The sequence below is a fragment of the Mesitornis unicolor genome, unplaced genomic scaffold, assembly GCF_000695765.1.
Source record: "Mesitornis unicolor isolate BGI_N332 unplaced genomic scaffold, ASM69576v1 scaffold4408, whole genome shotgun sequence".
In the NCBI taxonomy this organism is placed as follows: Eukaryota; Metazoa; Chordata; class Aves; order Mesitornithiformes; family Mesitornithidae; genus Mesitornis; species Mesitornis unicolor.
Genome location: NW_010202413.1, coordinates 63,714 through 128,975, shown reverse-complemented (window position 1 = coordinate 128,975; position 65,262 = coordinate 63,714). Strand labels below are relative to the sequence as shown.

The following is a 65,262-nucleotide window of genomic DNA, read 5'->3' as shown; positions in this document are numbered from 1 at the left end:
TGCTGAACAGTTTGCAGGTTTACTTCATGGATCATCGCCTGCGTGTGACCCACCTGATAATCCACTCCAGCTCTACAGCAAAGTAAGCCAGTGCAGTGGTCCGCTAGAGAAAAGCATTTTGAGCAAGAGCACGGTGCAGCAGATACAGCTACGGAAAGAAAGCAACACTGATCCTCCTGTTAAGAAAAAAAAGCCACCAGTTGTAAACAGAACCATATTTCATACTAAAGCTAAACCAGTAGAAAATCATACATTGGTTGGCGCATCGGCAAGGATAAGTGAACAATGGGTTATCACTACTGGGGGATTTGTGGAGCGAGCGTGCACACTTGGGAGAATACGATCTTTACCAAAGACTTTGCTTGAAATGCATTTGTGCAAAAACGTTTCGAAATCTGATTCTAATCTTATCACCCATCCACCAAATGATAAAAAAGCAAGAAGCAACTGGAGTGAACCTACACCAAGCCAACAGTGCTCCAAAAGGAATTCAGAGAGAACACCTTCCTTCACATCAGAATGGGAAGAAGTAAGTTTTGTTCATTTTGAAGTACAAGCAAATATACGGTATTGTGACAATGTGGTTATTGTTTTCAGTTTCAGAGATGAAATAAAAAGTGAATCTTCCACACTGCAAATCCTCAGAGAGTATGCCATAGTGTAATGCATGGTAGTTTAACAGCTGGCACAAAATGCAATGCAATTTTGTTCAAAATACAGCACATTTAATGAAGTCTATTGCTTCCACAGTGAATGAAGTGAACCAGAGGTAATTCTACAATTTGTTGTGACACTGAAATTATTTCCTACTAAATCCCTCACCATTGACACTTATAAAATTGGTAAAATGTTTTGTAGCCATGCCCATTATTTACATATTTGCTAATTATTTCCTGCCACGGCAGTGCCCACCAGCAAGAGATGAGAGAAAATAACAAGAAGAGAGAGTCTAAGGTTGGGTTGATTATACATTCTACAAACTCTCCCTATATAACATATCCTCTAACTGGAATGTAGCCTATGTATAGAATGCTTGGTATATATCTGACTCTTATGTGAAGTGGGAATACACTTATAGCTACAATTAATTTGGGACTATTAAAAGAAATGTCCACACTGAGTTTGTAATGCACATTCTTGCTTATACAGGAGACTTTATTTTAGTTTTAGAACTAGATTTAAAACAATTTTTAGGCACTTTATTTTATTTTTTTCCTCCTGCGCTAAATTTCAAGCATGTAAATGATTCTTCACAGACACAGAAGTTCCCATCTTACTGAGGTAAATTAAGAGTGGGAACTATATAGATCTTTACTGCTGTTACAAAGAAGGAAGCATTTCTCTTTAAAATGACTGCTGTGGGGAAATGTATATATCTCCAGAGTGCCATTTGATTTTGGAATTAACCCAGAGCTTGTTTATGCGATTGGTTATTCCTCTAGACAAAAGTTTCCAGCTCTGAAATATCTGATTTGATAGGGCATCTGAAGGTAGTTTTTGTTGTAATGGAGATACTTTCTCAGTGGAAAGGTACTTAGGATCAGGTTTTGCTCTTAACGGCTTGAATACAATTTATGAAATCCTGAAATGAGTCAGGTCCATGTTTACCTTTTTAGGGGGACATCAAAGTTTGTTGTTAAGAGTAAGGAAAATGTAATTTATAAAAACATTAAAATGTATGAATTCTAAATCTGCAGATTCTGACTTAATTCCCAGATTTTGTCCTGTTGCCAATGACTAATACATTGTTTTCAAAAAGGAGGCAGTTTTCCTAATAGTCCTAATATGAAGCTCAGTAAAACCTAGATCACTGTCTGTCTTCTTAGACACCACCAGCCTTTTGATTCACTTTTTGTTTTATCCTGTTCTTACAGAAAATAAAATGGGTATAATAGTTTTGACAATGTAATTTATAAATATGCAAATGAGTTTTGGGATCAATGTAGTATTTTTTCACAAATAGTATCATTCTGTGGTATGTGGGGACACAGCTGTTCATACCTGTTCAGTGGCCTTGGGGCAGATGTAAAAAAGGGAGCTAGGAGATTCTCTGGAAATCTTGTTTTAGTACTTTATAACACACAAAACAATATTCTTATGCATTACCATTACTGCTTAAATAGATCTCTAGTGGTTCAGTTATTATCAAATGAGTCTATAAAATTAAAATCCACTCCATCATATACTTTAATATATGCATTTTTCTCCTTTGAATTTATACACTGAAATATGACAAAGTAGTTTCAAAGAATGAGATATACCTAGATGACCAGAGTCATCAGTGTGAAAGGAATCATACTGTAGAAAAAGAAATACTCGTCTCAGGCTTTAGCTTTTGCTACAGTACAAATGTTGCAAAATAAAAATCAAAGTGGAGAAGTTAGTTGTCTATCTTTGATTTCTGCATTTTGCAATCTTGATTGTTGCTTTCCTAATGAGAGGAGTAATGCCATAACAAAGATGGGTCCATCAATTATTTTCACTGTTCTCTCTTTTGTAGATTGATAAAATCATGAGTTCAATAGATGCTGGAATTAATACCAGACTGGGGGAGATGAATGATCACAATACAAGTAAGGAAAAACAACTACCTATTGTTTAATTTTGATTTAACTCTATATGGAGAAACTGTGGATAAGATATTGCTAAGTAACCCACTATGTTGAAATCATTTGTAGGTATTTGAATAACCATGAAGAGAATCAATGTTGTTTACTGTTAGAAATGCATTAGGCCCAGTATCCTGGAGCTGTTACTTTAAATAGTGTATTGGAGTCATTAATGTTGTTTTGAAATCTTACCAGAAAAAATATTCCATTAATGTCTTTATACTGAAGTCTTTCTACTAGGACTATAATTTCCAATCTTTTTCAGTTGAATTTTTGTTTGGAATGATGGGACCCTGAGTATATATATAATCCAATAGCTGCTGTCACTTTTTAAAGCATTATATTATCTAATGCTGCTTTGAGCAAATATTTGGCACAGGGCTGAAAATGTTGCTGACAGCCAGTGACTGGTGTTAGCAATGATGGGAAAATTTGCAAACCTTCCCTACCACGGTGAATTCTAAGAACTCTTAAGTCATAACTAGCCTGTTGGTGTGTCAGCATAAACCTATGCAACACTGCTGATAAGAATCTTGAAAGTATTTTACTATGTCTTCTTCCTAACTCATGGAAAGACAACTGACTTGTATGTCTGAATAATTTGGTCTTGAGGCAAAGCTATGTTAACTTCCCTGTACTGGTACATCCCTGCTAGCAATTTAATACAATTACTTGGGTTTATGTATTGGGCAGGAGACTACGTACCTTTTAATTTGAAATTTTTTTAAAAAAAGTATTTTAACAACCATCCATTTCATGGAGCATTATATCTGTACAGGACAAAACTGTGTCTTATCAATTAAATAGAGTTGACACAGATATTTTAAGAGCAGCTGGACACAGAGGAATCAGAGAAAACAACTGATTTGAATACAAATATAATTGCAGGCAAACCAAACAGGTTCAGTTTATTCTTTTCTAAAAAAGGAGGCAATATGAAAAGTGCTAAGCATGTTGTCCTCATAGGCTATTTTTTTCTTTTTGAAACTTGCAATGTTGGAAGGGAGAATTATTTGTAGAGAAACTCTAGATTAGAAGATAGTTAATAATTCCTGAAGATTTTCTGCTTATTATTTCTTATCATGGTAGTACACAGGCACCAAATGCAAAATCAGACGTTGATTAAGAAGTTGCACGGCAAGTAAGAGCTGTGAAGAGGAGGCAAAAGCAATTGTATGTGTATGCAAATTTGCATAACATTGATGTGTATGTACTACTCTGCCCCTTCCTATGACCGACCACTGCTTTTCTTTTTCTACTTTTTTCTTTTAAGATTAGAAAATATCTTACAACTCTTGTCATCAGCCATGTTATGGCTTCTACTGCATGCATTATTTTCTTGGCATGCAAATGTAGCATGTGGTTCTTCAGCTCTTTCAGTTGGCAGGAGATTTACTCTTTTCTTCCCGTCATCTTTTCCCAGAGGGGACTACGAGTCCCAACTTTTCCTTTTTTCTTTGGTGTGCAGCTTCCTGCAAGCCAACATTTTTTCTTTTCTATCAGCTCCTTAAAGCTCTTTATCTAGTTTAGAATGATAATCAGATTTTACTCTTAATGAAGAAATCAAGCTATGTACTATTATCAAAATACAACAAAATTATTTACAGATGCTGGCATTGTCTGGATCCCTGTGTGTTGTACTTAGGGTTTTATCTGCCCAAGTGTTGTAGTACTGAGGACCTAAATTTCATCTCAGAACTTTTTGTTCACCTTCTCTGTTTTTCCTGGCTCTGTGCTAGGCATTGCACAGCCAAATGTAAAGACCTGGCCTATGCTTAGGAATAAAAATGTTATCAAGTAATATAATTTTGAAATAATTCATCAGCTTATAAATAAATATCTGAGTTATGTTAGTTTTACTTGAATATGTCTGTGTCTAGCTCTGGAGCCCTCAGCACAGGAAAGACATGGACCTGTTGGATTGAGTGCAGAGAAAGCCCATGAATATGATTAGAGAGACAGAACACCTCTCTTATGGGTTGTTTAGCCTGGAGAAGAAAAGGCTCCAGGGAGCCTTATATCAGCTTATGTGCTTATAGCAGCTTTTCAGTAATTAAAGGGTCCTAGAAGAAAGATGGGGACAAACTTTTTAGCAGGACTTGGTACAACAGGACAAGAGTTAATGATTTTAAACTAAAAGTGGGTACATTTAGATGAGTTTTTTTACAATGAGGGTGGTGAAACACTGAAACAGGTTTTCAGAGAGATGGTAAATGTTCCGTCCCATCTCTGGAAACATTCAAGTTCAGGCTGGATGGGACTTTGAGCAACCTGATCTAGTTTAAGATGTCCCTGCTCACTGCATGGGCATTGGACTAGATGATGTTTAAAGGTCACTTCTTACTCAAACTATTCCATGATTCTGTACCTGTGAAAAAGTTTATACAGTAGAGATTAAAAATAATGTATTTAATGTTCAGGCTTATACAAGTCAAAGAAATTTTTCTTAGTGTTGAACTGAAAGAATAAAGATTGTTGAGTACTATGTTCAGCAAACTTCACTTTTTCTGTCTGTTAACCTTTTAGCAAACAGTAAAATTTCTGATAATACTGAAGAGTAAATGTAGCTAGATATGGAATCCTTCATTTTAGTATTTACTTAGTCCTATACTTCAGTCTTTTTATGAACTGTTAGTAAAAACAAAAATATATTAAATTTAAACATGAATATTCTTAATCTAATCTATTTTTAATCAAGCATGAAGAGCTTTTTATACTATATAGTATCTCATTCTCAATGAAAAATATTTGAGATGCAATGTGTCATACACCAATAATTCAAGAGCTATATTTAAAATTAGACAATGATGACATCTTGTGATGAAGTCTTTGAATGGATTTACAAAAACTTTGGCTTATAGTTTCCTAATGGTGAAATCTGGAAAGACTTTTAGATCTCCAGGGGAATCTCTTAAGCAATTAGAGGAGCAGTGAAAGGAGAGAATCAAAACTGGCTGCATGTGGTCACGAGGACTTAATCCACAGAATATTGGAATGGAAAATATTAAAGAAGAGCTTTGGCTTTGGTAGTAGTACTGGTACTGGAGGAATAAACTTGAAAATAAAGTGAGGGAGATGGCTGACGATGTCCTCTGAGGGCTCATAGCATTCAACATCTGAATAGACTACCACTGAAATCAAAAGCAAGTGCTCTGACCAAGGACCAAGTAAGAACTAATCTCTATGATAACAGATAAAAAAAAACACTGCCCCAAGGAATACAAAACCTCTATTACCAAAAGAAAATAAAAGATAGTGCTTGCTAGTGACCTGTCAAGGTGATGTGGAGACATCTGTACCACCTGGCACTTACATTATGACTGGTCTCTTTCTTCACAGGAGTTTAAATTTGCCAAGTTGTAAAGGTTTCTACCAATCACTAGCATATGTTAAATAACACTAATGATACAGCCAAGTGTCATTAGTAAATCAAAAGTGCTTATAAGGCTCTGTGGCAATGGGTAAAGAGGTTGAAGATTCAAGAGATATGATTGTCTCTCCTCTCATGTCTAAGTCAAGCATCAGTCAGATACATCCTAAATATAACTACATGGCTTCTATTTTGAGAGAAGAGAATTTTAAATTAAGAACCGTGTGGCAAGAACAAAAATCTTGATCTTAAATAATGCAAATTGGGCAGAGGTGTAACCCCTGAGAAAGACAGGATTATTTAAAACAGGATTAAAGAAGTGACTAGACAGAGTCATGGGTCAGTTTGCTCAGGATCTTAGCTGCTTGTATACTAATGGTAGAACAGAGAGGAATTAACAGAAGAATTAATGAGAAATAGACAAGAATTAATTGAAGATTATGGCAAAATTGACATTGTAGAGAATTTATCATATATATTACACTAGTAGTCCAGTCATGTGGAGGATATAACTTTTTCAGTAAGAAGGGAAGAAGAGAGGAAATGTTGGCCTGTTTTTCAAAAATATGATGGTTGTTTTGAGATGTCAAGAATAGAATTAGTTAGAGCTGTTAAATATCTGTTGGTATCCAGGAAAACAAAAACTAACATGGTGGTTCTTGGTACATCTCCAAAGCCATTGGACTTGATAGTAATGGGAGATTTTAGTTACCACACCACTTGTTGGTAGAGAATTTGCTTTGACAGACTGCCCAGGTAAAAAAGTCTCAAGAAGGTAGTTGCCAATAAATTCAGATAATTTATTTTTTAAAACCTCTAGGGTGCAAGTTAAAGAAAAATCTGTGGATTCTTCAACAGAATACTGCTAAATACCATAGTACAAACTTTACCAATGTGAAGAAAAGAAAGTATAAAAAATCAGTTTGTCTAAATTGCTGTCTTTTCTTTCATCTTAGATATAATGAGGAAGATTTCTCTATTTACTAAGCATGGTAGAATAATACAAGTCAGAAGTGCTAAAGCACTCAGTGCTACTAGCAAGAGAAACAAGGATTTAATATAACATAATTATATTGCTACATTGACAGGGAGAAGAAGAACAAAGAAATCTTTGGTACCTAAGAGAGGTACTGCAGGAAAGGAAAAGCTGTTCGTAGTAGGTGCAGAGGATGCAAAAACAAACAATGACTTTATGTCCCATGTTTACTGAAAAGGTCATCAGTGAGCTAATCCTGGGGCTAGAACCTCCACTGGAGATAAGGAAAGAAGAGGTTATATAGATTAGGTATCTTAAAATTGATTTAATGAACTTCATTTTGTGCTACGTGACTGTCTGAAAAAATTAGACCTGTTCGTGCGTTTCTGTGAGAATTCTTGGAAGATGGATAAGATAACAGACTAAAAGAGCATGATGTAGAACTTCTCTTTAAAAGGCGAAAGGATGGAGAATATGGGGAATTATTTTCAATTTCTAAAAAAGTCCCTGAATGGATAAACTACTTAAAGTGTCTAGAAAACAGCAAAGAAATAAGTAAGAGACAACATGGACGTGCCAAGAGCAAACCAATTAAAGCAATCTAATGTCCTGCTAGGAGCAGATACTAGATTTTATAGGTAGGAAAGGAGCAGTAGATGCCCAGTATTTGGACTTCAGTTAAGGATTTGGCATTGTCTTGTGTTTTTCTTGCAAACTAGTTAAGGAAACATGGTCTTGATGAAAACAGCGGTGGGTCAGACAGATGAATCTTACTGTCTTTCAAACTTCTGCAATGTAGACTGCATTGAGTGCATCAGATCCACTGAGTTAGATAAGGAGACACTTTTTCAGTATTGTTCATCATATCTAAGTGTCCCAAGCATGGTAAATGGCTCTGGAAGTATTTCTAAAGAGAGCTAGAGGACCTCCTCAGATGTAGCTTTCTGAAACTAGCTGAAATGAATCTCCACCTCTTCTCTCCAGGACAAAATTATCAAGGCAGTATAGTGAAGCATCCAAAGAGATTATTGGGGAGATTATAACCTCTGTTACATTCAGCAGCATCTCAAAGATTTCTGGATATTTGCCAGAGTCAAAGAAATAATGGTTGCGGTATAACTGACCTTGGTTTGAGTCAACTGAACAGATTAGGCCACAATTTAAGTTCCTTTGAGTCTATTTTGTGGTTATTCTGTGACTACTGTGATAACATTTAAATGGAACCCCTCTTCAAGGTAGAGTTTAATAAACAGAACAGCTGTCTTTCTTTTGGCATAGTAGATACTTACACTGATTAGTAACATACATTTTGCAAAGGATTTAGAAAAGATAATATGTTTAAATATCAGCCATCTGCACTTCTCTGGTAAAAAGAAGAACCACTTCAATTTCATATTTTCTTTGCCTAATTATAAACAGTTTTTTCTACAAAAAAAAAGAAGTTTTTCAAGGCACACATAGCAGTATTTCTGTGTTAGTTGGAACCCAGTAGCTGTTCAGAGGTGTGTGATTCAGAGTTTACTTACACTTGCAAGTCACTTGAAAGGGAATAATCAAGTAATAATCTACTTCATAGATTTTTTTTTTAACACGGAAAATAGGTATCATTTCATCATGATGATTAAAGTAAGAACTGTTTCAAGTCAGAGCAATTAAAATAAGGACAAGGAAAATAATTGTTGAAGATCATTCCATATCAAAATAATCTACAATCAGTTTAGGATGAGCTGGGCTTTTGAGAGAACCACTTCTATCAAATATGTTCTAGCACGTGGAGGGTGATTTACAGTTTTATAATTCTCCTAATCATTAATTCCTTTTTGGATGCTATCCATAAATGCACTATCCAGTTACTGTGTGCATACAAGTGCACTGTAGTCAGAATTTCTTTGGTCAGTTGAGCGTGTACCTATCCTCGAGTGCGCTAATTTTTCCACCTAGAGGCATACAGGGTGCAGTTTCCTGAATTATCCTCCAGTTTCTGATCTACAGTTCTGCCTTGGAACATAATATACTGACAAACCTTGTTCATACAGTTGAAATAAGCAAATTTCTTATTACATTTAGCAAGTTTGGATTTTACAAAGTTTATTTGTTGCCCTTTTGTGAGAACAGTGCCTTTCCCTGTGCTTGGAGATAATCATAGCATCACATTCAGCATCTATGTCTAAATATCAATATCAGGGCACCAGACTTTGTTCACAGAGGCTACCTGTGTGTGTGCTGTAGCAGGATACTGTGCCTCAGTGGGGGGAAAGACTTGACACTTGCCCTACTCTGTGTGCTATATTCCAATTTATATTCTTTTGCCCAATCACATTATTATAATTTATAATAAAATCCACCTTTGTTTGTACATATAGTCTTGTCTGCCATCCTTAAACCTGTGTGGGACAAGTGCCTTTCAAAGATTAATGTTGCTTGTTACTGGAAGAGGTGTAACGCAACAGAATTATACTACATAAAAAGTATCTTCCAAGGGAGCTAGGGAATCTTCCAAAATATTTACTTTAGCAATATGTATTATCATGTCTACAACTTCAGAGAGACCCATGAGTTGGCTCCTCTAGAGCTACTCTGAAACCAGGATTCGTGAACGCTGACAGCTATGCCTGGATGGACTCCACGTGAGCCATATCTCATTGGAAGGTAGCAGAGCTGCAGCAGGTTTTGCTGTATTCAGAATAAACCCCACAGCTCCAGTTTACATAATTTTCTTCCAAAAGCAACACTTTATTGCTTCTGAATGTGCTCACTACATATCCATGTTTCCATGTCACGTGGCACATATTTAACGCCAAGGATTGACAGTAGGTTTTGCAGCACTGTATTAGAATACCTTTTGTAGTGTACTTTCTCTGATCTTTCGTATCAGGATGAAAGTTGCAGGCAGTCATCATACAGAAGTTATTATCTTTGTTTATTCTGCCTTTTCTACTGACACGAACAGGACTATTGTTATCAATGACTTCTTCGTAGCATGGGGAAAATTGCAAGAAATTTTGTTCTTTAGATTTGTAAGAGACATGAGTTTGAGCACAAAGTTTGGGAAAGTAAAGCAGACAGGACTTCAGCAGGCTAGAAGAAGAAGGAATCAGGTGGGGCCACAGCTAGAAAAGCTGAATGAAAGGAGTAAGAGTTCACGTTATGCCCTGTACAGCTGTTAACATGTAACCAAAATTGTGCAGACCTTTTGAGTGCCAGAAGCTCCATGCTCAGTTTCCTCTCTTTCTTTCACCTGTTCCACTGCCACTACTCAGACATGAAGCCTTCCTCTTCTCTAGTGTGGTTCTGCCTATAAAAGCTAAAATTTCACTCAAAAGTCAAACTGTCTTTTAACAAATGAAGCCTTGTTAGGCTGGCCCTTTTCTGTTTGCTGCCATATGGTTGCAGTTTTGGCAAAGTGGTCTTCCTCCAAAGCTGTTAATATCTTTCCTCCTCCAAGGGCAGAAAACAGATAAAATATAAGTACTTAATTAAGGCAGAATTTTAATTAGATATGTGTAGGCATGTTGGCATAAGGCAGTTTTCACAGTGGTAAGTTATATACTTGAAAGTATATACTTTAATTATAATTTGGTGTCTATTTTGCAGCAGTTACTTCCCCTTTTTAAATCTCCATGTGGTTAAACTAAGCATTTTGGTAAAGTGGATTTAATTCATAGATTTTAATAAAAGAGCCATGCACCCTCTCATAAAGTGGGAGACCTCTTAAGCTTACAGTTTTGAACCCAAAACTCTAATTTTGTGATAGCCAACCACAGCAACCAGACTGTAAAATAAGGATAACTTCCCTCCCAACTCCCACCTTCCCATTGAAGCTGATACACTGCAAAAAGACCAAAAAATCTGTAGCATCATAAAGGGGAGAAAAAAAGAAAAGGCAGAGGGAACCTGACTCTGTAGCTGATAGAAAAGAGACACGATGAGAGGAGACAGCTCCAGCAGCTGGTCTCTGCTCCCAATGCTGTTCGATGCCTCCTCAATAGGAAATGCATATGCAGTTTGAAATTTTTAAACTGCAAGTCTGTGAACTCTTTACCATCATTTATAGGACTGTTCTGTAGGGAACAGGGCACAGATTCTGTGCTTTCTTGTATCTTATTAACAGTTGCAAAGTGAAAGTGGTATTTTAAGTCACAGTAGCAGAACTGCTGGGGGGAATTCATGCAGCTAAAATCAATATGAAATATTACAGAAGGTGAAGGTGATTCATGTTTCAGGCAAAACTGTTTACAGTCACACATGTTCTCTTACAAATGTCACTCACTCTCACACTCAATACCCAAAAGCACCAAGGTGTGCATGCGTGTGTGTCCAAGTTGCCTCCCCATAGTCGCTTGTGTGTGACATGGAAAGCTGATTCTTGCGTTCTCACTGCATCTGTTGGGTTCCTTGTGATTAGAGATACCAAACTGGCTTTTGGATAGATTTGTAGGAGTCAACAGTTGCTACTGTATGATCCTTTTGATGGAAAATTTTGTTTACTTCAGTTGTGCTCATTGGTTTTGCTTCCTTGTCTTGGATATTTTAGGGCTAGAGTCTGTCTTCCTTTTGGAATAACAAGATGAATGTCACGTGCAATGTGCTGTAATGTTGTTGCTGTCCTCCTCTGTAGTGTAGGGTCTTCTGCTCATAACTCATCTGTGCTGTTATTTTATCAAAGCATACTCCTTTTCTTGACAGAAATACATTCCTTAGTGTTTTACATCTGTCAGCTGTGTCCTTGGTTATCAATACAGACCGTGGCCCTTAACCCTTTGTAGCACTGCTTCTTCTGTTGCTTTGACACATGCATTTCTATTCATGCATTATTCATACCATCTTCAGATATTTATTTTACAAATCACTGCATTTTGAATTATTTTAATGGTAATCTAAGTGTATGTAATTGACTAGATTATAAAATAGTGGAGAACAGAAGCCATATAGCTGTAAAATATGTAAAAGAAATATTTTAGTCATTTATTTACTGAGAACATGATAGTCATAATGCCTTGCATGCCAATGAACATACCCAAAGATCTATAAATTCTCCAGAAGAAATCACAAATAATTGGATTAATGTTTTGTTGACTTCTACATTGTAAAAGCCTAAACAAAAGATAAAGATGCATCTGTTTTAATGATTCATTGAATCTCAAAACAAACCTCACAGAAGACTGGGCAAACCTCAGGACACTTGTAGAGCTTTTAGCTATGTTTTATAATAAACACAATGGGAGTTGGATGCAAAAAGCTGCAAGTATTTCTTTTATTTTGTGTTATTCATGTATTCCAATTATACTGGCAATTTTACCCTGTAGTGTCATAAATGTAATATTCAGCTATATTGCTTTTCATACACAAATTAATCAGAGCTGGTTTTGAAACAGCCTACTACAAATGAAGACACAGGCTAAACTGAAAACACAGTGAAAATGTAAGTCAGACCATATTTACTCATGTAGTCTCAAACTCACGCATTTTCTTTTTATATTTCCACTCTCTCTTCAAGTCACTATCAACATACACCTTCTATCCCTGTTCATGCATTTCATGATCAGTGTTAGGCTTCTTTTTTCCAAAACTGTTTGCAAAGCAATTCAATCATTATATTTACAAACTTAGGTAAATGATTTCTGACATACGCCTTCTAGAAGAAATACAGAAGATTGACAGCAAACAGAGAAACTTAAGAAAATGGAACTATAATATCATAAATATTGGCATTAATCAGTGAATAGATGTATAGCTTAATTCTTGTCAATTTCGTTTTTAGTCTACTTGTGACCATCAGATCTTGTCATGCTAAATTTAGATACTCTGGAATAGGACTTCTTGACCAAAGGAATCTGCTACAAACTTTCTTCTACTTGGAGGATTAGCATGTAATTTTCACTGACTTAATATGCAGAGACTTTTCAGAGAGATTTCCTTGCATCAGGTGTAACATTTTAGTAACATAGCACTGGAGACTCGCACTCCAGTCTGATACTGATATTTTCTCCTTTGGAAAAAGTTTAAAACTTGGCTGTCTGGTCAGGTGTACTGTTATTTCTGAGTAACCAAACAATATTAGTTTTCCTCTCAGAATTAATATAAAAGATGTATTCTTCCTTGGAAAGCAAATAGTAAAATGTTTTTCAGACCTGAAGATACATTTTTTTATTTTAATGTTGTAGAAATTCTTAATCTCAGAAAGAGGAGTAATGCATACCGAATCCCTACCGTCTCTTCTTTAATTTTGTTATGAACCTAATATCTGATCCTTACATTCTACTGTTAAATATGGTTAGAATAGAAGTATATATGACCACAACCATGAAAAAAATTATGTACAGTTTGAATATGCTACTCAAATCTATGAAAATTCAAATAGTGTACTTGCCACTGTTCTTAGAGCCTTGTTTCTGTATTTTTAAAATAGTCTCACATTAAATAAGTTCCCTTTAGAAGGAGTGAGAGGTACTGAGTTACAAAGAAATACATGTTAATAAGTACTTATATTATGAGGTAGACCCATACCATATTCATATACACCCATAATATTTGTTTTGAGACAGAGTGAAAAATGTTATAAATATGCAGAATGTTACAAATACACAGAATGCAAAACTCAGAAAAGTAGATTTTCATTTGCTTCCAAGGGTATGAAGCTCAGAAATATTGACAATTAATAGTTAAATGGAGAATAAAGTAGTAGGATGTTTAAGCATGTCTGGGGACAACGCTAAGAACAACTGTAGACATTACTGTACAAAAAATCAAATTAGGTGAATAATAGTTATTCTCGCTTTAAAAGTTTGGATATACCTGCCTATGGCCTAGTCTTACAAAATTGCACTGATTCAAACAAAACCAGTCAGAACACAAATAAATTGGTTGTGAAAGTTGCTTAAAAATAATACTAGTCATATTTCCTCCTGGATTCTATTGGTAGTAAATGGGTCCCTAACTGTTAAGGGGATTTGAAAACATTTCTGAGGATAAGTTTTAATGCTGCAATCTACTCCTCCTGGTCAATTCTTTCCTCTGTTAGACCTATCCCTGAAGTCATTGAGCTGTACATGTTGTATCTTTTTGCATCATGGAGTTGAATATTACTGAGCTATGCCCATCTAGATAGGCGATGAAAGGATCAACAAAGGTAGACTGCAGAATTCAGAACTTGAAAAAAATCGGTTAAAACATTTTTCAAAGTTATTTCTAGTAAGACTGAGGTCTTGCTTGTTTCTCCACTGAACCACAGCAGTCCAGAGGGAGTACTAAAAATCTGTGTCATCTCCATAAGGACAGTTTGGCTGTATTACACAAAGTTAATGCCAGAGTGTCTGTGTGCCTAAAAAGTGACAAGCTAACAGTGACCTCATTCTATAATGCTCTTATAATCATCCTACTGTAATTCCAGAGGTTGAGAGATACTTTTTTCAAGCCATGATAAATGAAGTGAAAAGAATGATCAGATTACTTGAAGGTTTTAGAATTAACTTGTTTAGGTTCAGCTTTTTCCTTGCAGTTTAGTCTGACCCTTGCAACTGTGTCATCATTTACACCCATGTATATTAATATTTAATTAATTGGTGTCACTAAATTGTACAGCTTTTATCCCTTAAAGCAGAATCGAGTTCAATGCCAGGTTAAAAATGTATGAAGAACAGAAATTGGCACCTCAGTGCAGTTAAAAGTATCTGATGAAAAATGAGGATTTCACAACTTGTGGTCAGGAAGTACTTTAAAGAGACATGAATATTCCTAACTTCTAAAATAGACTGTATGAAAAGCATGAAGAGATTACTAAGGGCAAATCTCTAAAACTTTGTTCAATATCTTTGGTGGTCTTTTGTATGAGATTATATGGGTATTACTCTTACAAATATGTTAGTATTAGAGATGTTGTGGCAAGTGAAACTGTGATGAAGATTATCTTTCATAAATTATGTAGAGATCTAAGTCTACTAAAGCTGAATAATCATTTCTTGAAACTTCAGTTGATTCACTTACATTTCCCTCTTAATCTAGTAGTCTTTAGATTGAAATAGATACGAATCCTTGGAAGCTCACGTTTCTAGTAATCACAAGAACATCACATGCTGGTTAAACATCTTTGGCCTATTATAGAATTTACAACACGCAGAATTGTTTCTAGTTTTAGTTCCACCTACAGAAAATGAAGTAATTTAGAATATTGAACTAACTTAAGTGCATTAATTTACTTTCTAAACCAGACTGTTAGTCTGAGTTCATGATTGTAACACTAGAATCAGTATTTTCTTGTTACATTGGCCTATATTCAGGAAGATATTGTGTTTGAATGCCTTCACATCCTTAAAAATTAATTACTATTTACTACTTACCGCCCCTACTTCATAACCCATGATACAAGGAACTTCCCAAAACTGCTTTTCTACTTTTATCCACTGCTGCCTTTATCTCTTTATATTAGGTTATTTTATTATTACAAAACTGGGATGGCTGAGGTTAATTTATTGATTGCTAATACGAATTTGCATTAAATGCTAATAATAGGATTTAGTGTAAAGTTTTAAATTGTTCTGGTATCTATTTCTAAAGTATATTTATTAGTCATGACTTCATGCATGAGTTTAGATAAATATTTTTTGTGATGTCTGCAATTTGACTGTTTTTCTATTTATCGGATCTGGTGGACCATCTGTATTTATGGGATGTGATGGACTAGTACTTAGTGCTACTTCTGTTTTGAAGTTTGAAATGTATTATAGAGCATAATTCCAAAGAATAAATTATCTTGTTGGTACACAAATCTCCCTATTTGCATATGAATATGGCATTCATATAGAGACCAGCCATTCTTCTCAAATTTGTGCAAGCAAAAATCTGTGTTCGTGAAAGTCTTCAAAAAATCAATAGCAAGGAATGTAGCCGAACACCTCTCGACCAGAATTGAAGAGAATAACTGCAGGTGTTGCTTTTGTTTAGTAAGCCAGCTCTAGATTTAATCACGTTTGTAGTATAGGAAATAATCATTAACGTGTTGCAAAATGCTAGCAGAAGCAGTCTGACGAGTACATTTTCAGCTGACCTGTACCTATAGGACCACTTGAGCTCTTGCTGAGATCCATTAGCCTTGACAATGAATGATGGAAGGAATGATGCCTGGAGTACAGTTGCATTTCTATCATTCCAATTTCTAAAACAAAAATCCATGCGGGACTAAGTAAAATGCTACAAGAGGTGTTTGTGCTGTCTGCAGACATCAAGACAGGATCCTGAAGCAAGAACTTAGGCTCCGTCTGTGGGTAGGGGAGGCCAGTTCAAAGTTCAGGTGGGAGAGTGAGAGTCGAGCAGTCGGCATGAGGGAGCTCACAGACAGGATGAACAGGGTTTATATAACCTCATCCATATGCAAACAGTCCAGTGAGTTGCCAGAGCTGTGCCAGCACACCACCCACTCAAGTAACGTCTTTATTATTCATTGAAAGATGCTGCAGTTTTCTTTTGGTGTTGCAGAGCCTGTGTTAACAAGGGATAAATATTACAGAAGGTGGTTATAGAGTTTTTATGTAATAAATCCAGTTCCTATTGAGAACCTGACTTTTTGTCAGGGAGCAGGGACGGCCAGTTGTTCCCTGATGACAGTGAGCTGTGCCCTCACCCATGGGGTGCAGCCGCATGAGGTCTGCACGCAGTGGGCAGAGCCTGGTACTGGTAACATGCTCCATTGACCATCCCAGACAGACCCTCGAGAGATTAATCAGGTCCAAGATCCATTGAGGAAGCCCAGCCAGGAGCAAAATGAATTTGGGTAAGAGATAGGAATGGAGATAAGGCTGTAACATGGGTTCATAGTCTACGCAGGAGGCAGGGCTGAAGACAGAACTGGAAAAACGCCACTATATGTGTCTGAGGGGTCCATCCAGGAGACGAGCTACCTACAGTGTAGGTCCAGCATCCATTCAATAGTTAGGGCCAGAAGCTTCCACTGCTGTGGCATTGCTGGGACAGGGACTGATAGCCCCAGTCTGAGCTGAAATGGGGTCCTGGGCTGTGAGCAGCATCGGGGAGACCTGGGGAGATGCTGGGCATGGACATTGGTGCCCTCAGAGCCCTGACACCTCTATGTTTTATAAGTTACTAAAATTTTGTCATAGATCAGTGAAATTTAGTAAGTTGTATCTGATTTATATATTATTATTTTCTGAGACTTTTAATGTTTTAAGAAAGAAATGGGTGACAGGTAGTTCAATGTTATTTTTTAGTGAAGAGCTTCAAGTTACCTTACGTTCTAGGTGCAGATTTAGAGTATCATCTTTATGATTGGCTACTGGTTAATGCTAAAGAGCTAATGCATGTAGCAGATATTGTCCTGTATCTAATCTATAAAAATGTTGAAGTTAAATTAGGATTACCTTAAACACCTAAATCCAACCTAGTGTCAACTCTAGGGGTAATCTGAAAGGGTAACAAATCTCAAGGGGTAAGTTAATCTCAGATAAATAAATTAAAATCAACATTTTTTACTAGTTTTAAAAAGCTTGAAGGGGGAAGTGGGAGAATAGAATAAGTAAAAGGAAAAAGGCAGATGTGAAACAAAACAACAGATTGTTGTAACAGCAGATGAAGGATGACAAAAGAACAAATGATCATGACTTACAAGGAGAATAAGTAGAAGTGAGATACATAGGAGTGTAGAAAAGGAATTATAAAATGAAGCTAGAAAGAACAGGAAGGAGAGAAGGGAATTCACCTGATCAGCTGTTCAAAGGAGGAGATCACTCTAAAATCTGGTGCATTGGAGGCAAGGGAGTCTCTGAGCCCAACTAGGCAAAAGAAAACGGAAGACAAAGTGCCACACTGTCTCAGGTTGAATCTGATTTGTAAAATAACCCGAGGAGAAATCCTTAGCCTTCCATCATGTATACTTTCAAGATTCAGAATTTGAAAGATATGATAATTTACTGCAGCGTCAGTACAGGCATCTCCTTTCCACAGCTCTCCACAGGACTTTGCTGCAGTTACCAAATTATGAAATGACAGTTACTGTTTATTTAGTAGGTATATTTAACTTCTTGAGATATCTCTGTGCAGTGAGTGTCCTGTCAAACCTTTTTTGAACAGTTTCTTCAAATATTTCTGTTACCCAGTTCTGCTTGTTTGCTAGTCCAGTGTTGCTTAGCACAGGACTGTACAAAGATTTGTTCAAATTTGAAATGACATAAATTTGTTTTTGTGGTGCCAGGAATTATAGTATAAAGGGTTGGGCTTGCATAGTATTTTTAGCAAGACTATGTAGTATACATTTTTTATATATATGTACACTTAGTTTTTAACAGTAGTCTAAAATCTTTACTGAATTAAATAAAATATTTTGATTGGTCATGGTGTCATGTAAATTTTCAAGTTTTTTTTCTTGCTAGATGAAAACAGTGAAAATGATTACTCATAGGTGGTGAGTGTAGTGTTACTATTATCTTCTAGGAGTTCCTGAAGCAAGCAGACAAATTGCTTTAAAAAACTAACTCCTTTTTTCAGAAAATGTTATTAACTTTAGTGACTAAAACCAGAATAAAGATGTACACTGTTACCCTTTGGATGTAAATATAATTCCTGAAAAAATGACAGGCAAGTGAAAGCTCTTTGTCCTACCAAAGGAATTTGTATTAGAATAATGTCATGGTATAGTGGGAACCCACTGAGATTGCTAACCACCATCTCCAACATTCAGTGCTCATGAAGAGGGGATAAATAGCAGCTGTATTCTAGTTGCATCTTTACTGTATCTTTCCTAAGTGCAATACAAGGATACAGGAACCTATTACTCTTGTGGTGGCATCTAAAAGACAGAGAGTCACATTCCCTCAATTTTCTCCATTTCCCATGAAACAAAGTTACAGAGAAAGGGTGGAAAATGAATCCAGCTCTCTCTGCAACCCACTTTCTAACCAGCATATTTCATCCCACCAAACTGTCTAGTTTTTCTCTAAAATTAGATGAAATTATGGCAGAAAAATCCACGAAGGATATAAAGACACTATTTCTCTTTCAGGAAACCACTGAGCTGCAAATTGTTGGAAACTGGGAAAATGCTAGGAAAGGATCATTGCATGTTCATCTTATACTTATGCTCTTCTGTAGGTATTTAAGAGTAGCCACTGTGAATGAAGCTGATCAATGACTGAAGCTAGATGAAGCTGTGATGTGATATAAATGCAGTTGATCCTGTGGTCTCACAGTGAAATATCCATCTTTTCTTAACTAATTCTTGCAGTTCAGTAGGTTACATCTTGTATTTCTGTTCTGTAGGCCAAGGATATAAACCTGACTGAAATTGTGGCTATTACTATGCTATGTAATATAGTTTGATTTTCCTGTTGTCTTTGGAAAGAAATTATCCCCCCAAATGTATTCATTTAAAATACCAAGTCAGGATCTAGAAAGGCTAATTGTATCTCAAGCAATCTTGCTTTATGGTGACATGTTACCATACACCATGTATGTATTGATATTGTAATGACAGTCTTAAATTAAGGAAGGTGCCCTGGGTCCTAGTCCAGTGGCTGTGCTCTAGAAAACAGATTTTTTAATTTTCCAGTAAGATCTTTCCCTCATTCACTGAAGAGGTTCTGAAGGAGTCTAAATTGAAGTTGCCAAAGCAATCAACTGAACATGAAAAATATCCTAACTTTGAAGTGTCTGTAATAAATATATTTTTTGTGATGGAGTGGAGTACTTCGACTGAACTGTTCCTGGGTAAATAATACATCAACAGTCAGAAACACAAACTTGTAGAAAGGCCAGTGGGGTTCACAAAGTGCAGTTCACTGTTGACAAATCATCTGTCAAGTAAAATGGATTGTCTTTGCTGACTATGGTTATAGTTATTATAGATGCAGTTATTGTACTTACATAGTAGTAATGTACAGTTATAAATATTAGTATTAAAATCAGACAAGGACTGTGAGGATGATTTTCCTAGTCAATGAGGGTTTTTCCATTAGCTTGCATTAGCTGTGGTCTGAGAAATAATTTTGTGCATTCTGAGCCACACATAAGCAACAGAATGTAACCTTTAGATTATAGATACTAGATAGCGTTATTTAAATTCAAGCTGTTTATGTTGATTTTGTTTTGTTTCTGTATATGCCATGAAAAATATCTCTAAAAGTACTTTCAGGAAAATAGCGTCATGAAACATGATCGTCCAAAGTGGCATCTTCACCCAAAGACCTAGGCTGCTGACAGAAGTTACAGGTTTTATGTAAGGCATCCAGGTTTTTCAGAGATTTTTGAAAAAAATAATTTAAGATCTAAGAAATTTGAGTAGCCTAATAATATATCTGAAATGCATAAGATAAAGCAGAACCTTGCATATACTTCTTGGAACCTACTATACTTCTCCCATAAGAAACTTTCTTTAATTATACTGGTCTGCTGGATGTTAGGCATAGTTTTTCTCATACAACATCCTGTTCCTAGCTATTCTTAGCTCCTCTCCAGGAATACATGTCATTAGATTCGTTTATTCACTAGAACACCCAGTCATGCTAACTCTGCTGTAACACAAGTTCTGTTGCAATGTCAAGAGATAACTTTTTTTATCTAGCTGAAATCATAAGTACAAAGAGGAAAATGATACACCATTTAGAGTTGGACAAGGCTGAAAGCGCTGATTAAAAGAAAGAGTTTACAGTACTTACTCTAGCATCAATTTCTTCTCCAGCTCTGCTAAACTGGCTGCCAACTTGCTTAGAAGATTCATCATTTCATATTGCATAGTCTCCACTCAGAAATTTCGTGGTCAATAGATACTAACACCCTCCAGTTTTTGATTCCTTAAACACCTGAAGTGTTTAGTGATGTTCGACAGGTATTGACCTACCTAAGAAAATGGTTTATAATAATCTATTCATGATGACTAGGGAAACACCTTCTCTATAAATAATCACTGCATTTCTTGCATTTCCTCACTCAAAAAATAAAGAAAAATCAAGAAAGATAAATCCACATTATTAACAGTAGAGACAATAAAAAGATTGGAGCAAATCTGCCTTACAACATGTTTGAAATCATGTGCTCTCTGATATCTCAGATTCAGTCAATTCCAAACCCCACAATAAAGATATTCTGAGTCCCACTGGAAATGAGACGTCTTGTAGAAATTATTATATAGCATGCCAGATGGCATCTTTCTTGCAGACATCACTTCAATGTGCTTCTTCTATTGCCTTGGAGAAGAACTAAGTATTGCTATCCCTGTAAGAGATTTATGCGTCACTTTTCCAATGCATGAATAGGTACATCCTTTTCGATTGTGGTATCATAGAAGGATTATAATGGGATTTATCTTCTTTGAAATCATAGGAAAGCACAGTAGTAGGTAAATGAGTTGCAGGTGAGACCATCTCATACAGTCTGTGTGACATTTTTCAGTATCAGGTCCAGGTTTAGACATAAGCCAAGTAGTCACTGCCTGCAGCAGCACAGTGGTGGGGCTGGTGCTGAATAAGAGACTACCAAAATGGAGAGATAGCCTTCTACTCTCCAAGCAATAGCACCTGTTCCATATTCCACTTGAACTGGTTTGGAAAATCTGTCCAAACAGCTCCCCCTAAGATAAGTCTCCTGGTCTGGAGAACAATGAGATGTAAAAAGCTGCAAGTTCCCATAACGAAAGACCCTAATCCCCACATCCTTCGCTCTGCTCTGTGCCTTACTTTGCCTTTGCCTTACTACTACCTTTGGCAGAAGAAGGAGGGAAAGAAAGACTTGCAGATAACAGGATACTCTAGCAATGAGGCAGTAGTCAGGGATGAAGACAAGGCAGCAAACTGACTGTGTTTCTTCTTATTTTCTTTCACCTTGCTGAGCAACCTTATGGCGTGTTGATGGGCTCAGACATGTAGTTTTACTGGCAGTGGACAGAGTTGGAGGAGGGTGTGCAGTGGGACCAGCAGAGCTATAATAATCCAGTGCTGGGGCCATGCAGATAGTTAGACACAGTACCAACAGCTACACAAGGAAATGTGTCTGGGGAGCCACTTGAAAACTGAATTTTGCCTACACTGTTGCTAGGCATTGAGCCAAACACTTCTCGTCACTGACAGCATAACTTCCATGCTGTTTATAGTAAGGTAAGGAAGAAGCAGTTTGACCGTGAAGTTGGTATATTGAGTATTGGCTGTGCCTTATTGTGGGCAGAACGTTTCTATTGGTGGGGGACACAAAATGCAGAAACATTTGTCTGTGCATGTATGGGAAATACAGGAGTCAATGATCCTTTCAAAGAGTAGGATTATGCTTCACTTGGTCTCTTTCCAATATAAATTTTTCTACTTACGGGGGATAGGGGAAGACAAAGTCAGAAATCTGTTTCAAAGGAATTAATGGTTTCTCAGTCAACAAGGAAAAAATCAGCAAGGTTTTAATTCTCATCTTGTGTAAGAGAATTTTGTTCTCAATTTGTTCTCTGAAGAGCTTACCCAGCCTTTCAAATTTGCTTACCCAAGGGAAGTCCACTATATTTCAACTCATCATAGCCTACCCTTCCTCTTACAGGCTTGCTGCTGAGTGGGCATGACCGTGAAGGGATTATGCTCCATTTATGTACAAAGATATTGATTCACAGTAGAAAAAACTCTGGAAAAAAAAGGAAGATTTACAGACAGGTGTGAAAAAAGTGCATTTGTATCTCCATAAGACCTAGATTCCTATCAATTTGGTGTATCTACTTTCTCTGAAAAATATGTATTAGCCATTAATCCATTTGAAGTACATTTAGCTACCTGTGCACACTGTACACCTACCAAAAATATATCCTCTATATTGCATATATTCACATGCTATTGTTATTAAATACTTGAAAAAACTCCTAAAAGTTTCTTCAGCAATTACATACTTACTAGCGCCTGATAAGCCCTCAGTACTTTTTTGAGAGATGTAATGAACCTTTCATATTTCATGTGGTAATGTATCAACACAGTAAGAAGACCTGGAGTAATGTAAGATCTCATAACAGACCTGTTTTAGGCAACTCTACAACTTCATGAAAGATCTTCTATGGTGCAACTGAAATTATCGTACAAAATCATTATGGACTTCAGTTTGCATGAGATGTTCCACAAATCCAAGCAGTAATATCGGAATGAAAGGTCATCCAGTTTTAGTCCAAGGACTAGTCAGGTTGGAGTTGGAACTCTTACAATATCGTTAAGTTTAAATATCTGGCTAAGCTTAGAGTCTGTTCTGTGACTGCTCAGGGAGCCTCTGCAGGTCACTTGCAGAGATCTTGTATTATAACAAGTCGGTCAGACTGTAGGGTTGGATTTCGACGAAACAGTTTTCTGGCATAATATCATCAATTACAAATCAGTCCCTTGACAGATATCTATAATTTCCTTGTGCCTGGAATGAAATTTCTCCTTAGATATGGTCATTGCTTGGTATTCACAATGGACAAGAAAAACAAAGAAAAGTAATTAATATGTTCAACAAATGAAGTTCTACTGAACAAGATTCTTCTTAGAATTGTACCCTACATATACCCATTTTCTGCCTTTTTTGCTAAGTCCTTTCATCCCCTTATAAAAAGCAAAAGTTTAGTAAACATTCCTTTCAGAACAGAAGTGTAAAATATTTCCTTCTTGAGAGAAACTGTCACCAAGATGGAACCTTAACAGAAGACACACTGTGAAGTATTTGGTTTCTTGTGCTGATAATGAGCTTCACTTTCATTTTAAATTCATCTTATTTTATTATTTTTTCCAGCTATAGTTGATAAAATATACATCTTCTCTAGAAATCATGCAAATCTTATATGTCTGCCTGCTGTCATTCACATTTTTGTAGAAAAAAGGATATAAACTTAATATTTTATTTAGTAAAAATATTCTTTTAATTATTCATTTGCAATGGTGACCTTTTCAAGTTGAATTATTATATGTTGGCATGAAGGTTTTCTTGTGTCTTACAATGTTTTACGGTTGAAGAAATCATGCAGATAATCTAATTACTTTGACTAAAATTGTTGTGCCGTTTATGTCTTTTGCTGTACTGCAGGAGAGAAACTGTGCAATGTATCCATTATCAATTCATTAAAGGTTTTTGCTATTATATAAGCAGAGATGCAGACCACTACCTATCTTTTATTAAAAGGGGAAAGGGGAAGACATAGTAAACCATGCCACGGGCTATGGTTTATGTATTGCATTTCTTAATGTCTTGTGAAACGTAAAAATCTACAACAAACAGATATGTAAAGCGTAGCTGGTATGAAGATTCTATTCAGATGGAAGTGCTCTAGGTTGCTTTTGAATCTTGCTATTTTCTGCATTTGTTTTGACTGCTCTCATCATTCAAGATTGACGCTTGGATGGGTGTGTAGGAGGAAGCAGCAGCAGCAGGCTTACAGCTTGCAGACAAAAAAAAAATCTGCCTTATCTGATGGCTATTATTGAAAATGCGAGGTGTAGCCTAGGCTGGGTAATGAAGGGGAGAGAGCGAGGGGGAGCAAGAAGCATGGAGCTGCATACTGATGAGTGTAGGAGTACTTGATAAAAAGAATTCTTGCTGCTGGCAGTGCATTGCTCATTGTGGAGTATTCCAACAATCACATATAACGGAGAACAGCTTAGCTGACAGCTTGATATGCTTTTTTTTTTTTCTTTCCTCCTGTATGACGTACTGGTCTGTAGTAAAGATTAATAACTAAGAAATGTAGAGCTAGGATCAGATCTTACGCTATATACTGCCCTGTAAACTATGTTTTACTTCTGACTTTTCTGCTTGCTGAAAACATTAATCTCTCAAGCTGGCGGGCTCCTTTGATACCAACTTTCCCAGGAACACGATGTGGCAATGCCACCTCTCAGCCCAGGACTACCGCTATTATCCAGTGGATGGTTATTCGTTGCTTAAACGCCTCCCTCTTCACCCTCCTACAGGACCCCGATGCCCTGTCCAGACAGTGGGACAATGGTTGGAAAATATTGGGCTACCTCAGTATGAAAACCACTTGCTGGCTAATGGATTTGACAATGTGCAATTTATGGTAAGAAATCTTCTGTGCATAGCTGTGTATATACACTGTAGCTGCCTTTTTTGTCTGTCTCTTATGTGCTCATAAAAACCTTAGGGCTATTCTGCATTGCACTGAGAAGATCTGTTTAGTGTTTCACTTTTCTGTGTCTAGCTAAGTTAATATATAAACTGTCCTTGTATAAACTTCCAAATTGTACATGTTACAAAATATTCTAGCCAGAAATATAGTAAAAGAAAAACTGAATATTAGGGTTCTCTCTCCCCCTCATCAGTCTTCAGATTAAAAAAGAAAAATGCACAGTTCTTTTAATCCACTGCAGGATTTTCACAGTATGTAAAAGCCGTAAACACTCCTGTCTGCAATACATCACAGTATTACTTTTATGTAAACATTAACATCATTGTAATAATGATTAAATAACATGCAATGCCATTCTTGAATTGAGAGGTATTTTAGTACCAGAAAATTATTTCATGAAGTGTGCTCTCTCTGCAAGTGATTCTAGATGCCTCGGTTAAATGTTTTTGCATCTTAGATAATCAGGCTGTGGGATTCACTTGTTGAAACTTATGCCCTGTGTGGAAAAGTAATGCATTCCTTTTAATAGCTCCATTTTCACGTTTTAACTCTAGGCATTTATCAGGAACATATGACTGAAATAAAATTAATGTACTTCAGAATTTACAGTATTACCATGTGGTGTGAAGTAGCATGGTCCTGTCATGCACAAACTTTCAATTGAAATTAATATTGACAGTAAAGAAAGCAGCTTACTTTTGAGGTTGTTATATAATCCCTTTTCTACCTGCTTCAGTATTCCCATTACCTGAACATCTTGCAAAAATCCTGACCACATTTCTTATAAAGTATCAGAGCTTAAAATATTATTAATCAGTTCTTTTAAAATATATTTTTAGTAACCATGTATATCTCAGAACAGTTCTAAGTTTTCATAAGTTACACCTGGCATATGAGAAACAGAAGGGAAGCAGCATGAATATTATAAAATCATCACGAGTGGTGTTTTTCCTGTTTAATTTCTTTTACCAACATCATTATAAGCCTATGGGTTACTGATCAGGAAATTAAGGCACAGATCTCTGCCACATTATAATAGTGTAGAGGTTTCTTTCTGTTTTTACATGGCTGCCATGTGATCTTTTGCTTATATCAGTAAAATCATTAGACTCTTTACCTTTAAATATTCTTGAAAACAAAGCTGCAAGGGTATGCTGTCAGCTAGGCAACATAAAATAAAAATCCAAAAATGCATTTCAAGCTACAGTTTCCCAAAATGTAACTACATATTCTTATATATGTTGTAGCATTAGTTACATAAGTAGATGATTGTTTATCCTTAAAGAGATTACAGAAGGAAATTGTTCACAAGGGGCTGTAGGTACCATACCAAATGCAGAGGGGTATACCTACCACAGGTACATGATGAGCACCAGAGAAGCCAAAGAAACTGCCCTGGAGGGCTTTCTAGTCATCCTGTGACTCTGGAGGGGCCTGAGTAATGTTCAGGGGGATATTAGAAGACTCTAACATTCTTTTTTTAGCATACTTAGATAAACATACAAATTATATATGAGATTCTATTATTCAATATGCAAATCAAACTTTTCAGGTGTCAGGCAGATTGTTACGGCTGCATACCTGTGTGTTAGCTAATGTTGTCCTATCATTTTAATTTAAGCCTTTTCTGAAGTGGTTTGTTTTTAATATATATCGCAGTTAAAATACATAATTGCTCTTGTTATTACTTAGGGTATGTCTTACTGACAGGTAGCATGCATATGTGAATTATATTAGACAGATTGAAGATTAGACTCTTAAATAAGCAAAAAGCTAGAAAATTGCCTAGTAATAAAAAAGCAAAATTTCAGTAATTTAATAATCCCTAATTCCACAGTGTTCATCATGCTGTTACATATTTCAGTTCTTGTTTGTACGAGAAATGGAATAGTTCCCATATTTTATCAGAAATTAAAATTATCAGAAAACATCAATTTCTTTATATCTTGTTCTTTTTAATATATCAGCATTATGTAAGGAAAGCTCTCCTGAAAATTTAAACGAGTATTCTTTAAAATATTTTCCATTCTAGACAAAATTTTAAAGAGAAAATTAAACTTTGAAAGTATATAGGAAGATGAGTGAAGAAAGACCTGCTATGCTAAGAGAAAAATTCACATTAGTCCAAACTTAAATGTGTTGTAGTCTTCCTTAATATGAGAGAACTGCTTTACCTTTATTAAAGTGGTTTACATATTAAGCTGTATTTTACAAGCTTATTAAATTAAGTGTTTCAGACAGGTTAGCTACTTTACATTGAACAACTCTAATATTTCAGTGCAATAAAAATCAGTTAGACATATTTGTTCTTTATTCTGTACCATATTCCTGCTTTTGTTTTTCTGAAAGCACATTCTGACCTGCATTTATTCATTCTGTTGCCTAAGCAACAACCATCACACTCCTATTAAGTATGATTTAGTAGTACAGGTCTCACTAGATGTTCAGAACAGGAGAGGGAATATCACAATGATATAATTAAAGTACATGGAATAACATACATCTGAGAGAAAATATATCCTATTTATACTACTCTCAACAGCAAAATCCTAGTAATTAAATTAACATTCTAATAAAAAGGTATTTTTCAAATAAAAAGAGTTCACAGTTAATCATTCAATAGATCATAGGAATTAACTTCTTGTGTTTAGTCCCCTCTGGGCATTGGGAAAGTTATTCACTAGACTACACTTAGAATTAGGAAGAGTTGTTTATGTTACCTTAATTGTGTGGACTTTATAGTAAGAAACAGCCTATTTCATATTAACTTTACATGTATGAACATTTTTTCCATAGTTCGTCAATATATATGTTTTAAAAATAGGTTGAAACAAAGTACTAAAAAATCAGTTGCGTTTTCATAAACTACTTTATTTCTACTTACAGCGTATTTGAACACACAGCAAGTGCAATTCCTACCTACTGGTAGTGTCATGCAGGAATGACACTTGCATAATATTTAATAGGCCCACGGCAGATTTAGTCCTAAGACTTGGTTAATGTGTGCTCATAGGAATAGAATTACACTTGAATGTGTGTGTGTGTGTACAATCATTATTAACTTTGATAATTTGTTGTGTAATAGGCTGCAGTGTCCTTCAGATGTAATAAACTTTTAGTGACTTTGTGCTGAGATATTCTATATCTGAAGATGCAGATGATACTGCAGTTTCGTAATGTAAAAGCTGGTTTGCAGCTAAACAAATTCTAAAGTGCAAGAGAACAGTTAGATCAGTTGTAAATTGCAGTATATAAACCATATGTAAACAATAAGGAAAGGTAATGAATCCATGAACAGCTTTTGATGCATAGGCCCCATGGATATCACTGGGACAAGTTGTAATCTTCATGCAGACTTGCAGGCCTACATAACTCACTATGCTGAGGAAGAAAAGTTAAATGGCAGAGAAACAGATGAAAATATAAAATATGCAAGATCACTAGGTCCTTGCACCCAGCTTTCTACAACTCTGGAGCTTCATACAAGACTCCATTCTGGAGATAAAAGCAGGTTCAATCAAATTACTGCCCAGTAAGGACTAGTCCTGATTAAGGACTGCATATGGCTATCTATTTATAGGTTGTTCTAATCTTTTAAGATACTCTGAAATTTTATCACTTAATATTGCAATTCGATGAAGATGATATCTCTTACTGTATGAGAGAAACAGGGACCAGACAACCAAAATAAGTTAACAGAAAAATATGAAGCATTTTATCATATTTTTTGACATTCCAAAATATTGTTCACTAGTAAGAGTTGATAACCTCAATTGGCATTAGACACTAGGCTTTCGTTGCTGCTGTGAACTTACAGACATGCATCTCTACCCCTTCAAGTACCTAAATGGCTTGCAATGCCTGAGGATCTAAGTATTGCCTACGTATTTTTGTTAAGTTCTCTCTTTTTCACTGCTGGGAAACTGAGGCGTAGAGTGACTGCAGGGTGGAATTTAAAACTGCTTATACATTTGAGATAAGATGAATTAAAATAGCTACTAACACAATATTTAACAGATCAATTCAGTTGCTTAAACATAGGTTTCTTGTACCAATTGAGATACTGTAGGGAATCCAGGAGATCCAGACATGGCTGACAGATATTACTGAGACAGCCAGGCCCTTCATGATTAGCAGCTGGAGTCCAGGTGGGACACCACCAGCATCTCAATTGGCTCTAGAGTCCTGATGCTCATGCAGCTGAAATGAATCTTAAATGTTGCAGGTCACACAGAGCTTGTGACATGTCTAGGAACTGAATATAAATATCTTGCGTTTCCACCTAGTGTCTTAGTTGCATATACATACCTTTTCCTTCTAATAATTTTCTGGATTTGTATTCACCCTGTGAATTTACCTGCACGTGTATTTACCGGCTTTCACAGTGCTAGGCACAGACTAGCTTTAGTTGCCTGTTACGGATTTAATTTTGAGTTAAGATTTGACTTTTCTTTCTCCCTTCCTCTCTCTGTTTCTTTCTTTGTTTCTTTTCTTTCATTTTTCACTAGGCCTGGAGGTTTATTAGTCAGCAGAAGTTTATCTGGAGACTATCCTCTCCCAGGTGTCATTCCTGGGATTTGCTGTCCTGGCATACACAATAATTCTTCTTGCCTTTAATCTCTCTGGAGGTTCTTAAACTCTGTAACAAGAATAAAGGACAGAAGCAATTTTATTTCTTTAGAGTGCAATGCACCTGAAACAAATTATCTATGTGCATTGGCTCCAAGTCCTGGAATTCTAGAGACCACCACAGCTTTTATCCAAAAATACTTGGTGCAGAGATTGATGATTTGGGCATTAGATGAAAGCTTGAAAGAGTGAGTCAGTCTGCCAACACCTTTCTTAAATTAGCCGTGCTGCAGATGTTGAAAAAGAGGCCAACGTTTGTCAAGGGTTCTAGTCTGTGGTGACTTCAGTGACTTTCAGAAGCCAAATCCTACCATGCTTAGGAGAGCAGATCAACCTTTGCAACATCCAGGCTCTGAGCTCTCCAGGCCCATAACGGCTACTGCAGAGACTCATCAGGGCACTGATACATCATCTGAAGCATAAGAATGTTTGCAGAGTGTTGCCTGTGTGTAGGTTATGCAGAAATGAGGAACTGTTTACGGCAACCTTAAAACTGGTAGTCAGTGATATGCAGCAAGCCACATTTTTAGGACATTAGAAGGAATGTGAGTCCCACTGATGCCAGAATAAGCTGTGGTTTAAGATTTTCTGTACATCTAGTAAGATCTTGGAATATCTCCCTGGAACCATAAGTTTCAATCCCGTCATCTGGACCTTACTTGCAAACCCCAGAACTTTTACTTCCATGGCAGATCTACACTAAAACCGTGGAGCTCCTCTCAGTGCTAGTGTGGCCCTGGCTTCTTCCTTGAGCAAAGTAGCTCTTTGTCACACTGCTCTCTTCTGAGTCTTTATGTCCTTCACCTTAGTAACCCTTTGTGACTGTGGCTTCTGAAACAGACCAGCTCTTTCCACAGTCTAGCCTGCTAGCCAAACAGAGAGCGGGGCAGAGTTAAAGTTCAAATATGGATATCTACATGTATACCAGTCAGTAAATATTTAGGACCCAGTTCAGTTGCCCACATATTAAAAACACTTCAGATGTCTGAGACATCTGTGTAGGCCTGGAATATATGATACAGGATCTATGGAAAGCCCATACTCATCTGGAGCTTCAGTTGGTTTCCAGGCAAAGTACATTTGTAGCACCTCAAATGACTCTACATTCATGTGTATGGGCAGCTAGGTGAAGCACCTAGTCAGCCATTACAGCTAATGGAGCATAGAATGCAATTTAGCTGACTGGCTGACTAACTATTAGGATACTTATTTTAGGATAAATTAGAGTAGATTCATCTGGTCAGTTGAATCACTGTCTAGGCTGTACTCATTTTTTAATTTTTTTTTACTGAGTCTCCCTAAGCTATTATAGAGCACAAAAATGTCAATGGTTCAGTTTGAGCTAGAATCCATCCAGGGTTCACCAAAAAGGAAACATCAAGTATTTAAAGCTTTTTCTCCTTCCTTAGAACCTCCAGCCCTGAGGCTTCAAGATCTTTTTCATCCTAGTAGGGATTCTTATTATAAAACCTGCAAAGTAGAACTCAGGTGAGTGCCAAAGATGAAAATTGTGCCTCTCATCCTGGAAGCACAGCAAATCTAACAAATAATCCCATTCTACATGTTCCACTTAACTCTTCTGTCATGGTATTCCTCAAGCTGGTCAAGAGACAGAAGGGCTTATTCATGTGCTTCTCAGTATCACATGTGTAAATAATAGCTTGCACTATCTTACTGTCTTGAGGTCTCAGATAATTCTTCATTATCCTGTGTGATACAGATCTGAAAAGGCAGTGCTTATTCCCCAGTGGAAAATTATTTTAGAGGAATCTGCTTCATGTTTATATAAGTAATGTGTGTGTGTGAAAAACACAGGCACTGCAGGCTGGTGACTGATCCTGCACTTGACAAAGAACTTTATAGAAATTTTGGCAGTGACGATGCTCAACAGAGGAAAGAGATACAAAACAGTTTTTGTGTGTTTCACTTGAACAAATGATTCATAAGGAACCCATCTTCAAACAGATTGTTGACTGCATTAAGGCATCCTGTGTATAGTGGGTTCGTTGAGAGTAAGTTTTCATCTAAACCTGTCTCAACAGGTCTCTTGAGGTTATAATCAGGGATGGATCCATCTGCCCGTTCACTAGTTTCTGCAAAGTTAACCTTTAGGTGAGGCTTTCTCTGACTGTTTTGGAATATTTGGCCACCTCAATTTACATTTTGCTCCGTACAATGTTTTATATACAAGGCACACAGGAAGGACTTCAAGCAAGACAATCCAGGTCCAAGTATATGCAGTGACATGCCATTCCACTCATTTGTGCCATTCAGGTTAATGACATCCAGTGTACATGTGTCTCTTGAAAGCTCACTCTACAGCAGTCTGAGACAAAAGAGCATATCCAATGTACGTATCAATGTACTGGGTTCAGCCTTACCCTCATTTAGAGCAGAGGACCAAACCCAGACATTGAAAACCACTGCATGTACAGTCACCACTAAAAGTGAAACTTTTTCATGGTACATATCTGTTAGTATGGTACATGAAGACTGGAATTAGTCCCATCAGTTCTAACAATGTGTTAAATGTTAATGTGTAACGCTGTGCTTGATCTAAAAGCCCACCTAGTGCAGAGACTGGCCTTCATCTCAGTGTACAAACATTGATGAAATGTATTTGCAGAATACATGTGAGGAATTGTCTATTGCCCCTAAATACAAGTTTATGAGAAACTAGCAGCAAATATTTAATCTGAAAATTAGGTTTATAAAGAAGGTGAAAATTCTAATAAAGACATAATAATGTATGACATTTTAATAACTGACAAAATAAGTGATGTAATGCCAATGCAGAGTTCTTGCTATGTATTTATTAAAGGCTAAAACCTTTTAGCTGATTTTGTTACCAAAAAAACCCAATACTAAATCTTCAATAATTAGAAATGTTTGTGTACAGAATGATGTATATAATGCTGTTCTTTGTAACTTATGAAAAATATGGAAAATGTGACACTATGTAAAGATCATTAAAGGTAACAGAAAGTTTAAAGGTTAAGAGAGGTGGAAAGTCTAAGAGTTTTTACTCTTTGAAGTGAAAACCTGAAGATTCAAAGGACAATCAGTTTATAATTATATTTACATTGTAGGTATATAATTGAAAGCTTTACAATGGAAGGCAATGGTAGACTTAAACTCAGTGGCTTGTATGTAATAAAAAGTTACGGCACATTCTTAGTTATTTCATAAGGGAATACTTCTTAATAAATTTTATAAAAACAAAGCAAAACAAAACAAAACCAAAACAAATGAATTTAAAAAGGAACATCATATACAGTTGCATATAGTACTGCTGTAGAACAATGTTGTCCAACAAGAAACAATTAGAATGTGGACCGATAGGTAAATTAATCTCAAGCAATGACAGACTTCCCTGACTTATAAGTTATAGATGTTGGAAGGAAACAGCAGTACAGAGGAGCCTGATTACAGATAATTACATTGTGGGATTCTGAAGGAGTTATCAGGTACAGATTAATGGGTACTAACAGATAACTGGAAATAAGCTTAAGCTTCTTGGACATGTTATGCTTTATGAAGAAAGACTGGGTGATGTAACAAAAGCTTAAGTAGTTATATGAATAGATGTTGATGCAGACGAATAAAATTGAAACAATCTATAATTAAGAGAAGAGAGAGTACATCATGAAAGAATGGGTAAATACTCAAAATACAATAAAGAAAACATTAGTAGAGAAAATTACATTTTGTTAACTATGTAAGTAGAATACATTCAGAAAAAGTTTTTTTCAATATTCTATAGCTAAAAGGAATATTAAGAAAGGTATGACCACTGCTAGAAGTCAGATAAGAGTCATTTTAGTTTTAGAATGAAGTACGAGAATTAGGGAAATACAGTGTTAATGAAGACCACTGAGAAACTAGAGAGAGAGGGAGAGAAAGAGAGAGAAATCGATCATACTGCAAGCAGATAAAAGAGTAATTGGTTAATTAAAATATCTGAATCATCTAGGTTAGGAGATGTTTGATGAAAAGTTTCAAGAAACTGAAAAGGAAATACCAGATCCTTTAGCAATCATCTTTGAGAAATGACAAGTAAAATACAAACATAGTACCAATATATGTTTCAAATCATAGGATTCATCTTCAGCATGGATTTCCAGACTTCTGACCTCTTTGTTGTCAACCTTTCACCATACAACTAGTTCAAGAAGGCAGTGGATGGTGATGTTATTAGCAACAGATATTTCTGAGTATGATGGGGAGAAAATGGGAAAGTAAACAGAATGTCGCAATGGGATGTAATGGAAGAGAATAAAGCCAAATGAAGTATCTGTGCAGTTGAGAGATGAACAAAATATTTAAGGGAAACCAGTAAAGAAATGGATGCATTGTACAACACACTGTGCCTGTCATAGTACAGTTGAGAAGCTTTCCTTAAAACAAAAATAATTAACATTTTGACATGGGAGACAAGATTAATTTTGCTAGTAAAACTACAGCTACCTTTTAAAAGGTCTTCTAGAATATGATGTACCAGAATTGCCATGCAATCAAACAATTCCTGGTATAGAGTTTACCTGACCCCTTCTAAATTTCTTGGGCACCTAAACTTTCTCTTCTTCAGTTTAGAGATCTTCTATTTTCCCACACATTGGTGAAAATATTTCCTTCTCCCATGCCCATGCATCTTTTATGGTGCCAATACCTCAGCATCAGTTTTAAACTTTTTAATGAAAAAAGTAATTAAATCCTTGAAGGCTTTATCAACATGCTGTCCATTCTGCCTGCTCTTCAGAATATGGTGTCTGTCCTGCCTATTCACACACGCACTTGCACAGACATGTGCGCGCACACATACACACATTATACAAAAAGGTAATTCACCAAGGTGAAAAATTCCACATGCTCAGGAGTAAAAAACTAGAGAGATACGGTACCTCTGCAACCTCAGTTCATCCCTCACATTCATAAGCCTTGTGATACAGCCATCAATCACAGTTTTTCTGCTAATTTTTTCCCCTCCAAATGTCTTCCTCATTCAGTGTACTGAGATTTGAGTATGCACAAACACACATTTTGAAGCACTAAAAGTTAAAAACTAAATTTGTTTTTATTTTTCTGATGTTGCATTGCTTAATGATTTCACAACCTTAGCCCAATGGTTGTTTAAAACAATTATGAGACCTCCCAAACTGCCTTTTCTTCTCATTCAGTGGTAATTAACACTTTTCTGGTATTGTTCATCTGGAACATTAGATTTGTGTTAGCACTCTAAAGTACTTACTTACACATCCAAACTTGCTTCCCATTTGCATTTGTGTTTTAGAAAGTGGGTTACAAAGAGTTAGAAAAGACAAAAGCATAACACTTCAGATGGTAACTTTAGACAGTTAATATATTCAGTTAGAAAAACTTATGTCATGATTTTTCAGAATCTGAGCACTGTGCATAAAAGTTCCCCTCCAAAAACTTTGCCTGAGTGTTTTACATGGGTGTAAGCACAGGTTCAGTTCTAAGAAAGTTTGATCTTTTTGACTTTCAATACGAAGAAGGATATATTCTTCAATTGCTGAAAGTAAGGTAAAGGCCCAGTTCATACAAAGCAATCTGCCTTGTCTTAACTATGATTTGATATCACACAAGCATAATTGATTGAATTAACAACAAACTTTTATTCACCATAAATACAAGTTAAATTCATGCCTGGCCTCTGGTCATCTTGGTCCACTCCTGATTGAAATATATTTTTGGAAAAACAAGTAATATAAATGTTACTTTGCTCCCCAAATAATTTTCTTTAGTAGACTTTAAAACACTACATTAACCATTTCATACATTTTATTCACTATGGAACGTATTATATTCTGTATATTTTGTTGTCCCTCATTAAGCTCCAGTAACTGTGCATGCAACATCTCCATGCAACAATACACTGTATTTGTTTTAGACTGGCTGGTACTGATGAAACTAATGGTATATACACTTGTTGTACATACAACCCATGACTTAGCTGGTATTTGATGTTTCAGATGTTTGTTAGTATTATCTTGTGCAGTATTTTATTGAATTATTAAAATCAAATTATTTAATAGCTTTGTTGATGGGAACAACAGTGGACTAAATTTGCAAGATCTATCATACCCGCTCTAGATTTGTGTTGAAAGTCTTTGACTGGATAATAATTCTTTGAATTTTTTTTGATACAAAGACCAGCTCTAGATGGAAGTTTTAAAGTATAAAAGCCAAAGTATTTTCCCAGGTGACAGGTGTGGAGGGATAAGGTTACTATAGATACAAGTGCTAACAGTCAGTTTAAATATTAAAAACTAGAATACCACAAATAAGAGTATGCTGGATAAACACCTATCAAAGGACCATTCTGGTATAAATCCCAAACAGTATGTTCTCTGACTGCCTAGTTAGCAGCCATGAATTGGTAAACTCTGTGCACAATCCTCCTATGCAATTAGAAATATTAGAATCTGCATCTTACTTACAGGAACCTTATAGCTCATGCTAAAAGCAAATGTATGTGCAGCTGGTTACAGCACTTAAAATCTCTGAAATTAGTGTTAGCTTCTATTCTTCAGTAGCCACACTATTTAACAGCTTTTTCACCACTTCAGGTACGCTCTCTCCAAGCTAATCACATAGAAAGCCCATTTCTTGAAGTTAAGATGGAGTTTATAAAGAAATAATAGTTTCTAGCTGCTGTGCTGCATTAGGATAAAAGATTGCACAGTACTAAGTTGGTTTTTAGCCTTGATCCATTTTTAAATATAATATGAATATTATAGTTCTGTTAGCTTCTCTGAACTCCCTAGGCATCCCTCTCATTGCCAGAAAGGAATTATAAATTGACAATGCCAGTTATTTTATTTCATTTTCCATCTCTCTTGGAATTTGGAAATGTGTCTATTCTGTCCCTGAACTTTTTATTTCCTGATGTTCTGATTTTTAAGTACTTGTTTTATTGCCCGTAGAAATAGTAGATCTTTACTTTCTGCCCAGAAAAATAACTGTATGCAGCAAGCATGGAATATTGTGCCAAAGAACCCAGATACGGACAAAGCTCTGGTTCCCTGTAATATCAGGCTTTCTGCCAGCAAATTCTGCTGCTCCTACTTGTATGGTTTGAACTCTCTCTGTCTCTTAACTCCGCTATGTATATAATGGCATCTTGCTTTATGTATGTATTTGTTTAAAGTGTGAGCTGATTTTCTTCCTTCTTGAATAATAAGAAATGGAGACTCAGTGAGAAAGATAAAGAAAACGCTAGCATATGCAGAAGAAGCCTGGTCTGTGGAGAATACACAGGACAATGTATCTAAGGGTCTTTTCAGCCTTCGGTTTGGGTTATGAATTTGAGGAAGGTGCTTTTCTAGTCCCTTAATTATCTGGCTAGGAAATTATGTAATATTGCTGGCCCACATATATGAAAACAAGAGAGGATCCTGGGATATAAATATCTGTATATTAAGAGCTGTCTTGTGGCCAATTATCTGCTTGTGTCTGTCCTTTGATAGTTCTAGTTTCTAAGTACCTGCAGTTGGAAAGCACGGTTTCTCAGGAGGGAGGCAGAGGTAACCGGATCACCTGAGGAATTTCACTGAGTACCTTCAGTTAAGTTCTGAATACACTCAGTGGCAATGGTTGAGCTCAAGCTAAATATAGTGCAGGAAAACAAAAGTATTTAATACTTAGTAATATTTTTATACCTCAAACAAAATGAATTGGGAACATTTTCTGTGTGTGAGCTAGCTATATGAAATTTATCTTTACTTTAATCTTGAAGTCATGTGATTTATTGCTTCTATAAGTCAAACTCATGGCAAAAACTGTTTCTTAGCATTTCTCTTGTCTCTCCTGGAGCTACCTGAGTTCCACTCTTCATTTCTCTTTATTTCTGAGATTCTTTGTGTCTGTCCCTCTCTCCCAAAATGCATTTGTGTTTTTGAGCTCTCTCCCTGCCACATTATTCCTGCAGGCTGGACTCTTCTTGTGCTCCTCATCCCCTCCTTTTCTTATTTTGTCTTTCCTCCCTAGAAATTACTGTGTGTGTTTTTTGCATACAAATCAAAGGAAAGAAGGAAGAAGAAAGGAGAGAAGAAGAGAAAGAAGGGAGGGAATCAAAGAAAATAAAGAGGGAGATGGAGAATATCTGCTTCACATCTAAGTCCTTTTACTGTTTTTAAACAGGGAGTTTAAAACAGGGAGTTTAAAAAACAGGAAGTTGTTTTTGTTCAGAGAGTCCTGAACAAAAACAGGGGGATATTTTCACAGAGATGTTCTTGTCACTCTTTGAGAGTGTTGTGGTTTAACCCCAGATGGCAACTAAGCACCACACAGCCACTTGTTCATCCTCTCCACCAGCAGGATGTGGGTAACAGAATTTGAAGGGTAAAAGTGAGAAAACTCATGGGTTGAAATAAGAACAGTTTAATAATTGAAATAAAATAAAATGATAATAGTGGTAGTAGTAATAATATTAATAATAAATTGTAATGAAAAGGAAAATCATAGAGAGAGAAATAAAATCCAAGAAAGACAAACAATGCAAATTAAAACAATTGCTCACCACCAACTGACTGATGCTCAGCCAGTCCCTGAGCAGCAGCCCCCCGAGCAACCTTCTCCTAGTTTTATTGCTGAGGATGATGTCATATGGCATGGAACATCCCTTTGGTCAGCTGGAGCTGGCTGTCTTGCCTGTGTCTGCTCCTAACTTCTTGTGCACCCTCAGCATACTCGTTGGTGGGGTGATGTGAGAAGCAGAAAAGACCTTTACTCTATGTGAGCACTGCTCAGCAGTAACTAAAACATCCCTGTATTATCAACACTGTTTCCAGCACAGATCTAAAAGATAGCCCCATACTAGCTGCTGTGAAGAAAATTAACTCTATCCCAACCAAAATCAGCACAGGGAAACAGCTCTGCCCCAACAGAGCTAGTACTGAGTGAGAGCTAGTTGGCTTGCCTGGACTTAAGCTGACTTCTTTCAGAAAGCTAGCCGTGCTCTCCAGCATGTAGTACCATATTATTCAGATTTTTCTGTTTTCCAAGGTGTCTTAGGATTCTGATTTACCTGGACAACTAGCTACAAATTGTGACAAGCTTTTATGATAGAACTGTTGCACTGAAAACCGCTTGATACACGAGCAAGAGAAGGAACAGGATTTGGATTTGCTAAAGCGAGAGTGCTCACAACTAAAACTGAATTTCACTACAGTTGTCCTTTGAATACATATGTAGATAGATACTAAGTACTCACTGAAATGGAAGAAAACAATCCCTGCATTTAGGCACTGAGAATGAATAGTTTTGATGGGTTTTTTTAATTCTGGTCTTAATTAGTCTTACTTCAATTCTTTATCTGTATAATGGGTATAAAAATGCCACCTTACCTTCAAGGAGTCTTAAAAAATATATTAATTCCTTTTTTGGAGCTGTCTATTATTTCAATGGATGTCTTAAAAAAGTCTGTAAAAAGTGAGTCATTCTTACTGGTGAGATCTTCAATGGAAAACTATATATAAAACTAGGACCCACACAGAGAATGTTAAAGGCTGAAAAAAAGAAATATAGCTAACTTATTTCATAAGCACCATAAGCTTTGCACTGAATTAATGGATTATTCATAAATGTAATTATACTGTGTGTATGATGCAATGTAGAATATGTATCTTGGAGTGAAGGGTGGCAAGCCAGTGTTGAGCAGTCCCCATTCTGGTATTTTGTAGCTTGTTGACTTTGCAAAATTCCTTTAATGTGAGACTCGTAAGTGTTCATCAGGACCATTAGGAGCATTTCTTTATCCCAAAGAAAAGTTAAATCAGAAAAAGCTTGCTCACAAAAAAATTTGCAAATCATCAGTAAAAGAACTGCTTGAATTTGGATAGGGAGAGGTCCTAAAGACTCCCTAAAAAATAGTTGTCAAATGCAAAATCCTTATATAGGAAATGGATTGGTGGAAATGCTCACCACAGTATTATCAGGAAGGAAGGTGCCATACAAGGTGGTCTGACTAGTATCAAGTTTTCCTATGTCTGGAGGAAATGAAGTACTAGTGTTGGGTTGCTGGACTCTGACAGTAGATATCCCAATGTGTGGACTTGGAAAATCAGCTGTGTAGCAACATTGCAGAATCCTTTCACACTGTTTTGGGACTGATCAGTCTGCATGCAGGTAATACTACCATAAGAATATATCAAACTGTCCTCACATTAGTTTTGAACATGTTATCTCAATTTTTTAAGAAAATGCAGCATATCTATGGGAAGAATAATCAGCCTCTCTGATAAATAACAGAACAAATTTACTTTACACAGCAGATTCTTGAAACCAAACACCATTTGTTAGGCAGTTCAAAGGGCTATATCAATATGATAGGTCTGTCTGTATAAGACCAATATGTGACTTGAAGATTCACAGCCAGTACTTGCGTTGGTTAGAGACAAGTTACTTAGTTTAATTTCTGAGAACAGACTTCTTCAAACGCATGGGATTTTTTCTTATATTCACTCATAATAGAATACTATGCCTGCCATAATACATGCAAATAACTTATGGACTGGTATAAAAATGTCATGTTGTGTGAGTATTTGCAACTTTCAACTATTCAGTTATGGGTAGAAAACACAGAACTATGGTAGTGACACTAATTACTGCTTTTGTGTTGTATCTGAGATAAACAATACAAGAATATCTGCAAATGGAGAAAAATGTGTAAATAATACAGAGAATGTGAACAGAAAAGAAGGTCACTTAGTATTTGAACTGTATCTGAAAACAAAATGTGGATTGGGAATAAGTTACACAGGGAAAAAAAAAACCAGATACGAAGGCAGGAAGGGAACAAAAAGTACACAGTTTACTGTCTGGCTCACACAGCTAGAAATCTGATTTTGCATTTGTTTGTTTATTTATTGAACATGTTTGTTTTTATGTTTCAGAAGTATAAATGTTATTGTTCAATGGCAAGGTGCTTAAAAATTGTGGGTAAACTATTTTGATGGCTGTGGTAATTAATATTTTATATGGCATCCAGTCAATAGCTATGCAGGGTTTTTTATAGGTTCTGGGTACCAGTTGCTGTATTATTGGTGACATAGCTAGACCATGCCACATGAAATGCTACTTTTAAATATTAAAAATATGTTGTCATGGCTTGACAAAGAACTATTAAGAAATGCAGCGATCAGTGAATCACTGCAGAATGCCTTTCTTGCGCATCAGTGGCTACCCAGTTGTTTTCCAAAATGGAACCTTTAAATTTTAGATAAAGTTAGCATAAATAGAATGTCTTTCCCTCATTCTTTGGACTCATTGACCAGTTATATCTTCTTCAAGAATTTTAGGGATCAGTAAAGGAGAGAGTGAAATATACCCTTTATGCATAGAAGGGATGCCATCCAGAAGGACTGTAACAGGCTTGAGGAGTGGGCCTATGTGAACCTCATGGAGTTCAACAAGGTCAAGTGCAAGGTCCTGCACCTGGGTTGGGGCAGTCCCTAATATCAGTACAGACTGGGGGATTAATTGATTAAGAGCAGCCCTGCAGAGAAGGACTTGGTGAAACACAGGCCTCTCTACTCAGCTCTCATGAGACCCTACCTGGAATACCGCATCCAGCTCTGGGGTCCTCAGCACAAGGAACACATGGACCTTTTAAAGCAGGTCCAGAGGAGGGTCACAGAAGTGATCAGAGGGATGGAACACTTCTATGAGGAAAGGCTGAGAAAGTTGGGACTGTTTAACCTGGAGACAAGAAAGCTGCAGGGAGAACTTATTGCAACCTTCCAATGTGTAAAGGAGGCTTATAGGAAAGATAGAGAGAGGCTATTTATAGTGACAGGACAGGGTGAAATGGTTTTAAACTGAAAGAGGGTAGCTTGGACAGCTTGGACATAAGGAAGAATTTTTTTTTATTATGAGGGTGATGAGACACTGGAACAGGTTCCCCAGAGAAGCTGTGGATGGATGCCCCATCCCTGGAAGTGTTCAAGGTCAGGTTGCATGGGGTCTTGAGAAAAGATATCCCTGCCTATGGCAGGTGAGCTGAACAAGACAACCTTTGAAGGTCCCTTCTGACCCAAAACATTCAGTAATTCTGATTCTGTGATTCTAAGTGTCCTTTCTTTCATGCACTCTACAAGTTTGAACCTGTCATCACAGCACAGTTTTGAAGGAACTGAATATATTATCCCAAAGTTAATTTTTAAGAAGGCTAGTCCAGGGCTTCTGCCATCTCTGCAACACATAATAAGAAGTAAGCTTTGCAGTGCAGGGATGATTTGCTGCAATCTAGAAAAAGGGTGGTAAATCACCTCCTTCCAAATGCTAAAGAGCAGCTGAGCCTTTTGTATCCACTGAAATCCATGGTGGAGGTGCATTCAGCAAAATCAGGTCTTCTGGCTGCTATATATCCAGCACTCAGTCTCTAGTGTATCTAAGTGCCTATATGCTCAACTTTAAATTAGCCCAAAGATAAAAGTGAAAAAATTACATAAGACAACTCTATATATGACACTAGCAGAGACTGAACCAATGAGTTAGAGAAACCTTTGATGTCACCTAGTGTGGTCATACTGATGATTCTTGAGAACTACAACCTCAATTCAATTTCTCCAGCATGTTTCTGAGGAGCAGTGTCTGCTTGGCGCTGAACATAGGCTTCATTGTGCAAACCAGTTGTTCTTTAAGTCACTACATGTGAAGCAAAATGCATCCTAATATGATGCTGTAGTCCACGCGTGACACTCAGGATGACCATCCAGTGGAATTAAGTAGAATTAATCCTCCTTTACTACAATGGGGAAATGCATCTCCCAAATTGTTACTGGAGAACAATAGCACTGTGTAGTGACATAAAGCGCATGGGATCACATCACAGCGATCTGCTGGTTGCCGTGGTGACGGGAGTGGGCCTGCAACGCCAGCCGCCCGGCTGCTGAATTGGAAGGGATAAGAAAAACACAGCCCACTTCCCATGCAAAATGAATTACAAGAACAACCAAGGAAGAAAAGAAAATTGTCAACCCTTAATCAAATGTTCTCATATTTTTAGAAAGGTTATGAAGAAAATGAAGGCCATCTCCACTTATCTCTTTGGCTTCAGGGACCTGGCTAGTAATATCTCTGTACACACCATGGAAATAAATCACAACAGTTTGTATAAGAAAAATCACATCTAACAGAAATCTCATCTGTGTGCAATGGGAGATGACAATACCTTTTTGAATCCTGCTATTCATTGTACCTGTCTTAGCAAACAAAATCCGTAGGAAGACATTAAAATGAGTCTCAACATAATGACTGTATTTAGCAGGCAAAGCTGACTGCGTCTTTTCCCTGCACTGTTTTAATTTTCACCTAGAGAAACTTAGTACATTCCAGTTCCTTATTAGCTTACAAGCTCCCTTATGTTTTACCCTCGCTTCACCACTACAGATCAAAAGTAGTATGGTGGAACATGAAATGCATTTAAACATAGCAAATCAGTGATGCATAAAAAACACTATTTATTTTCCAGTATTTCTCATATTTGGGAGCTGCTTCTTATTTTTTTATATTTGGTAATAAAATATTAAACAAGACAGAAAGTTCAGTCAACCTAACAGCCTCAAATTACCAGCAGCTGGGTCCTGAAAATGGTTTGGACACCTGAAAGTTACGCAGTGCCTTCATTTTGCAGTGCAGATTGGACTCCAAACAGGCAGGTGAGGCCTCCAAGACCATATTAAAAATGCAATAAGTGGCAGCAATGGTGAGCATTGCCATACTTGACTTTCCAGTTCCTGTCTCTGGGAGCAGGATCTCTATGACTGATTTAGGCACATGAGACTCTGCAGAACGTAATAAGAAGAGAAAGGCGCTTAAGAAAAGGGTTTGCAGTGCTAAGCAGAGGAAGCCAGTAGGGTACTCCAAAGCGAGGGTTACATCTGAAAGTTTTGCGTCCCTTTGCAGCCCTGCATTAGACACCATTTGGAGGCTGGATTTTGGAGTGCTACTCCCTGGAACTTGATGTCCAAGTGGTCCCTTTGATGGGGACAGCTGGCTCACTGTTTTCTTTCAAATTGCAGTATGCACCAGAAGCATCAATCTGTAGCTCAGAAGTTGGGATCCTTGGTTGAAAGAAAGTCCTGAATTTTTAGCTTTTTTCTCTGCTTTTTATATTTGGCAGTCACTGGATGTAAACCAGGAACACTTCTAGCAACAGCACAAGAAGACTGATTTACCACAGCCAGCTGTCACTGATCTACAGGATAATATTCCTTTCTGGCTTACTGACTAAACTTCACAGCAATTTAGTTTCAGCAGACCAATGAACGATTCCTTCTCAATCCCATAATGCCCTATCTTATTGGCTGTTGGATAGCTTCCTCTCTTTTTAGGAAATCTGAGTTTGAGAAAGATACATGAATCTGCCTTCTCACCTTCTTCTTCTGCATGAATCCTCTAATGATTGGGTTGTGCTATGAGGAAGAAAAATAAAGCAATTCTTCCTCCTTCCATCATATTTGTAAGAAGGAGCAGCTGCCAGTTCACACCGTGCTCCTGTGTTAATGCCTTGGGCATGCTCTGAGACTTCCTACCAGATCAAGCTCTGGTGTCATCCAAGAGGAGGACCTAGTTTTTAGACTCACTTGAAGGTCTGGCAGGGTTTCCAAGCTGCTCTGTCTACTCAGAATGGAAAGCTTGAACACCAGGCAGCCCAAAGGTAAAGCTGTCGATGTGAGTGGGGTTCAGTGGCAGGCAGGGAATGAACAAGTGCTTTCAAGACCTCAGTCGTAATGTTAGGGCATGAGTGAGTGAAGGCTTAAGTATTTTCTTGAGCACGTGATTTCCTTGCTGCTATTTCACAGACACTTTCTGTGAATAACCTATTTTTAAGACATGGATCCTGCCCAGAATTTTATGGTCAAAGTCTTTGACTCTGTGTTTTGTACTCTCCAGACTGATTTGGGTGGCTTACATTTTAAACAACATGATGAAGATTGATAAAAATGTGAGGAAGGAAATACTTCTGTGAGACATTCTGGGAGGTGAACAGAATTTTTACGTTTATTACAAAAACACCAGTGTTTGCTCCAAGGTTAAACAGAACTCCATGTTACATGCAGAGCAGGTATTCAGCATTTTTATGTCTGAAAATACCATGTTTATCCCTTTCTGCACTCCTCAAACTTACACACTTACTGGAGAAAGGAATATTTTTCTGAGAATTTAGAAGTCTGTTAATTAGCTCACAGTAATATTGATTTTAAAGTGGGTCCTTTGAGAAATTTAGCATCCAAGCTAACTAGCATTTATCTTAAGTAATCTGAATAATGGTACAATATAGACTCTCTGGAATTTTCATTACTCAAATGAAGTGAAATTATCTTCATAATATACATTCAAGACATTAAGATGTAATTTAGGTAAGTATTAATAATTATTTTATTGAATTGTTATGACTAAATAGGCAGACAGAGTTGGGTCAACAGTGCCAGTAATTAAGTGGGCCAAGTGCAACATCAGAGGTAATTTTTTCAATTGCCACCTTATCTGTGCAGCTAATTTGCATGTGACAATTGTGTTGGCTGTAATGAATCAGTGCTACAAGGAAGAGGGGATAAAAATAGCAGAAATTCTTCCTACAAGGATCCTTGTCCCAGCTATCAGTATTGTTTAATTATCACTATACTTTAATTAACTATTACTGTGGTGTGAAAGGTCTGTGACTATATGTTCATTTGAATATCACTGTTTGAGATGCTTTTGATTTGCACTGGTTACTTCAGGTTCACCTCTGGAAGAGCTGAATGTGAACCAGAGAGAGATCTTTAAAACATAGGTAGAGTGGGATGGAGGGGGTCTGTTGAGACTCCTTTTTAAACTGACTCTGCTTATATCACCTTCTATCCTTATGCAGAGTTTGTAAATTTGGGGTCTGAATTGCTCTCACCTCAGTCTCATCTATGAGTGAAATGGCCTTTTTTAGTTAGCATTTCAATACTATTTTATTATTACTTCCTGACAAAATTACGGTAATACGGAAAACTTTCTTCCAGTTTTCTCTTTGATTTTGTGGGATTTTTAATTACTAAAAAAGTCATAAATGTAAAGACTGAAAAAGAGCAAGGTGAGGATTGAGAATGAGTATCAGTATCAGTAGTTTAATAGCAAAATAATGTTGGAAGAATGTTATCAAATGATTATTTAGAAACGTGCGCCATCCTTTCACAGAATCACAGAACGTTAGGGATTGGAAGGGACCTCGAAAGATCACCTAGTCCAATCCCCCTGCCGGAGCAGGAACACCTAGATGAGGTTACACAGGAAGGCGTCCAGGCGGGTTTTGAATGTCTCCAGAGAAGGAGACTCCACAACCTCTCTGGGCAGCCTGTTCCAGTGCTCTGTCACCCTCACTGAGAAGAAGTTTCTTCTCAAATTTAAGTGGAACCTCCTGTGTTCCAGCTTGTGTCCGTTTCTTCCTAACATATTTTATAATCAGTCTTTTTTTCCCCAAGGCAAGATTTCATGCTTCTGCAGGGGATTTTTCTAACATAGTCTTGTCAGGTTTGTAGGTGAAACAACGATTTCTGCAGTATCTCCAGGAATCTGATAAATCTTTCTGACCTCAAAGTACAAGTTAAGCATTTAACTCAATAATCATGCCTACAGATCTTGTTTTCGTGTTAACAGTGGCAATACTAGTGAGAGGCAACCTTTTAACTTATACTGAAGCTTGCTAAATTCTGGTTGTTTGCCAGTTCTTGTTTGGAAAGGAAATGTGTGACACATTGCCTGAAATTTTTGCACTAATAAGAAGCAGTTTTCATTACTTGAAAACTACATTTCTCGAGTCATTTCTTGCAAGTCTCTAAGAAATAAACTCTTTTACCTTGTGAAAAATCTATGTTGTGATGAAAATTTATAATCCTTCTGGCATATGATTTAGTCAATGAAAAGTTCTTGTTATTCACTGTGCCCACAGCCATTTTGTGAGATATCTTTAATTTGTTTACAGTGAGAGGGCACTTTAAATGTCAACTATTTTAAGGGGATACAGTTTAGAAGTATATTATGATTAGGTGGGTGAGAAGCAAAGCATTTCAAAATGAAGAAGGGGCTGTTTTAAGTGAGCCATTGAGGATGTGCTTCATAACAGTCCTTGTTCCCATTGGTACCAGATGCCTGCTCCCTTCCTTCCCAGTTATGCATTTAGGGTGGAAGGGGTAAGGAACAATAGTTTGTTTATGCTGTTGGTCTCAGTTTTCTGTCTCTGACTTCAGTCTCCAAGCACATATAATGGAAGAACGTTCACATCTGCCCCTGCCCTGCTCCCACCTCTCTTATCTGAGTGACAGGAATGCTGGTACTCTCAGATACCCCAGCTAACTATATGACCTCCTGAATTATCTTCTTTTCTTTCTGTACCAAGTCATATTTCAGCAACCCTGAAAACCCAGCTATGAGACTCATTGTCTCAGCTTCAGATTCCACCAGCTGTGCTCTTGCAGTGTCAAGTCTCAGTCAGTCAGGGTGGGTTTCAGTGCAAATACAAAATGTTGATGGTGGAGCAAATTACTACATAGGCAGTGCTACTACATTGCTCCCCAGGCAACAAGAGTGGTGCAACCACCAGTGCTACCCCATCAATACTGCACTTACCTCATAGGTCATCCTTCCCTTAACCACACCAACCTTGCTCTTGGGCAAACCACTTTCCAATACTCCAGAAGCATAAAATGGTTACTGGAAGTTGTTGCCAGTTCCAGTAGCACTTGGCATCTCCAATTGAACTTCATCTCAATAATGGCTGCTTGGCAAATGAATTCAGCTCAGCCCGGTGTAACAGCTCTTACACAACCTTAGGCACCAGATTTACTACTTTTCCTCCTCTGGCTGACATAGCTGAGCATAGAAAAAGCTGGATTAGTCGATATTGCCAGCCTATAGTCAGAACTGTCCCAGATCTTCTCTTTCTTACATCACAACCTTTTCTTTTGTAAGAGAGAAAAAAAGCTTCAAATGCAAAATTATTTTTTTCTTTCTGCTTTTCAGCCAGTTTTACTCAGTTTACATAATGTGATGCATATGGATTTACCTGTCCATTGAGGTTTTTTCCCAGAACATTGATTGCAATGAAAATCTACAAAACCTCTCTCCAACCTTTATCAGACTTTCAATCTGTTAACCAGGATGAAGGGCAAGAATAAGACCAAAAAGCATATGCAGTTGGTTTGTTCCCCACACCTCCTCTCTTCCAACTTCAGTGACTGAGTTTTCAGATAAGTCTAGTGATACATCTTCTAGCTGTTTTAAAGCTTCTGCACCATTTTTGTTTTACTTAGATGACAGAACCAGACATTGGAATTTTTCACCACAGGTCTCATGCACAGATAATATATGAAGAAAGATTAAAAACATAGGTACAGAAGGGGGGCAGTGAGAAACATACAGTCATGCCTGCCATTCTAACATGTTCTTCTAATCACCATTTTTTATTGTCTTTAGGGAAACATATTCAAAGTGCTTTTGCTTCTGCTGGATGTAGAATGTGTATAGTCTTTTTTTAAGAATCTTGAAAGTTGTTCTCTTTTGATAGTAAATGAAGTTGTCTACAAGTTTATGAATCTTTTGCTTTGATTAGAATTTAGAGGTTCATTGAACTGTTTAACTGTTTAAAAATCAGGCTATTTTTAATAAAGTAATTTTTTTCTTAATATAAATCTGGCATATTCCAGATTAAATTGTTTTCTAAAGATTATGTATATGCATATCTGTATGTATATACATTTGGAATCCGGTGTAAAGGTCTAACCCAACATTTCTCAGAAAGGCTATATTAACTTCAAGTGGAGAATACTAGAGGTGATTTTGTGTGGAACAACCCAAATAAATGCCAGTAAAATCTTTATCTCATAATGTACCATTACATATTTTGTTCTGAACTTATTTATAGGAACTATCTCAGATTTTGGCAAAATTTCTGAGTTTTTAAAATTGTGTTGTTTTTCATATGCCTTCAGTCTCCCACATGCAGAGTAGTTTTTCCTTTCTTCATGGGTCCAACTGTTCTGTGAAACTACTGCCTCCTTACTCAGAAGGTTGGCTTTCTCTGTGTGCTTAGAGGGAAAAAGATTATATTCCTGAGAGTTGTTCAGAACCACAAATCCCAGAGGGATCAGCTACAGTCTTTCATAACTGGAACTTCAGAACCAGAGTCTTTCTAATTCATAAATAAGACTATCTCTTATGCATTAACAAGACAGGAACTTCAACAGTGTAAGCTGAAGTGAATGAGAACTGAATCTGTCCTAGTATAAGCAATTTTGTTATATTCTTATTGCTTTAATTTTGAGAATTAAGTTTTCTTCCAACTAAGTTTTCCTATAGACTTAAAAAACTACAATATCACAAAGCCTCTTATGTTTTTATTACATAATGAAAGCATAATAATCCCAGTAGAGATTGCTGTCCCATATTTCCTGTTATAAGAACCTGTTCTGTATATAAGCTTATCAAAGTTAAATCTTTGGACTCAAATTCTCTAGGTGTCTACTAGAATAATTTCTTCTTGGTGAATGTTTCAGCTAGCATAGCTCAGCTATTTTGAAGGCTGAAATAATGTGAAAAGACATTGTTGCATTAATATTAATCTTAATTACTTTTACCGTGTCACCTCTGTAAAGGTAATTGAGGTTAAATTTGGCCCAGCTTATAATAAATGTGTGCATGGCAGCTAAGAGCACAGAGGGAATTTCTCCTGGCTCTGATCTGCTGCAGAAGGAAGTGAAGTTTTCCTCACTCACAACATAGGAACCTATGGTAGAAGACTGGTGGAGAACAAGAAGAGGAATCAGGTGAAAAAAGTAATCAGGAACTGCAATTAAGCGGAGAATGGGAGCAGATGCTAGGAACCTAAGAAGAAGGGGGACTGTTTCTTTCTCTTCATGGGCATGTATGCAAAGCAGACAACAGCTTCCTACTACTATCAGTTCACTCCTCTATGTTAAGCAATAGTGGGTATATGCTAAATATCTAAAGTTTCTTGATTTGCTCTTGTGGAAAGGTGAAAAGCTGGTTTAGCTCCATGGCAGGAGACAGTTATATCTGTGTTACAAGGATGAGTGTCTGCTGCTGTTGACACTGGTGGTGGCAAAGCTCCAAAACCTGAGGACACTGAAAGAACAGGTTGTTGCCTTCTGAGGCAAGGTGACAAGGAGTCCTGGGTTTTAAATATTTTATTTTGTAACCTTAACATACTTTAAATAATATATAACATCAACTGTGATGAAACAAAATATATGAACTAATATGCAAGGAAAAAAATGGTGAATAATTAATAATATAATACTGTTTCTGGTATGCAGCAACTTTGTGCAAATAGGCAGGATTTTTCCTGTGCCTAAATGTTAGTTGAATTGGTTTGTAAACAGTGCAACATTTGAAGCTGGATGCCGAGGTTACTGACACCAGTAAACAGTGTGGAGTAGCTCTGTGATGAGTATACCATGATTGTGTGTAAACATCATGCAGTGGTGAAAGGTGAAATATGAAAAACAGTGAAATTAAGTGAAAGCAATAGCTGTAAACAAAATAACTGCATTGATTAAAGTGAATGAAAATGTATAGTCTTGGTTTTGGACTGGATCCTCTTGGCTCAGTTTGCTTAAACCCATTTATGCTATTTCCAGCAGCTGAAGAATCCAGCCCAAAATGCAGGAGGTTTTTTCCACAGTTCTTCCTCTAAGTTTACAGCCTCTGTTAGGTTATTTACAGGAGAAAGGAAGAAAGGGGAAATTATATTTTGTACGTGTTTCCCAGTGAGATGAAGGGGGCATTAACCCCACCTCACAGTATCCCTGTTTGCCCAGCCCTTGCTGCACACACTCTTACACCCTGTGATCTCCTTAAATCAGCAGGATGGCGTGGCTGCTCCCTTTAGAGCAGATCTCTGCCTGCCTCTCTTCTGAATGCTGCACACAAATTCTTTCAGGGTATGATTTGCAGACTTGTAGTCTTAAAACATACCGCTTACTGTGAAATATAATTTTCAATGTAATAGCTTTTCAAAGTTGCCCTGATTGCCTTAAAAAGACCTCCCCTAGGTTTTGCAGGATGCTCTGCAGAGTAGCACTTGGGAGTCCACAAGAGTACATCTGTAAACTAATCAGTTCATCTGAAAAGAGCAGAGATTTAGCAGCTGAACAGGGTGAAGTCTTGCATGTTCCAGTGTGTTTTTTGAAAGAAAGCTATGCTGCTGTGGGATAGGAGATTTGATATTCAGAAAGAATTCCTATCCACTATTAAGTCCTAATTCAGCAAAGTATTTAAGCATGTTCTGTTATGCACCTATTAGCTTTTAATTTTGCTGCTGCCTAAGCGCTGCACTGAGTCAGAAGCAGCAAGCCAAATGGAAAGGTGAAGATGAGGTTTTTCATGGATTTGCTCACATAAAGCTTATTTCCTGATGATGTTAAATGAGTACAAAGAATAATTCTTGCTTCTAGCAAATTAGTGTCATGAGATTCCAACAAGGGTAAGACTTCAGACAAGTCATCTGTTTTTTGCAGGTTTTGTTCACAGCTGTAATAGTTAGAAGCTTTAAAAAAAAAACCACCTTTTTTGTCTGAAATGAAGTACTCTAAAAAGCAATAAAATATTGCCAGCCTACTTGAACCATCTTGATTTGATCCCTGGCTGAAGTTCCCTTTTTGAGCTACTGCTGTGCCTCCGGTGATTCCCAATAGTCATTGCCATCTAATCAAGTAGCTTAACCTTCAAACACTGAACTTACAGCCTATGTGGTGTCAGACTCCTTGAACTTAGGAGTCATAGTATCCTGTCTGTGGAGCTATAAGTCCTTTCCCACTGGTAGCAGCTCCTAAAAATAGAGGCTTGAACTGTGCAGTCTTATTTTATGGACTTCTCTGGGCACTTTTTTGTGTACTGTTTGAACAGATTGTCTTTTTCAGCTGTTAGCATGTTAGGAGTTATTTGACCTGCCCACAAGCAGGGAGATAAGAGCAGTGATGGGTAAAGTTAGGACTGGACTGGTACAGTTAATTTCAGGGTGTTGGGAACTATCTGGGGTTCGTTGATACCACTCCCTGTTGTTGGTTTCTTCAACATTTTCCGAACAAGGAACTATCCTCATCCACTCTGCTCATCTTATTCTGTGTGACCTCTGGAGAGAAATGAACATCATATATAGCTGTGTGAGGTAGGAGGGGAATGCAAAAATGAAGTTTCTGAACATTTCTCTAGTCATGTCCTTGGTTTCAATTAAATGAAAGAAGGTTTACATCTGATACTTGGTTTGAGTGAGAGCTACAATTTCTTTTTTCACTACTAACAGTATAGTAATTGTCCATGAGTTCAAGCACCTTGCATTGTATTCTGACATCATGAAAACAAATAAAATAATCAGTAATTTATGATTTTTAGCAAAATATTCTCTTTTAAATGCAAAAAAAGGATGTGTTTCAGGCTATTGAAGGCATCTGCTGTTTTTTAATTTTTATTCTACCTTGGTTTTCAATTTTTAGGGAAGCAACGTAATGGAGGACCAGGATCTCTTGGAAATAGGAATCCTTAACTCTGGACATAGACAGAGAATACTCCAAGCAATCCAGCTTCTCCCAAAGGTATAGTTTCTGTTACTATCCAGGCAAGGGAACTAACACCTACAGCTTTCACATTACTTATAACATTTTTTTTAATGGAGATAAACATAACTCTCTACTGTTTTTGTAGACCTATTTTTTACATATGCAAATGTGGTATAAGATAATGTCATTGCATTGGACTCACTTTGTATAGATGTAATTGACAAAGCAAAGAGAGTAAAATCTGTAATTTGAAGTGATGGCTGTTTAGAATTTATTTTAACTATTTTTGGCATTTCACTCTGTTTATAGACTGTCATTGCGTATATGTAAGTAAGGCTGTCAATGAATCCCAGTTGTTTGTCTTTACATAGCAGATGGCATGGAAATACTTTGCCCCTTATATAAGTATTCTTAAAAGCCTTGGATGAAATATTGTTTTCCTACCACCTGCCTTTCATGTAAGATGTGGAGACTTCCTGCAGGCTTCATATTTCATTTTCTGCTGTGTATGTGAACTTTGCTTCTCAGTCATTTTTCCAATTGTTTTTGGTGCTAGCAGATTTAAACTGTAGATTTTAAAATCAGTGACAGAAAGGGATAGTCCTTAAATTTTGCATACCAGAGCGTATCAGTGGAAGCTTCTACTAGCATTCCAAACAAGAGAGAGAATGGGCCTAGCATGAAAACTTACTATTTGATTTTGGAAAGCTGTGTGAGAAGAATGAATGAGGAGAAGTAGACACCAGTAAGACTCAGAAGGCTACCACATGTGATGCAAATACTTGGTGCAAGTTACTAAGGCAGGAATAAAACCTAGAGTAAAGTGCGTGGAGTGCTGTGGGGGCAGCGTGTGTAGAATAATCGAGGTAAATAGAGATTAGTCTGCATGCAGTTTGATAGTAATGGAGAAAGAGAAGAGTTATTAAAAAACTTTTCCATCTACAGCATAAGGCTGACAGTGCTGGAAAAGGTTTTTTGATACATCACGGCTTACTGGAAGGATCACTTGTAAAGGAGTTTATTTTGTATGGATAAAAATAGAAGTTGTGAACAATTTCTGTATCTGGATGTGTTAGTCAATCCATATATACTACAATATCAGTCTGTGCACTGAAACACCAAGGATTATTGAAGACAATAATATTTCACATACCATATTAGACAAGCGAGATAAATGCTACAGGTAGTAAGATATATAAAAGTGGCATTTGATGAATTACAAGTTATTTAACATTTAACTATAAATTTATGAATTTTTCAGCAATGCTTTCATTCAGACAAACTACAGTAATCTTAATCTCTGCTCTTAGCTGATGAAATATTCTTGCTGGTTTTCATGCTGCTTAGATCAGTTTTCTTCTTTAAATTTTTCAAAATTAATGAATGGATTTTTAATATATCATCATTTTAGTGCTATTTGCACTCACTAACCAGTGTTTATGAAAACCTTGTTAATAATGTCTGCTTTTGGAGAGCATACTAATGCTGAGACCAAATTCTGTCATAAACTAACATCTTTTTAAAATGTGCTTAATGTGAGGAAGGAGGACAAAATCAAGATCTAGATACACTCTTGAAACCAGTTGCGAACAAGATGGTTATGCAGCTACTTGGAAGCATCAACATCTTCTGAGCCAAAGATAATTAAGTAACACTGAATGGCTCGAAGCATGGGTTGGATAACGGTGAGGCAGTCTTTAGAAGCTTCCCTGCTGAGCTAGAAGAAGAGAGTCTTTGATGCAAGAATGTTACACCAAAACAAAGGCAAACAAAAGCTGAAGCTGTGCATCACGTTTCCTCACTTAACTGACTCAGCAATGCAAGAGAATGTACATAGTAAAGGTACTTAATTTTCTATTCAAAACCAAGTTCTCTTGAAGGCACTGCAGTTGGAATAATTATGGGACCCAAAAATTGGCATCATGACAAGTTTTATCTAATGTAACCCACCCTTGCTCTATTCACAACAGCTTGCTGAAGATCTAAAAAACTTTCACACTGCAAGGAACCATGTAACATTTCTGTATATCTATTTGTTTGTTGATAAGTTCAGCTCTGTCATCATGCATTCAAAATAGCGCATACCGTCTAAATATTTTAAGATCTCAAACCATAATTGGAGTCTCACTAATCTGAATCTCATTAGATAAAAATTCTTTTAGTTTGTTTGTTTTGAACATGTACCTATTCTCTGTTCCTAATTTAATTTAAAACTTGAAGACTCCTTGTGTTTTAGTAGTTAGTAACATTGCTGATTATGTTATTTTTAGTTTTATTATTAATGTTTCCTGTCCTGTGATACATTTTAACTCAGATTTTGAGGTGGAAGTTAAATGCTTTAAAAAACATCTATGGAACAACGCTTCCTTAGAGCCATATACTCAAGTAGTATTGAATAAACTTGGAGGGTGAAAATAAAGCAAGAAATCTATTGTCAAAGTTTTAAAATACTCTTTTTAAAAAGCTTTTTTTGTTATCCTCATCAATATTCATCTCTGCAGCCTGAAAATGCAAAAGACATTTAGTGGTTGAAAAGAAAGACTGCCCTTTTTTACTCATAATTGCTAGCTTCCTAGAGTGATGATTTTCTGGTTTTCAAACACTAGTAGCCTGTTTAGGAACCACTTTCTAGAGTTTGAAGTAATTTTAAATAGGAGAATCCCCACATATCTGTCCAAATATAGATGAATTAATCATTGTAGTTTCTTAGGCAGTGTTTAACCAGTATAAAAAGATATCTTTACCTAGATTTCTCAAAATATTTTTCCCTGATGATTCTATATTTGAGGAGAACATTTCATAAGAATGTAAACTGGTATTTGTAAAAGATAGGCAGAGCTGAAGTCTTTCAGTTAGATTTCTGCTTTTCAAAATGCCCTTTATTTTTGTTGGATTAGAACTAGTAGCCCAAATTTTCATCTCTCACTAATGTAATTTAAGTTATTCAAGTTTCACATTAATATTAACTAGAGCACTTTATGGCTTATTATTATTAGATAAGGTTAAGACACTCCAGTTGAAATATCGTTTGTAAAGTTAATTCTTGAAATGGAAATATTTTATACACGACATCAGTTTTAGAGCAAATTTCATAGCAGAGTTTCATATTGCATTTAAGTTGTTTCGTGTGAAAAGAATGAAATCAATAAATGTTTGGAGAAGAATTGTATATGTTTTTAAAAGGAAATTCAGACATGTTGAGAGGTAGAAACAATTTTTAAAAATATACTGAAGTTGCAAGTACAAGGACATGAGAAAAAAGTAATACTGAGAAAAGAATTATGTGCAGGATATGCTTAATTGACTAAGAAAATAATAGCAGTCAGGATGTAGCATTTTAGCCACACTTAAGTGTCATAGGAAACCTAAGGAGCATTGTCATTTTGGCATCCAAAACCTATGTGCAAGGGACTTCTCAATGGGTTTCTCAAAAGCTAAAATGTTTTTGAAAAGAAGATTTATCCTATCTTATCTGAGAACTTAGATAAGAAAAAGGATTGGTTTTGTGTGGGATGCTCAGTGTATGGCTGCTTCTCCCAGAGGATAATGGGAACACATTCTCTCATTTGACAGTTGGAAGAAAGATGTTAGCTGAAAGCAGCTTTCTTCTGAATTCAGAGCTATTCTTCAAATATGCAGCTTGTTCCTTCCTGTGGAGAGGTCTCAGCCCAAAGCAAGTTTGGGCATCTTGTAGCACTGGTGTGCAGGCAGCCAGACTCTTTCCTGGGTGCTTTGCAGAATCAGACAAGAAGGGGGATGTGAGCAGGCTATGAGCACATGCTCTCTGTGAGTAATGTGATATGAGCGGTAAAGCTGTGCTTCCAAAAAGTGCTGGATCTATTAATCATATCTAACACTTTTGTGCAAGCACAGTATGTCTGACATTTAGGAAAACAGAACAACTGTACATGTGGACATGAACTATGCTGTGTATGCAACAGAGAAAGACCGTATCATATGTTTGCTATTGCTATATTGCTATTGGCTTAGACATCCCAGAGCTTAGCAAGCTGATTTGAATCCTGGTGTTACTTTCCCATTCAGTGCAGCTAATAGGTAGGTCATTTCAACTTCCAGTCCTAAAGACAGTGTCTAGGAGATGCTGCCAAGTGGATATCATGTTTGTGACCCTTTCTGGCTATGACTCCTTGGTTCTGGTTTGCTGGAAGTGAAGATGAAAAACTGAATTCAAAGGAAGTGCCTTCTACCCTGCTATTTTTCCTCCTTTTAATGCCTCTGGAAATTACTTTCCTTTGATTTGAAAGGAGGCCACTCACCTGCTTATTGCACTGCTTCTAAGACCTTTAACCATAAAGACAGAAAAAGGTGTTAGAATCAAACACAGCACATGAACTTTCCAACTCTGAAACACAAAGATGTAGTCTACATTATTTAAGAAATGCGGCACAATAGGAATGGATCAGTAAAACAAGGCAGTGAGATACATCCATTCAGTAGTTCAGGGTGCTTACTTCAGACTAGATTTAGACTAGTCCCACAAATCAAGTATTTCCTTCATGCATGTGCTTCAAAACTGTCTGATGAAAGCAGTCTCACAAACTTTTTTCTTCTATCTGGGCCTATCAGTGAGCCACTCTAGACATGACAAGTTGTCATTTATCTGTATTATGTAGCTAAGAGTAGCGTTTCACTGGTACTGTCATCATTGCCCATACAGTAAGTCTTATTTCTCTTCCTGCTTCTTTTATACTTATCTGTGATTGGCTCCACCATGTCTACTGCCTGCTCTGAGAATAGTCAGCAGGCAAGGAAATATGCTGTAAGAGAGGAAGTCCTATTATCTTTCTATCATAACTAGGCTGGGATGACAACCTGACTGAGCTGACTTAGACTTCCCGCACATCTTTTTGTCTGAGGAAGAAGACACAAACTATTGCTCTCTGGGAGTATTTGCTGATGTGGCTGTTCTGCCCCAGGCCTTCAAACTTCATGAGCTCCATAAGGACCATTGATGGGATCCACATTCTCATCTGCAACCTGTCTGCAGGCAGCTATAAACCACAAATACTACCACTCAGTTGTCCCACACCATTACTCACTGGGGCACGTTTATGAGCATATTTTCAAGTTATCAAAAGGTCTTCCAATACCTATACAGTCTGTAAGTCCAGTACTGAGTTCAGAAGAAACACTAGCATCTTCTCTAAGGGCAGCAGTAACATTAGCATCATCTGGATACTGCCTGCTTCATGGGAAATGCTATGCACACTCTGCATCACCAGGTCATGAGATTGTACATATCCAGAAATGAAGCAAGTACCCAGTTTAACTGTAACTCTGTCACATGCTGTGTGAAAGGACACTATGGCTTTCACCATCTGCCTGCAAGATAGCAGGCTCTTCCAACAACTTGAGTCCAACTGATCACATTTGTTAAGTACATAATGTATAACAGACAACTCACAAAGAGAGGAAAAAAAGAACTGATACTTCCCCCGTTACAATCATCCAGAATTACTCAGATTGGTAGTGGATAGTTTGATACGAGTTCCCAAAAGTGCTGCTTAAATCTCTCAGCTAGGCCAGCAGTTTAAAAGAAATCAACCTGCACTTGCTAAAAAGCTCTCTCTTTGCACAACACCACAAGCGTAAATTCACTGTAATCATAGCCATCATTTAAAAAGCTGTGAAAGTCATCTCTTTATCCTTATACAGCAGATAAAAAGCTTGATTTTAATACACACAGTGTTGAGATCCACCAGATAGTGGTATTACCTGTGGAGAAAATAGCATTAGTTCCCCATCTGTCTGAGAAGATCAGAGAAAACTGGTAATTCCATGTTACTGAAATCACCTTGATGCTTCTGGTGCATATGTGATTACTTTGAAGCTCCGTTCACATTTATTTGTCTACCTTTCAGAGACAAAAACTCGAGTACCTTCTATCCTAATGTAAAATACTATATAGTTATAGCAGTGATGCATCTGTAAAAAGATGGATGTGCAGACAGGTTCTTGTAAAGGATTTTTCAACCCATTAGGATGCTACTTGACATCACTATTTTATTATGAGAAACAGCTCTTTCTGCTTTCTGTTCATTTCAAAGGAAGTTATATTAGTGATAGATCAATAGGACCTAGGAGAGAAATCTCCTGTGCTTTGTGTCTTCTTCCATGCTTTGTTTATATCATATTTTCTTAAACATTTCTTTTTCTCTAACTCTTATAGGCTTCATTCCTAGCCTTTTCCATAGTCACATGCTAAAAAAATCTGCAATGAAACAGCTCACCAACATTGTTCTTTAAAGATAACAACTGAATGAACTGATAGCGGTGTCTACAGAAGAGCAATACTGCCCCTAGATATGAGCAGTTAATATTTTCAAAGGCTGTCATGACTTGAAGCTTAGAGATTTTATACTGCTCCGAGTCAAACAGTATGCACATGCCTGCTGTCCTGGTTTTGCTGGGATTGAGCTGTAGAATTCCCTTCTAATGTTTCAGCAGAGCTGGATTTCTGAGAAAACTGCAGTATTCACTTTAGTGAACACAAGTTGATACCATAGCTGCAGTTGGGATAGAGTTATTTTTCCTTACAGTTGCTGATAAGTTTTGTTATTTTCATTTTCATCGGAAATGTTTACATTTTTTACGTTTTTTCTTTGGTTTTGTTCTTTTTTTTCCTTCTTTCTGCACAAGAGGAAAGGGGATGAAGTGAAAGCCTGGGGCTCTCTGGGATGGGTGACCCAGGACACCTGCTTAGATGTTTGACACCACTGGTGCATGTGTTGTAGCTGGTGCAAAATGTTTCAAATATTATACATGGAAATTTAGTCAGTAGATAAGAGAGGTCTTTTATTAAAGAAAAAATCAATCAGCAAGTAGCATCAGCAAGGTAGCCTACAGGGTGTAAATTATCTGTGAGAGGAGTCCAAGACTGTGGTGCAGTATAGAAAAAAAAATACAAACAGTCCAAGAGCCATGACCTATTAATGAGGACTGGGCTAAGATGCAACTAAACTGGAGCTCTAATAAAGTAAAGGGGCAGCACCAGCATACCAGCAGATATGTCAAAGTGTTGGGTTTTTTTATTTAAAAACTCCATAACATTTTATATGAAAAGCAGATACTATTAATGATACTGTCACATCTAGATAACTAATCTGTCTGTCAAAAATATTTGAAAGGAAAACATTAAGCCAGCTATGGATGACAGTTAATAAGCTAGTTGATGTTATTAACAGACAGAACAAAACTTTCCATACAAGAGGACGGATACTGAAAGTTTATTAATTTTCATATATTAGACACATTTTAGAAAATCTGGTTTAGATAGGAGTTTGGTTCTTGGTTCATGACAAAACAAAGTACTGCTTTTGTGCTGAAACTGCTGGCAAATATTCTAGTTCTGAGATTAATTTTCTGCAGTAGGACCAGTAGGAGGGGCTGCCCCTCCAGAGTGGGTGGGCTGGGAGCTGAGGGACGACAGTGGGGCTGGCAAGGGAGCACCCACCCACACAAGGCGAGCGAGGCAGGGACAGTGGCAGTGACTGTGGACAGCCGCATCCCAAGGCAAATCCACAGGGACAAGGATGGGACAAGGTTGATTCGGGAGGTTGAATCAGTGGGTGAGAATCAGCAAGGTGCATCAGTGGGCACAGACATACTCATGACATAGCTTGGGCAAGTGCCAGGGCTTGCTCCTGAGCTCACATGCAGCTCCTGCAGGAGGTGAGGTGGCCCCAACCGGGCTTTTCACTGCCCTTTATCACATGGGTCTGATCCAAGGCTATGTAGCAGCACCATCCCACATGTGGCCTTGAACACAGATGGCCAGATCTCTGAGGGAGGGAGAGGGAAAATGCTTGCAGAGCCTGCTGATGCCCGACAACAGGCCAGTGTATTTTTATGTAGTCTATTTGAGTGAGGCAGCATCAATTTTGTCTACTCGCACCAAATCCAAAGAGTGAAATTGTCACATTCATTTCAGTTATTCTCGGTCTTTTGCTTATTGGATTTTTCACCTGCCTTTTCTTACCTGCAGCCCTTTGCAACACACCGTAGTAGAGTGATGTCTATTTTAACAACCCTTCTAACAGAGATTTCCGGTGGGAATTGAGAATTCAGAAACTTCTCATGCTGTTTGCTTTTTATAGAGGCTGATGAGTTCTCAGAATGGTGGACCAGACTGCATGAGATTTCTCAGCCAGCAGGTCAAAAAGAAATCATGTTAAAATCAGTATCTAATAAACATAAAGATCAAGTAGTAATAAACAAAAGAAATAATTTGCATAACACGCCCCATCTGGATGCATTGAAAATGGTTTCGAAGGTGCTTTGCTTTTCTTTGTTAAAGACAGAAAACAAAAATACCTTATACCTTTCAAAAGTCACATGTTCCCTGTGGGCTCTGTAGATATTTTTCATGTCTTCTCTGTATTAGATTTTTCTTCTTCAGTTTTTCAGGTTCTTTCTGTTCAAGTAGCTGTTGTTTAAGCATAATCAGCTCTTAAAATAAGCTTCCCAGGAGTCAGAGCTACCAGGGTCTTCCAAGGTTTTTGCAGTCTGCTGGACAGACTACTGTCAATCTAAGATTTGAAGTAAGTCTGAATGGCAGTGAAACAAGTATTTGCCATGCTTTTGACACCTAAGAATTTATTTCTTAATTAGGATGAATTTAAATTCCAAAATGTCAAGTTCAACAACAAAAGTGAACTCACTTTCTAATATGACTCCTTTGTTACAGAAGTGACCTGAAAGGCTATGATTCCCATTGTTAATGATGTGATTTTTCTTGTGTCTCTTTTATGATTTAAGACAATGAATTAACTACATCATTTAAATATTTTCATTAATATTTTATATCCAACATCTGCAGCAAAAGACCAAAGAATAAACTGTCATATCCATGCTGCAGTGTGCCTGCATCACTCTTCTCTGATACTGCAGGAAACCAGGATCAAGATCATGACATGCTGGCTTTCTGCATTTGAACAGACAGATCGACCAACATTACTGCAGCTTTCAAATACAGACTTTCATTTTTTTCTTTGCTTTGAATTCAGATTGTATTTCAAATAAACTGTGAGAAATAAATTGGTTCAGGCAAGATATTAAGATCAGGATACTCTCCTTTTTAAATTACTTTGTCACTCACATCAAACTTAGGCTCAAAGCATTATGTTTCTGTCACATTTCCCTTGTTTCTCAGAAAGTAGGGCTGTACATAAGCAGGCAGAAATGGGAGGCTGGCTTTTACCATGTGCAGTGTCACCCCTGCACAGTCAGGAGATCCTATGCAAAACACAGGTTTTCTAAACCTCTAAATCTTAACAGTTTACCAGTTCAGTGTATTATCAAGTTAGCAATAGTTACACTTCTATACAAAGATGATATGTGTATAATGCTGTTAAAAATTGAGGTTATTGCATAGATTTTTCTACTTTTTTCTACTTCTGCCACTGTTACAAATTACTTTAAAATTCATAAAAACAGCATGGCATAACAAGCTGCACAAGCAGAGGCTTTATACATTTTTATCTTTAATGGCTAACTTTAAAATCTTCACTTGTGTCACTGAGAGGCAATTTTGAAAGAGAAATTGTAGCCCTTTACTTAGTAATAGTAGCTTAACAAAATTCAGAAAAATAAGATGCCAGTGGTATTTCTTAGTTTGTTATGGAAACAAGATTTCTGTGATTATGCTTTCTGTGCCTCTGTTACTATATAAATGCAAGTGGTGCACTTCTGTGTACGTCATTCTGTCAATTCCATTCCAGTAATGTTTGGTTTGATTGTCCAGTCTCAAGCAACTTTACAGACAGAGAGCAACCTAAAATATGTTAAATTCCCAGGAGTTCCATGAAAAATGTGACCAGGTAGAGGAAAGAGACTTTTTTAAACCTTGCCTGGGGGCAGAAAAATAGTGTGGCTTCAGCCATTATAAATTATCGGATAACCCAGTAGGAGAGATAAATTAGGAGTAATATAACCAAGGCAATTTGTTTCATTTGCAGTGTAATACCAAAAGATCCATTCCTCAGTCTAATTTCTTCCCCTTCTGCAAAATCTTAGGTGCAAATCAGATATTTTTCTGCAGTCAGGATATTAATAATGTCTCACCCTTTTGCCTTCACTCACTCATGGATTCTCTGATGTCTTGTAAGAATTGAACTCCAGCTACAGTCTTAGTATACTCTGTTTTAAAAGGCAAGCAGCCATAAGAAAAAGATCTATTGGAAACTAAGTTTTATTAGTGGTTTTGCTCACAAAATTGTTTCATGTTGTACTAATCATTACAAGAATGTCAATCAGAGAATAAAGTAACTCTGACCCCAAAAAAATAATACACATAACTGCTGTTCTGAAAGATGTTTAATGAATATTGTCAGCAATTCTTACTCATTCTTGTTTTTCAGATGAAGCAGGTCGGTCACGATGGTTACAACCCCAACTCTGTAGCTGAATGGCTGGATTCCATTGAACTGGGTGACTATACCAAATCCTTTCTAATTAATGGCTATACATCGATGGACCTTGTGAAAAAAATCTGGGAGATTGAGTTAATTAATGTAAGTTGATCAATTTATGGCAGTAGTTCCTCCTAAATACATTATAGTACTTGCCCTTACATGTCAAAGAGAAAGCACAAAAGTAAATTGCACTACAAATACTGTCATCAAGTACTGTTTGATGATTACAGCTTTCATGCCTATACCTGGGTTGACGGTACCCTTTGCTTCCATTTGCTTTGCCCTTGTCTTTAGCATGGTACTCAATCAGCATGATTGTGTCTGCCTTCAGGATGCTGGATGACATTTAAAAATATGTTTTGGTAGTTCATAGCTATAAAGCAGAAGTCTTTGCTTTTAAAGTGCCTTCTTGTGAAGGTACTTTCAGTTTACTTTTCCACATGCTCTGGCTAAATTAAACACAAAATAAGGAAAACTTAGATATAGATAATAAGTTATGCTAAAAGAACATTTTTTTTAATTTAATTATCACTTATGCTTGATGCTTTATTTACATGAGTTAGTTAGATTAGATGCCAACATATGGGCAACCATAAATTTTGATGTGGACTGCACTGCAGAGTAATTTGGAATGAGATTAATTTTGTATTATTACAGCGAAGACATTGACAGTACAGCTTTGCCAGTGGAATTTTCATGCAAGTTATGTGTCTGAAAACAAGCTGTTTTCTTTTATAAAAGGTAGATTATTATAGCTTTGGATCTGCTGCGGCTTTTGAAATCAACTGAATTGTCAGTTGTTGGGGGGGATTGGACTAGATGATCTTTTGAGGTCCCTTCCAATCCCTAACGTTCTGTGATTCTGTGATTCTGTTGGTTTATCTGAACTTCGGGCCAATCCCTACATGGAGAAAAACCCAATGTAACATTTTATTGGCTCTCCACAGATGAAAGGCTGTGCTCTTCCTTCCCATATAGAAGATACTGCATCTTCACCTCTAATTAGTGCCTAATTTCCAGAACAATCAAAGGGCTACCAGTAACCATAGGCAATCAAGCATAACTTAGAGCAGCTGATATAGCTTTATTCTGGGAAACAGCTCCCAGTGTATCCCAGTCCAGAGAAATGGAGAACATGATGGTGACGCAAAGCTGTTTTAACACAGTAACTGGTGCATGAGGCACAAGCAGGTATAGCTCAAGACCAGCATTTAAAGAAAAGAAAAAAAAAAGAAAGGAACACAAAAGAGGTTTTTCATATTAACTGAAAGACAAAACCATTTCATGTTAGAATTTATTTTCTTACTGTTACATTACAGTTAATGTTAACTAGCTCAAAAATGTAGAGTAAGAGTAAGGACCAAACTCTGCCTTACATGTTATGTCTGTTGCATTCAATGTATATTGTAGGTGTATAATTGAAGTCAGGATATGATTGATGCTATTATGGGTGTCTGCTGCTAAGCTCTTTATAACTGTGATTCTTTTTTCTATAAGTGGCTGGAATTTTAATAAGAACTGGAAGTCCTTTGCTCCAGAAGATAATATAGATTAACAACCAGCACAGAGTTGAAAAAAAGTGGAAATCTCTGCTCACATTGTCGTCTCTAACTTAATTTTGCATCCCAAACATTTTGCCATAATCAATTTGGAAACAAATTACCCTTTAGCTCCCCCATGTGGATCATCAAAACCTCATTAAAGGCTTGTGGTTTGATTTCAAACTTGCTTAAACTGATGAAAGGGGTTAATACATTTCTGTAAAGTTAGTATAAACCAGACCAGTATATATTCCTCTAACCTTACAGCTTAACATCATGTTCTCATTTAAGGCCTGTGCTTCTTGGGAAAATATTCCCTTTTGCCATGAGTTGCAAGAAGAAGCTGTTCTAATAGTTCTTTAAATATTTGTGTAGATGTAGACACCTATATAGAGAAATAATTCATCCACCTGAAATATTATTGGATTATGTTGTTCAAGAGTATAGTATATAAAACAGTCCTACATTCTCAGAATTTCTATTTTAGTCCAGTCAGTATATATTAAATTCCCACCAATCAGTAGTAGCTAACTGTAATGAAATAACGTTCCCTAGGAAATTTTGTAGCTTAGAAAAGTATTTGCTGTTATTTTTCTGTTTCAATTGAGGGGAGTCTTTCAGAAATGGACAAGAAATTGGTTTGAAGCATTGTGCAGTCTGGCAGAACAAGATACTTATCTCTAACCAGCAGGTCTGCTGTGTGAAATTGATTTCAAAGGTCTAACTTCCCATTCAGGCAATGGCAAACAAGAGCTTATTACAGACAGTTTTTCATAAAGGAATGCATAAAGGTCAAAGCCACTAACTCAGAAGTAGGACTCCTGACGAGTGGGTCAGGGTCCAGGCACTTGAAATACAAGAGAAAAAGCCAGACTCGGCATCCTGAAAAAAAATCTGTGTACCCTTGGTTTGGTGGTTCTTGGTGCTTAAGTTATAGATGAAGCAAGAGGTTTCATTTGCACTTATGCCAAATACACAATAAAAATATATCAAGGGCTACAGCTGTGATAGCTTTTACATTTTAGCCATCAGTTTAAACAGTTGCAGATGCTGAATTTGT

The 65,262-nt window shown here is 36.9% G+C and overlaps 1 pseudogene; it reads left to right on the top strand.

Annotated features, from left to right (window-relative positions):
- Positions 1 to 24,761: 24,761 nt before the first annotated feature.
- On the top strand, positions 24,762 to 62,760 carry LOC104545285 (annotated as a pseudogene).
- The last annotated feature ends 2,502 nt before the right edge of the window (positions 62,761 to 65,262 follow it).